This window comes from Impatiens glandulifera, chromosome 8 (genome assembly GCF_907164915.1).
Source record: "Impatiens glandulifera chromosome 8, dImpGla2.1, whole genome shotgun sequence".
NCBI classification, from domain to species: Eukaryota; Viridiplantae; Streptophyta; class Magnoliopsida; order Ericales; family Balsaminaceae; genus Impatiens; species Impatiens glandulifera.
This window is the reverse complement of record NC_061869.1, coordinates 13,219,065-13,291,153: the sequence shown is the minus strand read 5'-3', so window position 1 is coordinate 13,291,153 and position 72,089 is coordinate 13,219,065. Positions and strand designations below refer to the sequence as shown.

Sequence of the window (72,089 nt, the reverse complement as noted above, 5' to 3'; positions counted from 1 at the left end):
ATTTAGAGAAAAGTGATTCTCAACAAATCACTCAAATAAATTGAGTTTCAAGTCGGCCAATAAAGCTTTGGTTATTTTGGGCCTTTTCATTTCTTTGAGATTTAATGCATGTTTACTAATTTTTTATGCTTAATTTCCTTTTATTTATTTTTTCAAATTGATTTTCTGGTGTACAAATAAAATTAATCGAACTTTTTAAAAACAATTACAGGAGTTGTTTAATGATTGAAATAGGGATGAGTTGTTTAATGATTTAGGTAATATATATTTCATGTCGACATTGTTTTCACTATTAGAAGCTTTTAGATAAATACAAGTTTTATATATTTCAAATTTAAAATATGTAGAGTTGCCTCTATGATGTGAAATCTACCCTTAGTTGTTCTAACTTTATAGGATGGAAAGACACTAAAGAGTTCGAATATTATAACTTGGTTATATATATATATATAACCAAGGGCGAAGAAATGTTGGGGGTTCAGGTTAGCCGATGTACACCCCAAAATACTATATTTTTTTTTTGGTAAAAATGTGATATTATCTCTTAATATTTTTAATTTAATTCATTATTTGTTTATATATTATTAAAAAAATTATAAAACTTATTTTTATCTTCTCATTTTATTTAAAAAATTTTGTTATTATTTTAAGTTTATCCTAAATTATTTTTAAGCCCACCCCAACTAAAATTCGTCCATATAATCAACCGATAAATGAGAAGTTTCTCACGAGTTTGTTATATAAGTAATCAACTAGATTGTTTGCACCCATTTTAGTTTCGGTAAAGAAAAATGTAATTACTAAATAAATATTTATATATATATATATATATATATATATATATATATATATATATATATATATTTAAATATATATATATATTTAAATCCATTAATACCTGAAAAGCAGATAACAAAGAATTGTGTAAAATTTTATGTCCGTCATAAATATTTTGTTGAAATATTGACTTGTTTTTTTTGGAGTTTGTTATAATCATGGTATAAAATAAAAAATTGTATAACCATGGATATTAAAATAAATAAATAAAAAGTAAAAATTTTAAATTGTAATTGTAATTTTTCATAATTATTTTCTAAAATATAAATAAAATTAGATTTTTCACCACCAAAAATGTAATATTTTTTAAGTATCCATTTTTTTTCCTGACCTGTAAAAAAAGTGGTAATATGTTAAAATCACTTTTTTTATAATTATAATGTAAATAATAAAAGTGATTTTTATATAAAATAAAATTGTTTTGAATTGATAAATATTTTACATGGGAAATTAGTTGAATAAAGTAAAAAGTAAATAAGAAAGTAATAATTTTTGTCAAATTTTATGAAAATGCTAAAAAAATGATTTTCATATTATAATTCTTTGCCTATTAAATAAAAAGATAAATACTAAAAATATCTTTAGAATCTTTTTTCTTTAAAAAAATAAATTTGATTATAATAATAATTTTAATTTCCACCAGAAATTTTATTTATAAATAAGGTTTTCTTTAGAGAGATAGAAATTTCTCTACTTTAAACATATTAGACTGAAATTAGAATTTGATTTAATGGCATCAGGAAGCAAATCTCTTATGGATTCAACATCACTTTGTCACAATCCTCAAATTTCTGATTGGTCGAACGATGAACAAACTCGGTTGGAAAGATTGCTTACCATGTAAATAGTCCCTCTCTCTTTATTATCTATTTTTTTTTAATTTCAATCAAAATGAATTTGATTAGTTTTACAAAGAAAAATATACAAATCAAAATGGGACAAATCTAGATCACATAATTTTAGTTTCTTCGATTAACTAACAAGAGCAATTAGTGTTAAGTTGAAATTATATTGATTTAAAATACTAGATTTTGTTATTAACCTAATTATATTTCTGTTATTAATTTTAGATATTTCTAGAATCTTGAAAGCGATAATGGTTTTGATAATATTTTTCAATTTTCCTTTTTTTGTTATTAAGTGTAAATTATGAATGTGTTGTCGTATATTCTTTTGTAATCACTAGATTAGTGTCTAACCTAATTATGCATTATGTCTTGTCGCATTCGAAACAAATAAATGAACTTTTTTTATTTTTATTTTATGTTAAAGTCTAAGTTATGATGGTTAATGTATTGACTTATTATTCGTCTTCTTCTTTTGTTTTCTTATTATTATTTTAAGAGATCATATTTGTTCTTTTATTCTCCTTTTTTATTTATTTATAATAGCTTATATTTTTCTGCATTAATTTAATTTTTCTCATTGTGTAGAAAGATTATCATTTTAATTGTCTTTTTCTTTTCTTTTATGCATTGTCTATTTCTCATTTTAATTAACTTCTTATTACTAAAACATAATGATTGAATTTTTCTAAATAAACATTTATATATATATATATATATATATATATATATATATATATATATATATATATATATATATATATATATATATATATATATTTCAGATATGAATCAGAGCCCAACATAGCCAAGTATTCAAAGATTGCTGACCATTTTCCTGAAAAGACAATTCGCGACGTGGTTTCTCGTATCAAATTGACAACTGTTTGTGTTTCTTGAATCATAACCTATTAATCTCATATGTTGTTGTTTCTTTATGTTTCATTCATTAATGCATTTGAAGTTTTATGATTTACAGGAAAAAGAAATTATAAAAGAAGATGAAATGGTATTTTCTTAATTATTTGTGCAATCTATCTTTGAACAATATATACTTATTTTAATTATGGTTCTTTTTTTCTTTTCAAAAATAGGGTACAAAAAAACCGGATTATAACATGCCAAAGATCTTTGTGAGTTCTACAAATTCACATGTGGCAGCCACATTCAAAGGTTTGCCTATTCAAAACTTTAAAATTTCAGAGATTTTTTTTTTTTGTCATTTTAGTATTACATGGTTTGATGTTTTTAATGAGTTTGAAGAAAATAACAAAATTTATTATCAAAATACCTCAAATTTCAGCTCTATCGAGATGAAACCCATCTTTCGAATTAAAATAAATACTAGATCGAGTTTTCTATAATAATTAATCGTCATTTACTCTAATTTGAATTTCTGTGTTTTTTTATATAGATTCATAAAAATTTCAATCTTTTAAGCTAAATAAGAAATGACATATTTAAAATGTTTAGGTAGTATGATACTTTATCTTCGATCTTTCCTTCAGTTTTAATTTTAGAATTTTTGAGTTCAATAATAATTTTTTGAAAGTTTAACATTTAATACTTGAAACTTATTGTTTTATACTTTTTATTATGAAGCATGGAAGAAGATATAGAGCTAACGAAGCATTGATGTCGTCAACTTACTCATCGGTTAAGATTATCTTACCTTGTTATCGTTCTCTTGGATTCGTCTTAATTTACTTTTGGATAATAAAGTTAGCACTATTCTACTATATTCTTGTTTGATTTTTGGTTGTTTTAGATATTTGAATGAGTTAAATTGGTTGAGATTTCATGTATTTTTGTTCTCACCAATAAATAGTTAATCATGATGAATTTTAGTTTTTTTTCTAAATAATTATTTTTTAGATGAGAATTTATTTTTGTTGTTGGAAATTAGTTTATTTTGAGAAGATATTTAATCATCCTCTTTAATTATGAAGAAAAATATTTATATTGATTGGTTGTGATTATTAGATTATATTAAAATTAAAATTCAATCTTCTATGTTCAAATAGGTTGGTCAAATAAATTAAGAAACTCCATTGGATTTTGGGGATCTTTCGTTTCTTTTTGAGATTTTATACATTTTTCCTAATTTGTTTTGATATTTTTCCATAAACTCTTTCAATGAAATAATGTCTTATAATATTAGTTTTAATTAAGTTTCTATCTCAAAACTATTAAGTAATAATAAGTTTTTGATATAACAATATATATATATATATATATATATATATATAACAATATATATATATATATAATAACTTTGTTTCACTTTTTTTAAATGAAAATAATAAGAATTTTATATTCTAATGTTTCATAACTATTTTTCTAAAGTATATATTAAATTAAATTTTGACTATAAAAAATGTGATTATTTTTATTAGTTATCCATATTGTAATTTATACCTATCCTCTCACATCTTTTACATTAATTTATAATATTTTGGTGATCAATCTTTTAAAATGTAATATATAATTGTGTCAATTATTTAACACAATCCCATTAGATAATTATCAAAGAAATTATAAAAATAATTTTATTTGTATTTAATATAAAATATGTAATTGAAATTGATAAAATTATTTTAGGAAAAAATGAATTAAAAAGGTAAAAACTAAATAATTAACTAAATAACAGAAAAGTTATTATTCTACCAAATTTAAAAATTATTCTATATAGAAAAATGTTCATTATCATAACTCTTTTCCAAATAATTTCATTTTGTATTTTTTTACCAATTTGATACATAGATGAATACCACATATAATCTATTTCTTTTTAAAAATAATTTTTTTTCTAAAAATGTTCTTTGATTTTGATTAATGAGTATTTAATAATAATGTAGATACATTAACAATTAAGTATTTTCTCTTTAAAATTTCACCATAAATAAAGATTTTCTTTAGAGCAAGTTTGAAGAAATTTGCTTATATTTTAAACAAAGTAGAACATTGGAATTTGATTCGATGGCATCAAGAAGCAAAGTTCATATGGATTCAACATCTCTTTCGCACAATACTCAAATTTCCGAGTGGTCTAACGATGAACAAGCTCAGTTGAAAAAATTGCTTATCAGGTTATTTAGTCAATCTATTTATTTGTTTTGCATATTTAAAAGGACTTCATTATCTTGCTACATGATAAATATGCAGATCTTGACTGGACATATCGAGTTTACGTTAATATTGTTTTCATTGTTTCCCTAATCTAACATATGTATCGGATTTCTTGGCTTCTTTTATAATTATTAGATTTTGTTTCTCATCGAACTTATTTTTTGTCGTATTCGGTTATTTCAAAAATCTCGAAAACAGATAAATGAATTTGATATTTATTTTTATATATTGTTCTATTGAAAATGAAATCTAAGTTATGATACATAATGTGTAACTTGATTTGTAATCACTTAATTGTGTTATTTTATTATTAATTTGAGGTCATGTTTGTGTTTTTTATTCTCATTTTTTTATTAACTTATAATAGATATTTTTGTTTTGCATTCGTTTGATTTTTCTCATTGTTGTTAATAACAAGAATACTGTATTAATTGACGAGTTTTTCTTTTGAGATCTTGTGTTTATATTGCATATCTTAATCTAATAAGAATATATAACTTTTTCGTTATGTTGAGAATCTGGAAATAAATAAGTGAGTTATCATTTGTTTTTCTTATTCGGTTGAGCTAAAGTATATTTTCATTATTCTCTTATTTTATTAACTTAGAACAGCTACTATCATTACGTTTTTCTAAAGTTAGGATTAAATTCAATGTAGTTCAAAAAAACAAAAGCTCATTTCAGAATTAAGAAAGCAAAATTCCAACATTATTGAGAGAAATGAAGATGCATACTAGCTAGCAGAACAATAAGAATAAGTCTAAATAATTATTTTTTCAGGTATTCGGAGCCCAACTTAGTCAACTATGCAAAGATTGCTCGGCATTTCAATGACAAGACAGTTCTTGATGTGGCATCCCACGTCGACTTGATGACTGTTTGTGTTCCTCAATTTATAACTATAGTACTAATCTCATTTGTTCCTTTTTTATGATTGAATTATGAAAACGTTTTATGTTTTATGATAAGCAGGATTTGGTGAAGAATAATGGAAAAGGAATTGAGAACAATGATGAAATGGTATTTTCTTAATTATTTGTTGAATCCTTCATTTCAAATTATTTTATAATTATGAATGAGATCCTTCATTTATTAATTGTTCTTGTTTTCTTTTTAAACATAGGATACAAAAAGAACATTTGATGAAAAACCAAACATCTTGGTGGCTCATGTTAATCCAGATGAAGCCGACTCATTCCAAGGTTGCCTTATTCTATAGATTTTCTTCATCTTATTCGAACACTTAATCTTGCATATTGTTAAAGTCTCAAGATTTATTAGATGATTATAATGTTGTAGTTTTCTTCGAGCTTTCGTTTGAGAACTAAAACTAAATTAACGTTTTTGATTTGATCTATATTAGGTGTGATTGGTGAGATGGTTGAAAAAAAGGACAATGTTCTAGATGAAATTATCACAAATATCATCTTTTTCAAGGTGAATCACATTTTCTAACTTAAATGTTAGATTCAATAAATGGTTTAAGAATTTTCTTCAATAATTAATCATTCTTTTTCACTAATCTATTTTTTATTGTTTTTATTCTTGTAGATAATTGAAAACTTCAATGTTTTAAGCCAAGAAAGGTATGACATCTTTACTGGAAGATTTTGAATTTAGTTGTAATATTTTCATGGATCTTTTTAAAATGTGACAATTTGTTACAATTACACTCACTTTTAATAATTATTAAATAAATAATAAAAGTGATTTTGATATAAAAATGTAATTTGAATTGATAAATCATTTTTTTTAATTAGCATTGATAAATCTTTTTATGTGAAATGAGTTGAAATAAAAGGGAAAAGTAAATGAAAAAAAGTAATATTTTTTTCAAATATATAAATCATGCTAAAAAAATATTCCAATCCCTCTTAAAGTTTATCCACAAATAAATGTTGTATTTAAAGGGATATTGAAGAAATTTTCCTATACTTTAAACATTGTAGACCTTTGGAAACCAAATCTCATATGGATTCAACATCTCTTTGGTACAATCCTCAAATTTCGAAGTGGTCTAAGGATGAACAAGCACAATTGGAAAAATTGCTTACCATGTAATTACTCGATATCTCTTTATTTATTTATTTTCAATCTAAGTGAATTTTATTAGTTTCAACAGGGAAATATGCATATCTAAATGGGTCACACCTAATTCACATAATTTTAGTTAAATGGGTCAGCTTAGTGCTACATTGAAATTATATTTATTTGAAAATAATTTGATTTTGTATATTAATTTTATTTTAAGAATCTTGAAAAAGAAAATGACTTAATATTGTTTTCATTTTTTCTTCCTAATTTCCATTATGTGTAACTTATGATCAAGGTTGTCTTATCTTGTTTTATAATCACTAGATTGTGTGTAGTAAACTAATTATACATCAAATCTATGTCTTGTCGTATTCGAAGCAGAATTATGTCTTGTCGTATTTGAAACAAATAAATGAATTTACATTTTTTTTATCTTTCTTGTTATATTGTAGTCTAAGATGACACTAATCTTGAGACTTGTTTTGTAATCATTTATTGTCTATCCTAAAATCGTTATGCATATTATCTAAGTCGACTCCTTAATAAATATGTAATAAGAAAATGAATTTTATATTTTCTTATTATTATTTTGAGGATGTCTTGTTTGTTCTTTTATTCTCATTTATTTATGTATAATACTTTACTTTTTTGTAGTAATTTAATTTTTCTCATTTCTTATCAATATAAAGAGTATCATTTTAATTGTATTTTTGTACGATGCTCTATATTTTCTTTGTCTATTTTCTCTGTCTATTTTCTCATTTTAATTAATTTATAATGACTCATACAGTAATAATTTACTCTATTTTTTCAATAAGCATAAGTCTCGTTAATATATATACACACATTTCAGATATGCATGTGAGCCCAAAATTGCCAAGTACTCAAAGATCGCTGCTCTTATGCCTAAAAAGACAATTCGCGATGTTGCACTTCGCATCAAATGGATAATTGTTAGTGTTTCTTGGATCATAACCTATTAATATCATTTGTTTTTGATTCTTTATGTTTAAATCATGAAAAAATTTAATGTTTTATGGTTTGCAGGAAAAAGAAATTATAAAGAAAATTAAATTTATATTTTCTTAATTATTTGTGCAGTCTATCTTTAAACTATACCTATTTTAAGTTACTCCTACATTACAAATATTCAAATTTCATATTGAAATTAATAATGAAATTGTTATTTATTAATGATTCTTATTTTCTTTTCAAAAATAGGATACACAGAAACTGGATGATGAGAAACTAAATCTCTATGTGGATTCTATTAATTCGCATGAGTCTGCCGAATTCAAAGGTTTCCTATTCAAAACTTTTATTTTGTGATAAATAATCGTAAATTGAACCTGAAATTTTCTTGTGAAATTTTAGAGATTTTTGGTATCTTTTACAATTATACGGAGTTTTCATTTCAAATTAAAAATAACAATAATTCTTTTTCTATTGCAGCTACATTAGGCGTAACTGGAGAGTTGTTGGAAGAAAATAACAAAATTTGTAATCAAATTATCTCAAATTTCTGATCTCTCAAGGAGAACCAGATATCTTTTAAATTAATTTAAATGTTATAATAATTAATCATCATTTAACTGTAATCTGATTTTTTATGGTTTTTTTATTGCAGATACATACAAATGTCAATCACTTAAGACAAATAAGGAATAACATATTTAAAATATGTAGCTAGTATGATACTTTACTTTCAATCTTTCCTTCAATTTCTTGGATTTTTTTAGTTCAACTATTATCTTTTTGATAGATTTAATACTTGAAACTTATTATTTTATATTTGTGATTATGAAGCATTGACGAAGATACAGAGCTAATGAAGCCCTTGCCGCCAAATCCTTATAAAATTAACATTGATCTCGCCGAATTGTTCCTAGGACCTTCTTAAGTTAAGATGGTCTTACCTTACTATTTTCTCTTGAGATTTTTCTGGATTTACTTTGGACCTGGATAAACAAGTTTGCAATTATTCTACCCTTTTTTTTGTTTGATTTTTCGTTGTTTTGGATGTTTCAATGTGTTGAACTACTTAAGTTTTTTATGGATTCTTTTTCCTCCCAAATGAATGGTTAAATCATGATGAATTTTGATTATTATTTTTTAAACATTGTGGATGATGATTGGTTTAAGTTGTTAACAATTAGTTTATTTTGAAAAGATATTTGATTATTTTTTTTATTATGAAGAAAATTATTTATATATATTATTGGTTGTGGTTAAATTATATTATAAAAAATCAATCCAGTAGTGTCCTTTTATGTTCACAATAGGTTAGTCAAATAAATTAGCTTTGAATATTTTGGGGATTTTCATTCTTTGAGATTTTATACAAATTAACTTGCTAATTTGTTTTGATTTTTCCCATTAACTTTTTCAATGGTCTCTAATACATATTTTTTATAACATTTGTGCAATTAAACATTAATGTTTTGCTTTTGCTTTAAAAAAATGTTAATCATTATCTCATTTGTTAGGAAAGTATGTAAGGATGGTTAAACATTTGGTTGACAAGACAATTCCTGATGTGATATTTCTTATCAAAAAATTAACTATATGTGTCCTCGATTCATAACACTATTACTCTAATACTCTAATTTGTTATTAAATTCAAATTAAGAATGTCATCCTTTATTTATCTGTTGTCTTTTTTTTCTTTTTAAAAACATGATACAAAAAAAAACATTTGATGACAATCCAAACATATTTCAAGGTTGGCCTATTCTATACATTTTCTTATTATTATTCTCACACCTATGGTTTCTCAATATTTTTGGTGTCTTTTTTCAATTGAATCTAAACTAGACGTGATTGAGAAGATGATGGAAAAAAATAACAAAGCTTGTGATCAAAATACCTCAGATTTCAGCTCTCTCCTGGTGAAGCACGTACTCCAAATTAAATGTTGGATTCAATAATATGATTTAATTATTTTCTTCAATAATTAATCATCTTTTTTCTCTAATCTAATTTTTTTATGGGTTTCAATAAATGTAAGCTTCAATCTTGTAAATCAAGAAAGGTATAACATCTTTACAATATTTATTTAAGTATAATGTGTTATCTTTTGTCCTGCCTTCTGTCCTAGTTATAAATTTTTTGGGTTGAAATGCGATTTTGATATAGTATTGATTTAACATTTAATACATGAGACTTATTGTTTTTATTATGAAGTATTGATTAAGATATAACACATGTAAAACGGTTTAGGTTTAAGCGGGAAGTCATGGTTGTGGGGTCATGCTAGTTCTCCTTCGTTCCAAAAAAAAAAGATATAACACCTGCCGCAAATCATTCAAAAGATTAACATTGGACTCGCCATTTTGTCCTAGGACCATGGGTAAAAATGTTATCGGTTAATCTACTCTATTAATTTTAGTATGACTTTGATCTTTGTTTTGAAATATTTAAATAAGTTGAACTCTTTGACATGAATTGTAGTTTACAAAAAAAATTGTGTGGATGATGAATTTGTTTTGTTTGTTGTCAATTAGTTTATTTTAAAATGGATGTTTGATTATTTTTCAATTCTAAAGAGAAACATATTTAGATAAAAAAAAGTTTACCAATAAATCACTCAAATAAATTGAGTTTCAAGTCGGCCAATAAAGCTTTGGTTATTTTGGGCCTTTTCATTTCTTTGAGATTTTATTCCCGTTTACTAATTTTCTATGCTTAATTTCCTTTTATTTATTTTTTCAAATTGATTTTCTGGTGTACAAATAAAATTAATCGGACTTTTTAATAAAACTAACAGAAGTTGTTTAATGATTTAGGTAATATATATATTTCATGTCGACATTGTTTTCACTATTATAAGCTTTTAGATAAATACAAGTTTTATATATTTCAAATAAAAAATATATAGAGTTGCCTCTATGATGTCAAATCGAGCCGTTGTTCTAACTTGATAGGATGGAAAAACACTAAAGAGTTCAAATATTAACTTGGTTATATATATATATATATAAATAAACAGGGACAGAGAAATGTACGGGTTCGGGTTAGTCAAAATGCACCCCGAAATACTATATTTTTTCGGTAAAAATGTGATATTATATTTTAATTTTTTCAATTTAATTCACTATTTGTTTATATAATATTTAAAAAATTATAAAACTTATTTTAATCTACTAATTTTATTCAAAATTTTCTTTTAATTATGCTAAGTTATTTTTAAGTTCAAATAAACTAAGATTCTTAAGATTCGTCCATACAATCAATTGATAAATGAGAAGTTTCTCAAGAGTTTGTTATAAAGCAAGCAAATAGGACGATCGGCACAATCGGCACGATCGACACAATCGGCACGAACGGCATGGTATTCACTCTAATAAGTAGGTCGTTCATTCATCTGCAAAGCTTAGTTGGAATGTTAGGATTTCTAGTTTACCATGTTCTATAATAGTTGGGGTTTCTAGTGTATCATATTCTGTTATTGCTCTGTTTTGTTGTTGTGTTATTCTATTCATCAAAATGGGAAGAAATAAAAGGTAATAAGAATAAGGAAGTCAAAGAATTTGTGATGGAAGGAGTAAGGGAGGTAGCTGAAAAATAAATCGATAGGATTGCTGAAGAAAAATTATCCATGAAAAGCAGGAATGCAACAAAGGTAAAGAACCAATTATTGATATAAATTCTGAAGAAAGTGAGGTAGGAAAACAGGGGGAAAATGAAGGAACATGGAAGGTTGGGTATAATGAAAGAACAAACCTCTTTGGACTTAGAAATCAAATCACAAAGCTACTGATGCATGCAAAGAAATGAGAGATTGTTCTCAACGAAAAGAAAATACAGAAAACAACCGTTCAATTGAATATACATTATCTTCAAGATTGGAATCTACTAAAGAAGGAAGAATACAAAAAGATAGTAAACTGGTCAGTGGAAACAATGAGAGAGCTAATGAAGTCCCCCAAATCAAAGAGCTATACTACCAGGAGCAATTCCAACTAGAAGGTAAATGAAGTCGGGAAAAAGAATGCAGAAAAGAAAGCAAAATATCATGCATACAAAGGTCAATCTACTTGGGTGAGTTTAAAACAAAAGTTGAGATTCTCAACTCTCCTTTTGAATTTAAATTGCCCCGCTGAAATAGAGGAGAAATGCGTCAAAGAATGGGAAAATATAGTTGTTGGGAACTACATAGGAAAGAACCGTGTATCTTTCCCAAACATTAATGAATCACTAATTAAATAATGGGAGCAGAAATGACTGGAGAAGGTTTCTGCAAACATCCATGATCTCTATTTTCTACAATTCAAAAATAGAACGAACTTGGATGATATTCTAAAAATTGGGCATACTTATATTGGATCCAACAGTATGTAGTTTGAGAGATGGTCTGAAGAATTGAGTCTTCTAAGAAAGCCAAAGGAAACAGCCCAAATATGGTTCAAACTTAGGGACATCCCAACACACATGTATAATGTAGAAGCTCTAAGTCACTTTGCTAGTCTATTTAGCACAAAATAGTGAAAAAAAAGATAAAAATGAGAAAAATGCAGAGAAAGAGAGTAAGAAGGATTATGGGAAAAATGAAAGAAGTGAAGTAAAGAAAGTAAAAGGGAATCAAGGTGAAGAGGAAAATAATTTTTTTTGTAATGAAAAGGATCATAATGGAAATTAAAGAAGAACCTTGAGTTGTTATTGAGGAAGCTAAAGAGGAAGATACTCAGATTTCAAAGCTGAAACGGAGAATTCTAAATTCGATAAAGAAGATTCAAAAACCAATGTGGAGTTTAAAGCTGAAGCTGAAGCCGAAGATAATGAAGACAAGAGCACATAAATTCAAATAGAAGATAACAAAGATAAAAGCCCTAAAGTTCTTAAAAACAATTCTTTCTATCAAATCAAAACAGGCTCGTACAAAGAGAGATTTCAAAATAATAAATAACAATACTCATCATCATCTTCAATATAAACTCATTTTTTTGGGAAAAATGACTTAGCGTCATTTCATTAAAAATTCTCAAAACCTGGAAAAAAACCACGAGTTTAAGAGATCATTCTAGACAGACCTGGAATAATTTTGAAGTCGTAACATTCTGAATAAAAGTTAAAAAACTAAAAATGTAAATGAATTATCTGATTACAATGTTTTCAATTCTAGTGAGTTCAAAAAACGGTAAATTCTAGTTCTTGTAGATATTCCAGTTCTGCTCCGTGCTTAGAATTCTTCTCCACGTTCTCGCGAGAACGCTGCAATCTGATACAATATCTTTCAATAACTCTTCAATGCTCCTGCGGGTCCTGCCATATACCCTTGCATTCCGTTCTTGCAAAATGTTATACACCACTGCTCCAAAGCCGCACTTGAACACGCTTGTTGCAAATCTATTTCCATTGGCTTTGAGCGGTTCTCCTTCTTTGATTTCATTCCATTCGCTCAGGAAACTAATCAACTCCAGGCTTTTATAGAATCTTTCTCAAAGCTCCGAAGAAATACATCAACTCCCTAATAGGTGATCTATGGTTTCTTCATTTCATATGCATAGAAGACAGCTCGCGTCCGGAATGCTCATATACTTGCTAATACGATCATGAGTGCTAAGTCTTTCCCAGAAGGCGAGCCATAGGATGAACTGGTGTTTAAGGATAATATTTGTTGATCATACAAGAGTAGCCCATTCTACTTTCTGCGCTTTTTCCCGGGTTACCTTTAATATTTTCTTCGATACCAGTTTCCCATTGTGCTCAGCTTTTCATTAATGAATATTTGATCTATCGTGTAGTTGTATGTTACTTATATGATCAAGTATCCTCTTTCCTTATAGAATTATTCTCAAGAGTGAGTTCCAATTCACGTCTTTGATGTCTCTAATTTTCGCTTTTGCGTAGTCCCTTCTGATAATGATATTTTGAAACTCCTCCTTGTGGATGATAGGATGGTTTTCGAACCAGAGGTCGTGCCAGAATAGAGTGCATTTCCCGTCCCCTAGCCGGATATCGTAAAGATCTGCAATATCGCTTCTTAGTTTAAGAATTTTTTTTTAGAGACCTGCTCATACCTTCATGAATTTTGCAGGTCCAGATATTGGTTTCGTGTTTCATAAACCTCGTATGCACCCATTTGATCCATAGTAACTCCTAATTGTTCTTCAAATCCCACAGATACTTGAATGTTAGAGCCTTGTTCCACTCGATATAGTTCTTCAAGTCGATGCCTCCCACATCATTCGGTTTGCAGAGAGCGGTCCATTTGACTTTCTTTCCTCATCTTCCGCTATTACCCCAGATAAAGTTCATCATCAGCGTGTCAAGCTCCTTCATTACCTTCTTCGAAATGACCATCTGTTACGCCTAGTAGTCATTTATGCTCATGACCACAATTTTGATAAGTTTGATCCTCCTTACATAAGAAATTTTTTTTACTTCCCAACCATATATGGTGTTTTTTACCTTTTCAATTAGCGGTTTGCAGTGTGAGTTCTCGATCTGCTTCACGGTTAACGGAATTCCTAAGTACCTTACGGGAAAACTGTCTTACTTGATGCCCATGATGTTGAAGATGTCCTGTTTTGTTTCGTCCTTCACGTCTCCATAAAATGTCACACTTTTGCTTTCATTAATAGTTAAACTTGTAACCTCAGATAAGAGCATTAGTGCAGCCCTAATAGTTTTAATGGAATCAACATTTGTGTGCGCTATAATGAACAAATCGTCAGTAGAGCATAAATGGGATAACTCCTCTACCTCAAAGAATAGGTGAAAGATGTATGGACGATTCTTTCGGAACATCGTGAAGATTCTCTCAAAGATCGCCATGATATCTAAGAAAAGATAAGAAGAGAGGGGGTCCCCTTGCCTTACCCCGTTTTCACCCTTGAAATAGCCTATGTGGACTCCATTGACGCTAACAATAAAGTAGTATGATGAAACGCATTGCATAATCCAATCGATAAAAATCATAAGAAAAATAGAAAAACAACTAGAAAGTCCCGAATGGCTTCCCATCTAACAGAGTCGAAAGCTTTCTTGATATCTATTTTGAAAGCCACTCTCGGGGATATTTCTTTTTTTCCCATTGCCTTTTAATAGACTCTATATGAGAAGAATATTATGAGAGATTGTCTTATCGGGGATGAATGCAGATTTATTAAGATTTATTATTTTTCCTATGACATTTTTAAAGCGTTTATAAATGAGTTTTGAAATGATTTTATAAATCACATTGGAGTAGAAAATTGGACTGAAATCTTGTATTTTCTCGGGTACTGCAGTTTTGGGGATCAAGGTTAGGACCGTTGTATTCCATTGCTTTAACATCTTCATGTTCTTGAAAAACTCAGAACTCCATCAGTTACGTCTTTACCCACAACCGATCAATTGTCTTTGAAGAACTGTGCATTACACCCATCAGGACCCGGGCTTTTATTCCCATCAATACTAAACAGAGCTTCTTTAACCTCATTCTTCATGACCACCCTTATCAGCTCGCGACTATCTTCTGTAGAGATTTTCTTATCAATAATCTTATACAAGGTATTCAGGTAACTTTGATGTTGTTTTCTTGTACCCATAAGCTTCTTATAGAAATCGATAGCCAGATCTTGTACACCCTTTTGACCCTGAACATATTCACCATCATCATTCTTCAGCCTGTACACATTGTTTCTCATGTTTCCATCCTTACATTTTCTGTAGAAGAAAAATGTGTTTTTGTCACCCAATGAGAGCCAACTCTGTTTTGATTTCTGTCTAACAAAATTCTTTTTAAGAAGACTCAGCTTCCTGAAGTTTTCAAGCGCATACATTTTTGTTTCATTTAGTTGTTCATCACTATCATCCCTTAATAACCTTTTCTGAACCTCTTCCAGTTCTTCTCTAGCAGACAAAACTCTATTGGAGATATTACTGAACTTCTTCTTATCAAAGCTTTGGAGATGATTCTTTAGGAGCTTAAGATTCTCAGAAACGTTGTACATGTTGGAACCCCTGACATCTATTGACTATACTCTTTCGAGAATACCCTTGAAATTGTCATTATCCATCCAAAAATTGAAAATTTTAAAGGGCCTTTTGTACCTTTCTTCCTTTTCCCAGAACAATTTAATCGGGCAGTGATCAGATATACTCGGATTCAGAATGTGAAGTTGACTTCTTGGAAATTGGTTAATCGAGTTCTCATTTACCAGACATCTGTCAATTCTACTTCTTCTAATTTGCACATTCTCTCTCGTAGAAGACCAAGTGAAGAAGTTCCTAGAATTGGTAGGCTCGAAACAACCCATATCTCTGATGTAGTCATTATAGTCAATCATATCCCGAGTTATTTCAGATTTTGGGCTACAATCAGATTCGTTTCTGGTTACGTTGTAAGCACCGAGGACAGCCCAAGATTTATCACTACCGATCTAGTTTCTCAGACAATTCCAGAGGAGTCTTCTGTCAGTGCTTGAGTTGCTACTATAGACAATAACAAGATTAAACACGATTCATGTGATTCTGTTTTTGACCTCCACCAGGATTGCTTGATCATTCGAAAAAAGAGCCCTGACCTCAGCACAACCTCTTTTCATCGTTAGAGGAATGGGAAGAAGGCCTCTAAATGAAAACGGATGTCATGGAAAATGTTAGGCTGGAATAGTTAAGTTTGAATGTAGTCTTTTTTATTTGTAATATCTGTTTTTTTAGAATGTATGAATATTACCAATTAGTTTTTTTTAGGGTTTTTTTTATTATTATGATTAATCATAACTAGGGTTTGTCTAACTTTGATTTTACCCTCCCACTTTTTGGAATTTTAATGAAATGGTTCTAACCGATTTTAAAAAAAAAATAATCAAATAGTTGTTTGCACTAATTTTAGTTACGGTAAAGAAAGAGATAAATAGAATTTCTAAAAAAATTTAGAATTGTTTAAAAGTATTATATCTGTCATAAATATTTTGTTTGAAATATTGAATGGGGGCATAGATATTAATATAAATAAAAAAGTAAAAATCTTAAATTATAATTTTTCATAACTATTTTCTAGAATATAAATAAAATTAGATTTTTGACCACCAAAAATGTAATATTTTGTAAGTATTCATTTTGTTTACCTGACCTGTAAAAAATTGGTAATTAGTTAAAATCAAAATCACTTTTTTCTTTTATAAATATAATATAAATATTAAAAATGATTTTAATATAAAAAAAAAATATGTTTTGCATTGATAAATCTTTTTTGAGAAATGAGTAGAATAAAGTAAAAAGTAAATAAGAAAGTAATATTTTTTGTCAAAATTCATGAAAAATGCTAAAAAATGATTTTCATATTATAATTCTTTGCCTATTAAATAAAAAGATAAATACTAAAAAATCTTTAGAATTTTTTTTCTCTAAAATAATAAATTTGATTATAATAATAGTTTGAATTTTCACCACAGTTTATTTATAAATAAGAAGGTTTTCATTACAGAGATAGAAATTTCTCTACTTTAAACATATTAGACTGAAATTTGAATTTGATTTAATGGCATCGGGAAGCAAAACTCATATGGATTCAACATCACTTTGTCACAATCCACAAATTTCTGATTGGTCGGATGACGAACAAACTCGGTTGAAAAGATTGCTTACCATGTAAATAGTCCATCTCTCTTTATTTATTTATTTTATTTTATTTTCAATCTAAATGGATTTGATTACTTTTACACAGAAAAATATACAAATCTAGTTCACATAATTTTAGTTTCTTCTATTAGCTAACAAGAGCAATTAGTGTTAAGTTGAAACTATATTGATTTAAAATACTTCATTTTGTTATTAACCTAATTATATTTCTGATATTAATTTTAGATATTTGAAGAATCTTGAAAAAGATAATGGTTTGGATAATGTTTTTCAGGTTTCCCTTATTTTGGTTAAATGTAAATTATGAATGTGTTGTCGTATATTCTTTTGTAATCACTAGATTGAGTGTATAACCTAATTATGTCTTATGTCTTTTCGCATTCAAAACAGGTAAATGAACTTTTTTTAGGTTAAAGTCTAAGTTATGATAGGTAATGTAGTGACTTATAATTTTTAATTTGATTGTGTATATTAAAACCGTTATGCTTCTTCTTTAGTTTGACTTCTTTTTTGGTATTTTCTTATTATTCTTTTAAGAGATCGTATTTGTTCTTTTATTCTCATTTTTTATTTATTTTTAATAGTTTATATCGTTCTGTATTAATTTAATTTCTCTCATTGTGTAGAAAGATTATCATTGTAATTGTCTTTTTCTTTACTTTTATGATGTATATTTGCATTGTCTATTTCTCATTTTAATTAACTTCTGATTACTAAATCATAATGATTGAATTTTTTTAAATAAACATTTATATATATATATATATTTCAGATATGAATCAGAGCCGAACATAGCCAAGTATTCAAAGATTGCTGACCAATTTCCTGGAAAGACAATTCGAGACGTGGTTTCTCGTATCAAATGGACAATTGTTTGTGTTTCTTGAATCATAACCTATTAATTTCATATGCTTTTGTTTCTCTATGTTTCATTTATTAATGCATTTGAAGTTTTATGATTTGCAGGAAAAAGAAACTATAAAAGAAGATGAAATGGTATTTTCTTAATTATTTGTGCAATCTATCTTAACAAAATTTACTTATTTTAATTATGGTTCTTCTTTTCATTTTAAAAACAGGGTAAAAAAAAACCGGATTATAACATGCCAAAGATCTTTGTGAGTTCTACTAATTCACATGTGGCGGCCACAATCAAAGGTTTTCCTATTCAAAACTTTAAAATTTTAGAGAATTTTTGTCATTTTAGTATTACATGGTTTGATGTTTTAATGAGTTTGAAGAAAATAACAAAATTTATTATCAAAATACCTCAAATTTCAGCTCTGTCGAGATGAAACCCATCCTCCGAATTAAAATAAATACTAGATCGAGTTTTCTACAATAATTAATCGTCATTTTCTCTAATTTGAATTTTTTGTGTTTTATTTTATATAGATACATAAAAATTTCAATCTTTTAAGCTAAATAAAAAATAATATATTTAAAATGTTTAGGCAGTATAATACTTTATCTTCAATCTTTCCTTCAGTTTAAATTTTGGAATTTTTGAGTTCAATTATAATTTTTTGGAAGGTTTAACATTTAATACTTGAAACTTATTGTTTGATAATTTTTATTATGAAGCATGGAAGAAGATATAGAGCTAGAGCTAACAAAGCATTGATGTCGTCAACTTACTCATCGGTTAAGATTATCTTACCTTGTTGTCGTTCTCTTGGATTCGTCTTAATTTACTTTCGGATAATAAAGTTAGCACCATTCTACTATATTCTTGTTTGATTTTTGGTTGTTTTAGATATTTGAATGAGTTAAATTGTTTGAGATTTCATGTATTTTTGTCCTCACCAATAAATGGTTAATCATGATGAATTTTAGTTTTTTTCTAAATAATTATTTTGTAGTCTGGATGAATTTGTTTTTGTGGTTTGAAATTAGTTTATTTTGAGAAGATATTTGATCATCCTTTTTAATTATGAAGAAAAAAATTATATTGATCGGTTGTGGTTATTAGATTATATTAAAATTAAAATCCAATCTTCTTTGTTCAAATAGGTTGGTCAAATAAATTAAGAATCTCCATTGGATTTTGGGGATCTTCCTTTCTTTTTGAGATTTTATACATTTTTTCCTAATTTGTTTTGATTTTTTTCCATAAACTCTTTCAAAGAAATATTGTCTTATAATATTAAGGTGTTATGGTTTTAATTAAGTTTCTATCTCAAAACTATTAAGTAATAATAAGTTTTTTATAACAAATATATATAACAATATATATATATAATATAACTTTGTTTCATTTTTTTTAAATGAAAATAATGAGAATTTTAAATTCTAATGTTTCATAACTATTTTTCTAAAGTATATATTAAATTAAATTTTGACTGTAAAAAAATGTGATTATTTGTATCAGTTATCCATATTGTAATTTATACCTATCCTATCACATCTTTTACATTAATTTATAATATTTTGGTGATCACTTTTAAAATGTAATATATAATTGTGTCAATTATTTAACAAAATCCTATTAGATAATTAACAAAAGAAATTATAAAAATAATTGTATTTGTATTTAATATAAAATGTGTAATTGAAATTGATAAAATTATTCTAGGAAAAAATGAATTACAATGGTAAAAACTAAATAATTAACTAAATAACAGAAAAGTTATTATTCTACCAAATTTTAAAATTATTCTATATAGAAAAATGTTCATTATTTAATTCTTTTCCAAATAATTTCATTTTGTATTTTTTACCAATTTGATAAAACGATGAATACCACATATAATCTATTTCTTTTTAAAAATTAATTTTTTTCTAAAAATGTTCTTTAATTTTTACTAATGAGTAATTAATAATAATGTAGATACATTAACAATTAAATATTTTCTTTTTAAAATTTCTCCATAAATAAAGATTTTCTTTAGAGCAAGTTTGAAGAGATTTGCTTATATTTTAAACAAAGTAGAACATTGGAATTTGATTTGATGGCATCAAGAAGCAAAGTTCATATGGATTCAACATCTCTTTCGCACAATACTCAAATTTCCGAGTGGTCTAACGATGAACAAGCTCAGTTGAAAAAATTGCTTATCAGGTTAATTAGTCAATCTCTTTATTTGTTTTGCATATTTAAAAATACTTCGTTATCTTGCTACATGATAAATATGCAGATCTTGATCGGACATATCGAGTTGACGTTAATATTGTTTTCATTGTTTCGCTAATCTAACATATGTATCAGATTTCTTGGCTTGTTTTATAATTATTAGATTTTGTTTCTCATCGAACTTATTTTTTGTCGTATTTGGTTATTTCAAAGATCGCGAAAACAGATAAATGAATTTGATATTTATTTTTATATATTGTTCTATTGAAAATGAAATCTAAGTTATGATACATAATGTGTAACTTGATTTGTAATCACTTAATTGTGTTATTTTATTATTAATTTGAGGTCATGTTTGTGTTTTTTATTCTCATTTTTTTATTACCTTATAATAGATATTTTTGTTTTGCATTCGTTTGATTTTTCTCATTGTTGTTAATAACAAGAATACTGTATTAATTGACTAGTTTTTCTTTTTAGATCTTGTGTTTATATTGTATATCTTAATCTAATAAGAATATATAACTTTTTCGTTATGTTGAGAATCTGGAAATAAATAAGTGAGTTATCATTTGTTTTTCTTTTTCGGTTGAGCTAAAGTATATTTTCATTATTCTCTTATTTTATTAACTTAGAACAGCTACTATCATTATGTTTTTCTAAAGTTATGATTAAATTCAATGTAGTTCAACAAAAATAAAAGCTCATTTTAGAATTAAGAAAGCAAAATTCCAACATTATTGAGAGAAATGAAAGATGCATACTAGCTAGCAGCACAATAAGAATAAGTCTAAATAATTATTTTTTCAGGTATTCGGAGCCCAACTTAGTCAACTATGCAAAGATTGCTCGACATTTCAATGACAAGACAGTTCTTGATGTGGCATCCCGCGTCAAATTGATGACTGTTTGTGTTCCTCAATTCATAACTATAGTACTAATCTCATTTGTTCCTTTATTATGATTGAACCATGAAAACAATTGATGTTTTATGATAAGCAGGATTTGGTGAAGAATAATGGAAAAGGAATTGAGAACAATGATGAAATGGTATTTTCTTAATTATTTGTTGAATCCTTCATTTCAAATTATTTTATAATTATGAATGAGATCCTTCATTTATTAATTGTTCTTGTTTTCTTTTTAAACATAGGATACAAAAAGAACATTTGATGAAAAACCAAACATCTTGGTGGCTCATGTTAATCCAGATGAAGCCGACTCATTCCAAGGTTGCCTTATTCTATACATTTTCTTCATCTTATCCGAACACTTAATCTTGCATATTGTTAAAGTCTCAAGATTTATTAGATTATTATAATGTTGTAGTTTTCTTCAAGCTTTCGTTTGAGAACTAAAACTAAATTATCGTTTTTTATTTGATCTATATTAGGTGTGATTGGTGAGATGGTTGAAAAAAAGGACAATGTTCTAGATGAAATTATCACAAATATCATCTTTTTCAAGGTGAATCACATTTTCTAACTTAAATGTTAGATTCAATAAATGGTTTAAGAATTTTCTTCAATAATTAATCATTCTTTTTCACTAATCTATTTTTTATTGTTTTTATTCTTGTAGATAATTGAAAACTTCAATGTTTTAAGCCAAGAAAGGTATGACATCTTTACTGGAAGATTTTGAATTAAGCTGTAATATTTTCATGGATCTTTTTACAAAGTGATAATTTGTTACAATTACACTTACTTTTAATAATTATTAAATAAATAATAAAAGTGATTTTGATATAAAAATGTAATTTGAATTGATAAATCTTTTTTTTTTAGAATTAGCATTGATAAATATTTTTTTATGTGAAATGAGTTGGAAAAAAAGGGAAAAGTAAATTAAAAAATAATAATAATATTTTTGTCAAATATATAAATCATGCAAAAAAAATATTCCAATCCCTCTTAAAGTTTATCCACAAATAAATGTTGTATTTAAAGGGACATTGAAGAATTTTTCCTATACTTTAAACATTGCAGACCTTTGGAAATCAAATCTCATATGGATTCAACATCTCTTTGGTACGATCCTCAAATTTCGAAGTGGTCTAAGGATGAACAAGCTCAGTTGGAAAAATTGCTTACCATGTAATTTCTCAATATCTCCTTATTTATTTATTTATTTTCAATCTAAGTGAATTTGATTAGTTTGAACAAGAAAAATATGCATATCTAAATGGGACAAACCTAATTCACATAATTTTAATTAAATGGATTAGCTTCGTGCTACATTGAAAAAATAATTTGATTTTGTATATTAATCTAATTATATTTGTTATATTAACTTTAGGTGTTTTAAGAATCTTGAAAAAGAAAATGACTTAATATTGTTTTTATTTTTTTTCCTAATTTAATTATGTGTAACTTATGATCTAGGTTGTCTTAACTTGTTTTATAATCACTAGATTGTGTGTATTAACATAATTATGCATCAAGTATGTCTTGTCGTATTCGAAGCAGGTAAATGAATTTATATTTGTTTGTTTGTATCTTTCTTGTTATATTGTAGTCTAAGATGACACTAATCTTGAGACTTGTTTTGTAATCATTTATTGTCTATCCTAAAATAATTATGCATATTATCTGAGTCGACTCCTTAATAAATATATAATAAGTAAATGAATTTTATATTTTCTTATTATTATTTTGAGATGTCTTGTTGGTTCTTTTATTCTCATTTATTTATGTATAATACTTTACTTTTTTGTATTAATTTAATTTTTCTCATTTCTTATCAATATAAAGAGTATCATTTTAATTGTATTTTTTGTAGGATGCTCTATATTTTCTTTGTCTATTTTCTCATTTTAATTAATTTATGATGACTCGTACAGTAATAATTTATTCTATTTTTTAAATAAGCATAAGTCTCATTAATATATATATACACACATTTCAGATATGCATGTGAGCCCAAAATTGCCAAGTACTCAAAGATCGCTGCTCGTATGCCTAAAAAGACAATTCGCGATGTTGCACTTCGCATCAAATGGATAATTGTTAGTGTTTCTTGGATCATAACCTATTAATATCATTTGTTTTTGATTCTTTATGTTTAAATCATGAAAAAATTTAATGTTTTATGATTTGCAGGAAAAAGAAATTATAAAAAAAATTAAATTTATATTTTCTTAATTATTTGTACGGTCTATCTTTAAACTATACCTATTTTAAGTTACTCCTACATTACAAATATTCAAATTTCGTATTGAAATTAATAATGAAATTGTTATTTATTAATGATTCTTATTTTCTTTTCAAAAATAGGATAGACAGAAACTGGATGATGAGAAACTAAATCTCTATGTGGATTCTATTAATTCGCATGAGTCTGCCGAATTCAAAGGTTTCCTATTCAAAACTTTTATTTTGTGACAAATAATCGTAAATTGAACCTGAAATTTTGTTGTGAAATTTTAGAGATTTTTGGTGTCTTTTACAATTAGACGGAGTTTTCATTTCAAATTAAAAATAACAATAATTCTTTTTCTATTGCAGCTACATTAGGCGTAACTGGAGAGTTGTTGGAAGAAAATAACAAAATTTGTAATCAAATTATCTCAAATTTCTGCTCTCTCAAGGAGAATCAGATATCTTTTAAATTAATTTAAATGTTATAATAATTAATCATCATTTTACTGTAATCTGATTTTTTATGGTTTTTTTATTGCAGATACATACAAATGTCAATCACTTAAGACAAATAAGGAATAACATATTTAGAATATGTAAGTATGATACTTTACCTTCAATTTCTTGGATTTTTTGAGTTCAACTATTATCTTTTTGATAGATTTAATACTTGAAACTTATTATTTTATATTTGTGATTATGAAGCATTGATGAAGATACAGAGCTAATGAAGCCCTTGCCGCCAAATCCCTATAAAATTAACATTGATCTCGCCGAATTGTTCCTAGGACCTTCTTAGGTTAAGATCGTCCTACCTTACTATTTTCTCTTGAGATTTTTCTAGATTTACTTTGGACCTGGATAAACAAGTTTGCAATTATTCTACCCTTTTCTTTGTTTCATTTTTCGTTGTTTTGGATGTTTCAATGTGTTGTACTACTTAAGTTTTTATGGATTCTTTTTCCTCCCAAATGAATGGTTAAATCATGATGAATTTTGATTATTATATTTTTAAATATTGTGGATGATGAATTGGTTTAGGTTGTCACAAATAGTTTATTTTGAAAAGATATTTGATCATCTTTTTTATTATGAAGAACAAATATTTTTATTTATTATTGGTTGTGGTTAAATTATATTATAAAAAATCAATCTAGTAGTGTTCTTTTATGTTCACAATAGGTTAGTCAAATAAATTAGCTTTGAATATTTTTGGGGATTTTCATTCTTTGAGATTTTATACAAATTAACTTGCTAATTTGTTTTGATTTTTCCCATTAACTTTTTCAGTGGTCTCATGGATAGCTAATGCATATTTTTTATAACATTTGTGCAATTAAACATTAATGTTTTGCTTTAAAAAAATGTTAATCATTATCTCATTTGTTAGGAAAGTATGTAAGGATGGTTAAACATTTGGTTGACAAGACAATTCCTGATTTGATATTTCATATAAAAATTAACTATCAAACATTTGTTAGGAAAGTATGTAAGGGTTATATTACTGATGTTGAATGACTCATTATTTTCTTAAGTCGGGTTCTCTTTTGTTTTCTAAAAAAATCATTAAAATCAATTTTTTAATCAATTAATTTTCAACAATCATATCATTCATTTTATTAACCAAAATACTAAAATATTCTTTATTTTAAATTATTATTTTTATTTTATTAATATATATCAATACCCTTTAATTTATTTTACCAAAAATAATCATCATTTTTTCAAAATCATCATCAATCATTACATTTTTCCCTCTCTAAATTCTTTTAAAAACCTCAATCCGAACCAGGCATTAGAGAATATATAGTTACTTTTTACTTCAAAAAATCATTTTAAAATTACTCATTCTTACCCTAATAATAATGAAGGTCTTTCCAAAATTACATAAATAAAATAAAACAGAATTTTATATCCTAACATCTATTGAATTCTAAATCATTTGAAGTAAAAAAAAAAATTAAAAAACTTTTCATTTCAAGACCTAAAAAAAATATAAGCATTTCGTCGAACAAGTGGTATGCGTAAATCGACGGTCAATTTTTATTTAACTAATAAAATAAAATTATAGTTCTCTCCGAAGACCCTCGAGGTGAAACTGAAGTTAAGGACTAACTAATTTTAAATATGTATTTCTAGAATGATTTAGATACAATAAGTAGACATTGAAGCTAAAAAAATAGAAGTGAATATTTATATACTTTTTACTCTAAATAAATTAAGAATTAATTATAAATTTATGAAATATAAGAAATGTATAGTTTATATTATTTATATTTTTAATTTCACTTAGAAAATAAAAAATAACATGAATAAATTTAATTGTATTAATTAGTTTAAATATTTTTTTTATTTAATATTATTTCGTGATTTATTAAATATTTGACACATTTTAAAATTATTATAAATTTATTTTGTTTATATCTGATAAATATTTGATCCATTGGTAGATATGTATGAGTTTTACTAATTATTTTTTAATGGGCTGTTTATGGAGTTAGTCTATCTTTACTAGGCTTATGTAGGAACTAGAAACGCCCTGATGGGCTAATTAAACCAATCACAAAATTAAAATTTTAAATTATTTTTTATCAATTTAGTTATGTATTTCAATTTATAATCCAAGTAAATAAAACTTATCCCACCTTATCTCTTATATTATTCATCCCAAAAAAAAATTATCTAAAAATTAATCATCAAGTACTTCTTTGTTTTTTACTCTTTTTTCTTTTTTTCTTTTTAAGGCTTTGTTCGAATTGGGGTTAATTAAACCAATCACAAAATTAAAATTTTAAATTATTTTTATCAATTTAGTTATGTATTTCAATTTATAATCCAAGTAAATAAAACTTATCCCACCTTATCTCTTATATTATTCATCCCAAAAAAAAATTATCTAAAAATTAATCAAATACTTCTTTGTTTTTTACTCTTTTTTCTTTTTTTTCTTTTTAAGACTTTGTTTGAATTGGGGTTATTGTAATAACCTAAAGGGGAAAAATAATAATGATTGGTGATGATTTTGAGAAGACGAGAATATATTTAGTAAAATTACTTGGTATTAATATATAATAATAAAATAATAAAATAATAAATAATAATTTAAAATAAAGAGTATTTTAGTATTTTGAGTAATGAATTAAGTGATCTGATTGATTGATTAGAGATCGATGAGAGAGAGTAAAAAAATGTTTGAGTGGGTTGAATTATTTAAATAACCCCAATCGAACAAAGCCTAAGTTAAAATATCTGAAGGTAACAAGAATCAAACAAATTATTTTCCCGTCAAGATGAAGCCACTTAAAAAACAAAGAAAGAAACAATCCTAGTTTTTTAGATATAAAAAAAATTAAACATAATCATAGCTCCATCTCATTTATCAAATCTTTCAATTAATTTATCAAAATACTAAATATTTTATTTATATATATATATATATATATATATATATATATATATATATATATATATATATAACATCAAAATTATTAAGTATTACCATTTTTCTTTCAAATAACTTATACTGAACAAACCTAAATCTTGAAGTCTCGTATAGTATAAAACATAATTTTAGTCCTTAATTCAAAATCCAATAAAGATTAAGAAAGTTTAATAAAGTTGATAAAAAAAAGATATTTTCGGTTTGTCTAAGACGAAAATACCCTTTCGCGTCACGTGGCGCATGAAGTTCGTGACGTGAAAGAATATTTACAAAAATAAAATCTCGTAACGCAACGCGAAATTATTTTTACAAACATTATCGTATTAAGATTATTTTTGTAAACATTATCGGGTTATTACTTCACGCGAAAAAGTATTTTAGTCTAAAATGGTTATTTTTACAAATTTTATCAATTTCCCCACTATTCCTCCCTTTTGTTCTTCTCTCTACAATCTGCATTTTCAGACTACGACCCATTTCTCTGTGAATTCGCCATCGATTGATCATTCAATTCCTTCCATCTATAATCAATCTATCTCTGTGTTTCGTTCTTGATTGGCTCAATTGAACTTACCGCTGTTACAGAACCTGTTTCCTAGGGTTTTCAAATGGATTGGAGCAGCGTTACGGCTGGAGATCTGGTTGAAGCTCTCCGGGAAGTTGACTGGTCTTCACCTCCTCGTCCTGTTTCAGAATTCTTCTCCAGATTCACTTTTCCTCGTTCATACTCCAAATGGAACAGTCGTCTCAAGTGCAATCTCTACTAGTGCGTTCCCTTATTCTTTCCTCTCTCATGAAGATTCCAATCAATCATAGATAGATTTTACTTTTCTGTTTGTTAATCTGAACTATGATCGATTATGATCATAGATGATATGGAATCCCTGTGTTTCTTTTCGAGTTTATTGGGAATATTTCTCATTTTTAGTTTCCGTGTGGATTTTGCAGCTACAGGACCAATTACTTCATTATGATCGTGTGCATCTTGGGTAAAGCAGGGTCTATCTTTGTTCTCTCACTTGTGTGTCTTTCATCTATCTTTGCAAACTTATGGATGTATCTTGTTGTGATTTACAGGCCTAGGATTTCTGAGGAGGCCACTTGCTATCATTGCTGCTGCTCTCATGGCACTGAGCATAGCAATCTTGAATGATAGGTAAGTCCATGCATATAATTTTATTGATTATGATCAAATAGCTAATTTAGGCTGGAATTTGAATGTGAAAACTCTCTACAAGCACGAGTCTTTAGACTAGTTATAAAATAAGTTGTAAATATGCTACCAGCCTTATTTCCCTATGAACAGTTCTGTTGAGGACAACTTTCATTGTTTTTATCTGAAATTGAACTGGCTGCATCATGGGCTTTGTTATATCTTGTGATGTGATCAGGAAGCAATTAATGTCCTGATTAGAAACTGAACACATTTTAAGTGATCTGTTTATCATGAGATTCTTCTGCTTTGGCGGTTATTCACATTTGTGTTTATTGACTCACTGATTTTATCCATCTGCTATATAGCAATTTTGTTTGTTGTCACAAAGAGTTACCCTTGTCCACTGCCATTGTCAGAACCATTTGTAGTTTGGTAGTAGTAGTGATGGCAACGGGTTTGGAGGTATAAAGGGATTCTGTTCCCCTCTCCTGTTCTCGTCTAAGAAATTGACCTCCATCCCAGCTCTATCTGGTTTGTATTGTCATTTAAAGAATCTTGAGAATGTTGGGTCAATAACCTATCTACAGATCCCCTTATGTTGTAGTATATAACTAAGTGCACAAACTCAGCTGAATCAAATAGCTAAAGCAACGAATGAAACTATATGGTAATAAATATATCACCTTTCAACTAATCAAAATCATATGGTGGGAAAATTGAGTAGCTATCTGTTACGAGGGGATAGGGTTAGGCCTTATGCCCAAGATTGTAGTAGTGATTAGTAAGAGTTTTCAACTAATTCTTTTGATAACTACAACATAATCATTATTAATCTATTTTATTTGTAATTCTCACTAACTGTTACTCCAACTATAGGGCGTTAGCCCTAACCTTATCCCCTCATAACACTATCCATGTAACAATAATAGTTAATACTACATGAAAGAAATTTGAAATGGGGAGAAACACGAAGGCCTTGTCTGATGCGGGTTATTTGAGATTGTTTCCAATTAACCTACTAAGAAACAATTTATTCATCAATCACATCATTCAAATCATCAACTAAAGTACTTTCTCTCTTTTCTAAAACTAATAGTTATTCATTATATAGTTATATATACCCTATATCATTTTACCGAGGGGAGATCCTCTGCTCCCAATTTTCACCTCCATTTTACCTAAATAATATAATTTTCTATAACCTACATCAAACAAGGTTATTTTGAAATAACCACTTGGTTATTCAAATAATCTGATATCAAACGAGGCCCCAAGTTTCTTCAATCATTGTAATTTTCTGTTGGAGTCAGTGCTGCATTGCATACCTTTGTATATCAGTGTCATTTTGAGCTTGGACATCATCAGAAGTTTGGCAAGGTCATATTGACGGAGTTTATAGGGAAGAATGAATATTTGTGTGTTTACTAATGAAATATTAGTGACCAAAAATTTATGAATAATATTTTTGATTTGACGGTTAATAATGTTACTTGACTGGGAAAGTGATCATAACAACCTTGCCAATTTGTCATGTAAAATGGATAGAAGAAAATACTTCTGGTGTACTTATAATAGGATCAACTGAGTACATCTGAAGAATGAGAACCCATCATTGTTTCTTCTCCATGTGAGATAGTGGTTGGTAAATGTAAATGTGATAGTTTTTGAGTTGTACAGTAGTTAGGACTTAGGCATTCTTTTCTTTTTCTTTTATAAGTTTTAGCTTGAAATTAAATATCAAAAGGAAATAGTTTGACTGTCATACAAAAGTTTTGAGCTGTAACGAGGCTTCAAAATCCACCTACCCAGTGACAAGAAGAGGTTTGGGCTAAGGGTCTTACTATTATGAAGTTTCATGTTCGAGTTCGATTCTTATTGAAAGCACCAGATTTAAAATGAGAGGTCAATGTGGTGGATTGTTGTGCTAACTTCCTCCGTGAATTGGTCCAGATGAGCGAAAGCTGGCCTGGGCACCCTGATAACAAAATTGTAAAATAAAAATAAAAAATACTAAATGTTATTAAAGCAGTTGCCCAAGGCTTCTAGTTTCTTAGGGAAAGAAGCTTGTAACCAAGAACTCTGTTTGATCTAATCTAATTTATGCTATTTTTTGTTGTTATTCGTGCATAAGTGGCTATCAACTAGTTGATTTTATCTTTGCCTCAGTTTTGCAGGTACCTTTAATGAGAAAGTGACTAGAACTGTGAGACAGTTGTCTCCACATTTAGCTGCAAAGATGAGGCCTCCTCTTACGTATGTCATTTTACTCTCATTGTAGTCAAAAGCAAGTGATATGGTTCCATCATCAATCACTTCTTTGATCGTATCATCAACTATTTGGGTCTTTTATATTTTGGAAAAAAAAAGATTAAACAAGCTCCTGGTTGTCTAACTGTTGTAATTTCCAGACCTGTTATCCGTGGGCGTTCATCTGCTAAAAGAGCAATATACATTTGTGGACGGCCTCGTTTGTTTTTTGTGCTTGTTTTCTCTACTTGTAAGTGAATTCAGTATCTTAGTGAATTAAATCATGGTTGTTGATTTTGTGTTGAAAACTCCTACAGGATTGTGATTAATAATCTAATATGGTTGATTTAATCTTTTACAGTGAGCTTCATCCTTTGGTTTGTCTCCAGTGGACTGTTGACTGTTCTGTGGGCTCTTGTTATTGGTTTACTTGGTAATTACTATTTCAATGAAATCGTTAGGTCATGGGAATGGTTTGTGTGCTGTATTTATTTGTGCTGATTTGGACTATCTTTCTTTCTGATATGATAGCAAGCCTTGTTCATGCAAGCTTTAGGACACCTAATCTGAAGGCACGTCTGAACACATTTCGGGAGGAGTTTCGAGCAGTTTGGCGCAACTACAGCGAGCTGTAGATTCAATGGTGATTTTCTGGCATGGGTATGTTCTTGTTGCACTTCCTCTATAGAGTTTGTAGACACTTTTGGTTTCTGAATTTATGGATTTTGTAGTTCAACCAATTGTCAACACATTTTTTAAGTGTATGTGGATCTGGTATAGACAATATTTCATATTCACCCCCATTTGGAAACGCTTTGTGGAACTCGAGCTTGGTTGTTTTGTAAACACTTTTTTTATACATGAATTCAAACCCTCTGGCTCATGAAAGTGTTTCAAATGGGCTGTTTTGAAACACAATTTGACATCTGGATCTGAAATATCTTTCATTGTGATTTGTTACTGCAGATGTCGCCCGCCAAATCCTAACAATGCTTCTGCAACAGGAATGGAGGCAGTGTGGAGGAGTCGAAGAAACTTGTGGTTGATGAAATGTTCTGTTTACAAATTTATTTTTTACTTTTAATTGCAAAACTTGAAAGAAAATGTATCTGACTTTGTTGGTATAGGTTATTACTTATTACATGTGGTGTTTATTTTTGTAATCAACAAATGCTAAAAAGAGAAAAAGAAGAAGCTGAATTGAATTTAAATATCGATTGTTATAGGTAAAATTTTTATATCAGGTTGAATTAGATTATAAATGCTTTAATCTCTGGAATAATAGATATGGTTACTGAAAATTTTGAAAAATATATAGGGCCTTGTTCGGTTGGGGTTATTTAAATAACTCAACCCACTCAAACATCTTTTCACTCCCTTTCTTATCAATCACATCACTCAATTCATTATCTAAAATATTAAAATATTCTTTATTTTAAATTACTATTTATTATTTTATTATATATCCATACCTTTTAAGTAATTTTATTAAAAATATCTTCAAAATCATTACCAATCATTACTCATTTTCTCCTCTAGGTTATTTCAATAATCATTACTCATTTTCTCCTCTAGGTTATTTCAATAATCCCAATTTTTGAATGGGGATGTATAATTAAAAATGATGACATATGAATGACGGCTTGAAAATGAAAATACTTGTAGTCCTAACAGATTATCAGGTTCATAAATTTTTGATAATTATGATTAGTTTCTGACCTAATTTATGATTTTCCTCGATGAATTGTAAAACGTTTTAATAATAGTATTATAAATAATATACATCGGGCGACTACGATAATTAAAAGTTCAACGGTTTTCTTCTAGTTAGATAGTCAACTATAAAATGATCGGAATGGTTCCCTAAAAATATGGGTTTTCATATTAGTCGTCTAAATTCAAACTTCTCAACAACTACTAAAGATAATAAATCTTAGTCTGAATATAATCTAGATATCAGTTGTACTTCAACAATATAATAGGTGATTCGTCGATTCCACCTACAACATTTTTCAAACAAATATCATCCATACAAATTTTACAATTAATGACCTACAACAATTTTTCAAACAAATATCATCCATACAAATTTCACAATTAATAACGCTTCATACAAAAACGAAATTTTGGATGTAATATTTCATCTCAAAGTTTCTCCCAACAAAAATAAAAAAGAACTGGTTTAGCGAACAAACTGAAATTGTGTTTCACGTGAAAATATTAATGTCTTGTTAATGCATAGCATTCACTTCAGATAAGAATATTTGCCTACACCTTATCGGGATCAAATCTCTGTTGTGGGAATAACTCTCATTAATTTTCAATCTATTTCTATATCTAATTCTACTAGCAAAACCACCATATTGATGATCAAATGTGTTATTAATTGTAACATTCACATATAACATTAAAAGCAAGTTCATTATACGTCGTAATCATATTTTTGACATTGCACAAAGTATCGTCCCACAAAATGATCAAAGATCAATTCTTCACAATAAGTCTGTTCGCGAAAACTCTTCTGCATAAAATAGATTATCCTCCAAATGTGACAACCCGCTAGATGATTAGAAAATTTGATGAACCAACTAGGGATGACAATGGATACCTGTATACTCGATACTTGAATATCGGGTTCAGAAATTTTAAATCGGGGTCGGAGATGAGGAGTGAAAATGATTACCCAATCGGATTTGAGGATGAAGAGTGTGCAAAACTCAAGCTCGATACCCAAAATATTAATATTAATATTAAAATGTATATATATATATATATATTTATTAAAATAAATGACTTTTCAAATTCTACATTACGGATGACAATGGGGCGGTTAGGGGCGTAAAATGCATTTACCATCTCTGCCCGTTTTTATTTCGGAGATTTTTTTACTACCATCCCCGTCCCATTCGGTTTCAGGGATTTCACGCGGGACACCGTTTACACCATATACTTAAAATTAAATAATTTTTTATATAATTAAATTATATAAACAATTTTTTTAATATAATATATATGGTAATATATTAAAAATTATATTATTATAAAAAATCAACTTAAAACTCTTATAAAATATAATAAAAAAATAAATGTATTAGTGATTTTATATATTTAATTGTGTTTTTAGTATTCGGGTCATAAACGGGGTGAAATCGGAACGGTTTGAGACGGGGAACACAAATATTATCCACGTCTCATCCCCGGTCAACTACCGATCAAACTATGGAAAGACCACCCCAAACGGGGCAATTCGATTCAGTTACCGCGGGGCGGTTTCAAATTGTCATCATTATTCCACATCATTACACTATTACAAATTTACCATAAATATTGTTATCCATACTTACACTCCACCCCCAACATCATTTTAATTTATCTTTCACATAAGTATTAATTTTCACTTTTTTAATAACAAAATTATTCATTCTTCACTTTTTATTTTCAAGTTCAACAATCTTTCAATTTCTTCACATTCTGTCTAGTTTTTGTTAAACCTTTTCAACTTCTACGACATAACTATGCAATTCAAGTAAGTAATATTTTTATTTATGTTTTTAATATTTAGTATATTTAGAAAATAATAAATATAAATTCATATTTTAAATGGGTAATGGGGTACCCGATGAATTAAAGATAGGATACAAAAAGAGATACACGTCGGGTTCGAGGTCGGGTAGTAGAATGAAAATTGGGTTCAGAGATGGGTATTTCACTACCCGACGGGTAGGTACCTGTTCGACATCCCCCTATAACCAACTAAACATATATTTACATATGATCATTGATGTCCAAAGACTATCTAGTTTCGATGTAAATCTACAACTAAATTTTGATAAAATGACTTATTAAATGAAATAAGATCTCGGATACCCAGTTCTCATGGTTCTTAAAATATTTAACATTATTCTAACTAACCAAATAAAAACAATGAATTAGAGAGAATCCCAAAGAAATTTACACACATTATGATCTTCAATTTATCGCCACACTTTGGAAGGAGAATGAAAAAAGACATTAAATGACAACACACTCTTAATAAAATTAACTAACTCTCTTTTGAGATTTTTTTTATTTTTTCATCTAGATAGTGTGTATTCCATTTTAGTGATAATCGGGTTTTCAAAAGACCTTAGATTCCTTAACACCCAAGGTTACCAAGATACGATGATGGAAAAACACTAATCCTCTAAAACCATAGTTTTGAAACTCAGCCCGACCCGTCAATCGAACTGGAAAATAACCGGTCGTCAAATCGGGTTGGGCTGATAGAAAAATCAGAAATACAATCAACCTAGTTAAACCCGGCCAATTCGTCGGTTGGACCGAAAATCTGCAGGTCGGGTCAGCGAGTTTATCCTATTTTTTTTATAAAAAAATCACTTCTTTTCATTCTCACTTATCACTCTCTCAATTCTCCTCTCTCCATTTTTTTGTTCTCATTAGGTTACCTATTTTAGTTTAATGTGGGTAAATTACTGATTTCTAGTTTTAGACACTGAGAGTGTGTTTATTTTAATTGTGTTGTCCCACTAGTTGAGTCAATGAACATATTATAATTATAAAATAATATTTTGAATTTTGATCTCTACTTTGATTATTATTGTATAAACAATTTGATGAATTTTTTCTATTTTCTATTATTTTATTATTATATGAAACTCATTGGTTGAACTAATTGCCCATCGGTTAAACCAGTGACTCAGTCCCTTCACCGGGTTGATGACCGAACTAGGTTTCAAAACTATGTCTAGAACATTAATTAACATCGGCTTTCTCATATACGAAACATAATCTGTAAAAAAGATGTCAATACTTATTAAAATTAATCTAAAGACCGAAACAAACACAAAATAATTATAAATATTCCAAAGATGCTTAAAATGTTTGTAAGTGGCATTAGTCATGCAAAAACATGTCATTGACGAAAAACATGTGTGATATAAAAAAAAGACTTTCTCATTCCATAACGAACCCACGGATGAGCTCCTCTTTTTCTGTAAAACCATCATCCTTGACAAGGCTTCATAACAATGACGAACAAGAAAAAATAGAAATGTCTGATCCATCGAGATCTTTCGAAAAATCCCTAAAAATTCTCATTTGTAAGGACATAAAATTTAACCGAAAAGCAAAATCTAGTCCAATCAATCCACTTCACTCACATTCTTATTTTGTCAATCACATCAAACAAAAAACACACAAAGATGTGATCGTAAACTTTTTCGATGTCTAACTTAATAAAATAATTAGTTGAATCAATGAACTCATTGGCGTTTAATATTCCATCAAATATTTTACGATATTTGATGAACATCATTTGATTATCATAAATGACTATCGTCATCACTCTCGCAACATGCGTCTAAAGTTCTCCACATCAATAGCCTTTTAAGCCTTACGGATTGTTCAATGATTAGAAACGGTAGAAATGATCAATTTCTTCTATAATCTCAACCTTAAGGATAGACCACGTTTCTTAAAAAAAAGCATAACAAAATTTTCGGACACTTGTGCTTTATTACTTTTGCACCTCTTAATGACATCTTCAATCTTCTCCCTCGAAAAATGAGCCTCTAACAAATATTTTTGTGCTGCACTGTTAGAATCAAAAGTGATAGATTGAAGGTTCACTTGTATTAACTTTCCTTTCGGCCAAAATTAAATTAATCCTTATTTGTAATAATAATAATAATGCTTAATAAAATGTCATCTGAGTCTTTGCACCACAACAACCTTATACATGAGAAAAACTGGGTCAGATTAACAAATCAGTTACCCGTGAGTCAAATAGAGTCAACCCACCACTTTCAAAAACAATTTGTTTTTAATCAAACACTTTCAAGGTTTGATCCATCCAAGGATTTAAGGTTTCTAAAATTTTTAATAACTTTTAACGATACAATATCACCGTTAATGACAATCATATCAACTTAAGGCATTTTTAGTGGAAATTGAAAATATTATATATCTCAAATATTCTTTAAAAACATAAAAATTATATTTATAAAAAAACAAAATAAGTACCTCAATTGTCTAACCTAAATGAATTATAGAATGAATACCAATAGAGTTGCACATTCTATCTTGGCTAAGAAATTTCTCCCATGCCCTTCATTTAAATGCACATTGCTTTCTCGTGTTCTCTTCTTCCATCTACTCTTCTCTACTACAAAACTCAAACCTGAAAGTTAATAATCACAAGAGTGGTATAAGAGCCATTATATAAAGGAGTAAATAGGCTTAGGGTTATTAGTTAAAGGCTCTAAACAGTGAAGATATTGGCTAGGATGATTGGAGATGGTAGAGAGTCTCACTTACTCTCTAATTTAGAGAGAGAGGGAGTCGGTGTATGATTTATTTGATTGTTATTTGTAACATTTTAGGAGGGTTAGTTATTAGTTAGGGCCTTAGGGCTCTAACTAAACTGTGAGGAAGCACTTAAGTTTATATATTACATTAGTTATTATTACTATTATCTATTTCGAAACTTTAACTCTTAAAGATAAGAATGGTAAACTGAAATCAGAACATTTAGAAGAGGGGTAAATAGGGTTAAGGTTATTAGTCATGGTTTAAAAAAGTGAAGACATCCTAGAAAGCAAAGGGCTATCAGTTACACTCTAATTTAAAGAGAGAGGGTGGGTGTGATTTATTTGATTGTTATATGTAATGTTTTAGTAAGTTTAGGGTTATTAGTAGAACTCTAAATAGTGAAGATATCCTTAATTTTATTATATCAGTTTTAGCTCCTAAGTGAAGGGTTTTTAGTTGTTTCAATAGGTGCATGGAACACTATGTTTTGTAAATATGGTGACCTAGCTGAATGATCAACTAATAATAACAAATATCGATAGGGTTTAACACTCTAACTTCTTCTTAAGTGAAAATGGTGACGGTGACGGGAGATTCTCCATCCTCCTCAACTAAAGCCTCAAATCATTCAATTTTCATCTTCTTCGTCAATCTACTTTTATCTATTACAAAAATCTAATTCTAAATATCAAGAAACCTGACTAAGGTGAAATGGTGATGGGTGTCGTGGTGTGTAGACAACTTTCATAGATAAGAGGATGAATGGACTTGATAACACTTTTACACTTCTTAGTAATTTAATGTTAAAGAGTTTTATAATAAATAAGAATAGTAATGGTCTAAGAATGACATTCAACCTCTTTCATCTTTTTAACTACAACAATGACCTTAACTCCTCTTTTGGTAACATAAACCACTCAGACTAATTGGATACTATAAATCAAAATGTTAACCTCGTACCTTTTACACAAACTATCACTATCCTAGTACAAACAATCCTCACAAAAAAATCATTCATGTTCAACATACGCATACACAACCCCATCTTTAAGCCAACTATTTACCCTTTAATCCAATCCCAATGAAAAAGATCCGGTTATACCTTGAATAGAATTAGATATAAATTTTCAATATAAAAGGATTGTAGAACACTGACGCCATCATAAAAACCTCTCTGCTTGGGTAGGCACCAATCGTCAAGGTCCATTTTGTGGTGTTAAGTAAAACACTGACGCTACCTTTCGCTTCATCATTCCTCTAGATGACAACTCTTTTCACACTCACCTTATAGAAGACATCAAACTGCACTAAACTAGGCAACAAATGAGGTCACCGCCCCATATTCACTCGAGCATTCATCTAGGATTGAGTCTCATTGTCACCTGTGAAAGAAAATGAGGTTTTAACCCTTCAGCTGAAGATATTCAAGAGTGGGCGTCAGAGGCTCTTCTTTTGAACGACAAAGCTGAAGTGTGAGATCTTTACGGTGCAGCACATCTGCTCACTCTTTCATCAGAAGCATCAGAAGCAGACATCAATAAGGTTATGAAATACAAAATAACTTTTCAGAGATGGAATCGTTTAGCGGATGTAACCCAACGTCGGAGCTCTCCAAAGACTCTTGGATCAGGCTTGTAGGTCTTCCGATTCACTTGTGGAACCAAGAAGCTCTCCAAAAGATCGGAAATAGCTGTGGCAATCTAGTCGCAATCGACAAAGCGACCTATGAGAAGAAAAACGTCAAATGGGCAAGAATGTGTATCAAAGGAAACGGCTTAACCTTACTGCTAGAATCAACATCGACGATGGTGGTCACGTCTACAATGTTCCAATCTGGTCGGAATTTGGTCCATCTGTTTCGTTGAAAGACTTCGGTCCTACATCCGCAACAATCCCGATACTGCCAGATATTCAGAAGGCGTCTCATTCTAATTCCATGCCATCCGATACGACTCACTCAAATATTAAAAGGATTTCATCTCTGAAAAGATATTTTGTGTCCATAGCATGGTCATTTTTTTATTGATGTATGCTTCTGATGAAAGAGTGAGCGGATGTGTCGCGCCGTAAAGATCTCGCACTTCAGCTTTGTCGTCCAAGAGTAGGAGCCTCTAACGCTCACTCTTAATATCTTCATCTGAATGGCTAAAACCTCCTTTTTGTTCACACGTGGCAATGAGACTCATTCATAGATTGATGCTCGAGTGAATATTGGACGGTGGCCGCGGTGGCCTCATAGGCTATCTAGTTTGATGCAATTTGATGACTCTTCCATAAGGTGAGTGTGAAAAGAGTTGTCATCTAGAGGAATGATGAGACAAAAGGTAGAGTCAGTGTTATACTTAACACCATAGAATGAACCTCAGCGATTGGTGTCCATCCAAGCGGAGAGTTTTTTTTTTATCCTTGAGGTCGTCTGCATTTCTGTATTTCATATTTGGTTTTCAAGTCCAATAAGCTAAGAGAAGAGCATTAGAGATGCTGAAACGAATCGTTCTTGATTTCCATGATCCTTTCTCGGTGCAAGAAATGGCAACAGGACTTGTGTGGCCTTTGAGAACAATCATCTTGATTCCTTAGAAGCAATGATGCCTCCATAGTTCGTCCACGAATCTGTGAAAATGTTATTGGATGGACTTCGGTTGAAAGTTGACGAAGGGGTGAATGGATGTAGTTTCTCTCTCATCTCTCTAGAATATCAAGTCATTTACCTCTCATTTTATAATTTGAAATAATTTCTGGAATAACAATTTTCTCCATAATGAAAAGTTTACCCTTAAAAAAACTGGAAGGGAAAAAATTAGTATATATATGATTTATTCCTAATAAATAATCTCAAACTTGAGCATACATCCAATATAAAAGTGGTAAACATAAGAAAATATATTCCTACACAAAATATTTGTCTATGGGTTAGGTGGGTCTATTTGAGATTCGTTAAGGAGGATGTTAACATATGAAGAAGCATCTTTAAGGATGACATGTGATCACTTAAGAAGTGAATACAAGGGATTGTGCAATGAAAATGTTCAAAGTTGGTACTCGAGATGGGAAGGATACGCTAGTTTGGTACGACTTTGGTTTGAAAATCCGTCTATTTCTCTTTTGTCTTAAGACGAACTTTCAAAATGTTAGAATTAAGCGTGACAGAAAGAAGATTAATGTTAGGATATCTATGATGTGGAGTTGTTAGATAGATCAAGTGAAAGAATTTGAATCCTTGAGAAGGTGAAGGCTCTTATATCCAGGGATTGGATTGTTGAGGAAGGAAGTAAATTCAATTCCAGCAAGGTGTGGAATATTCTTAGAACTCGAGGAGAGGAGAGGTGGTTGTTTGATCGTCTGAATTAGGATCCCTATGTATCAATTCATCCTTTTCATTTACCTTGCTTTTAGCATGAGACTAGGGACAAAGATAGCAAATTTATGCCGATAAGAGTTTATTACATCTCGAACTAAGTTTGAGATGATCATACATCTCTAAGATTTGAAAAAAAATTGTAAAATGCATGATGATTTTGGATTTTCCCAATGAGTAAGATTCAAGAATTTGTCATTAGGAAAGCTAATGCTCAAAACTTCTCTTTCTAATGTTTATTTAGTGTTGTTATATATCAGATTTATATGAAAAGGAATGTCAGGTTCTTATTATATGAAAAGGAATGTCAGGTTCTTACAAAGAGGGAAGACCAACTTCAGTAGGACACTAATTTTGATAGAAATGCATTTATTCATTCTTGAATGATGGTCCCCATTAATCACAATAATTGAGAGTTATGTCATGAATGGGATATTGAGTTTGCGGAAATCGAGAAAATTACAGGAGTTGCAAAATACTTTTAATTTGGCTAATTGTTGGAACATAAAGGTTTCTCATTTTGGGTTTTTAATAAAATGTTTAATAAATCGTTTTCCTAAAAAACGAAAAGAAAAAAAAATATTATTCCCTAAAATCCAATAAGCTGATATGTTCATCTTCAACTAATTTTTCCAAATTTCTTGTGAATGTAAGATATAAAACTTAAACATCTACAGTTAGACCCATAAACTTTGAAAATGAACAAGTCCAAATTCACAAAATATAATCAAATTGGCTGACCATGCACACATGAAAGATCATATGTTAATTTCATCAGAAAATTTCCTAAACTTTTAAAAGAAGAAAAGGTGTGTTTCACTCCAACACCTTCTTTTCTTTGAAAGTTTGTCAGTAATATACCAAAATGCAGCTCACATCACCAATTAAAAAAGTATTATAAATTTGTATTTGAATAATTGTTTTGGGTCACAACAGTAAACAAAAAATGACGTTCTAAAAATGGTAACCTTTGGATCACAATATTTTGCTTCAAAAATGGAATTTTGTTTTCCTTCCAATAGAGGCTACTCACATTAACTTCAATGTAGATCTAAATTATCATATTTTACAATAAAATTTACATTGTTGTCATTTTCTCAATTCAAAAGTGTTTTCAAATAGATCTAATTAAAGACCAAAAACCATATAAATTTTGAAGAACCAAGATTATCCATTTGACAACATCTAGAGACAGGAAACTCTCATGATTTAGAACCATTAAAATCAATTGCCACGACATATTTGAACAGAATCATGGACAACTAGCTCACACATGATATAGAACATGGATTGAAACCTCGATATATGTTGTGGGTTTCAATAAAATAAAATGTTAAGACTTAATACAGTGAGATGAGATCTGTTAGCAGCACAATGACTACATGGTTCAGATATAAATCTCAAAATAATAAATAAACAAAGGAAAATGTTGTTCCTTTTGTTATGTTACTGTCATGTTTGTTATTAATAAATAAACCTATATAATTTCAGCAAAAACAATAAAAAAAAAATATAAACAAAGGTAAAGGGAGGATGAGAGTGAGAGGGAGAGGAGACAGAAGTCAAGTATTGTCAATTTGGGCTCTCCAAATAAGCCACAACCAAATTTGTTTAGATTATACCAGTAAGATCTGTCTAATGAAGATCCAGGAAAAAGAATTGAAAAAAAAACTCCAAAAGTCTGAAAATCCTGTTATATTCTCAACAATCAAAGTTTCTAAACATAATTGAACCAATGCTATAAATTTCAGAACAAAGTAGATTAAATGCCATGGAGAACCCTCATAGCCAAGAAAGAATATAAAACTATTGATATTTATTCTTTAGTATATCTTTGAGCTAGGTTAATCATTAGGAGGTGTTACCTATTAAAATAACTAACAATCCCTAACAATTTGGGGACTAATGCTACTAATATAATAAATTTAGTGATTTTTTACTATTTAGAGTCCTAAATAATAACACTACTAAAACGTTACTCAATCTTATTGTGATATTTTAGTTTCGCTTATTAATTTCGTAAACAGATTAAATTACTTATTATTATATAAAATTTATACTTATAATAAAAGTTAAAAGTACTCATTAGTATGTAGAATTTATATTTATAATAAAAGAAAAACTATAGAGAATTCTCTTTAGAAATGTTTAATTTTATTTTTAAAGGCAAAATGTATTTTTCTTATAGTTTTCAATTTTTTGTCGAAATGATTGAACGATTTCATTAGTCTCTCTTTTGCGAAAATCACAAAATTAGCGAACTCAATACAAAAAAAAAACGTTCTAAATACAAGCTATGAGCACAAAAAATCGTTCAAGTACAACTTACAAATCCTTAGTTATGAGTTGAACATTGTCTCTTCCTCTTCCTCTCCATCATTCCTCAATTCCTCTTCTTTAACTAAACTTGTGTTTGTAATTTTGTGTTAGCAATGTTAATTCGAATGGAAAACATAAACTAATTTTAAGGAGTGTTCAATATTGTTTTCAAAAACAATCATGTGATTGAAGCAAGGTAATAGATATGATGTCTGAAATTATACTTAGAAAAACAATTATGACTAGAGTTTATTTCCTAAAGAATGTTAATGCCTATTATTTAGGCTTAATCAGAACGCTCAGAACTATTTGATACGATGAAATAATTATTTAGGATTTTTACGGTTGAATTAAGGAAAGATATATGATACGATGATGTAATTATTTAGGATTTTCACAGTTGAATCAAGGAAGAAGATGAGAAGAAAGATGATGAGTTATTACTCTTTAATTCTAAAATACGTAAATACACAATTAGAATATTCAAAGCCTTTTATCTGGAGGTCGGCATATTCTAAAATAAAATGCTGACAAGGCCTAACAACTTGGCTGAAAAACATAACAAACATAGAGTACTTATTTAGTAATTTGCATCATCTTGAGAGCTCTTTATTTTCCAGGTGGCTTCATTCCCTCCACAGGATCAGTCTAGATTTTTTGTCCTATCACGAGTCACTTTCGATGACCTCGGCGAAATCAAACCGAAAGCATTCTCTTCTAGCCCCAATCGATCAACAGGTCGGGATTTCGTAAACTCTGAGCCTCTTCATCTTCCCAGGTATTCTTATCGTGCTTCGATCCTCCCATTTAACTAACATTTTTTAGTCTGAATTTTTCCTACTCGAGTTTGTCGTTCTTCCAAATCGTTTCAGAAATTAGGTCACGATATTTCACATTTGAAATTTCTTCACTTGAAGTCGGTGAACCCCTATACTTCTTGAGTTGTGATATATGGAAGACATTGTATTGTGGATTTGAGCATCGGATGATAACTCCATGCGGTAAGCGACTTTCCCGATTTTTGCTAGTACTCGGTATGGCCCAAAGAATATGGCTTGCATTGAAATATGCTTCTCCTTCAGATACTCCACAACAGTTTTGAATGCAAAATCATTTTTAAGAGAACGCTTTATACGGTTAACAAATGCACCAAGATTTGCCTCCACATACTTAGCTCTCAATGTATGGTGCAAGGTTTTTGCCATGGTAAGCATCTCTTTTGCAATATCAATAGATTTATTTGGCAATGTGTAACAATTACTCTGATCTTCTGCCCAGGCAATAAAATCTCTCCACTCACAAAGTCCTGCAACAACAGCAAGTTGCATGCACAGATCATAACTGCTTTTGTAGACCTGTTGAGGTGTAACAATTACTCTGATCTTCTGCCCAGGCAATAAAATCTCTCCACTCACGAAGTCCTCTGCACAGGCAATAAAATCTCTCCACTCACAAAGTCCTGCAACAACAGCAAGTTGCATGCACAGATCATAACTGCTTTTGTAGACCTGTTGAGGTGTTGATGACCACAACAAGATTCTTAACCGGTCATCTATGTACAAGAGATAACTTGTATATTCTCTGACATAATTTATCATTTCACAAGAAAATGGACGAAGTCTCCAATATGTCTTTTGATACATTTTGTTGGTTATGACTTAACAAAGGTGAGTAAGTGAAACATGTCCAATAAGGGTGCTTGTAGATGGAATAATACTCACTACTCTGCAGCCCAACATGCTCTAATGACTGCTTTAAGTTGTTAATAACCATCTTATACACATCCTGAGGTGGGGTGAGTTACAGATGGGATGTGAATGTGAAGTGACACTTCAGCTTTTGTTTCTATAGCCTCATATCCCTAGTAACAGCTCTCACAAAATGACTAGAATCTTCTTTTCTAGCTGCCGCATTACCAGACTCAAGTTGTTTTGCTTTAGGTCCATAAATTGGTTGATAGGTGTATCGCAAATTAAAGGACCGAAATATTGTAGGAGTGCTTTCTTCAGGTTCATCCATGTCAATGACATCGTCTGTTCCTTGTCTACAAAAATGAACCATACCATTCTGGCGCCTCCCGAGAAATGAATCGAGGCGATCTCCACCTTAGTAGCATCTATGGAGCGATCAATCTTGAAAAACTGTTCAGCCGCAATAATTCACCCTTCCACGTCTAATCTATCAAACTTTGGGAAATCCACTTTCGTCAGCCGCAATTGGGGAACATATTGTATGTGTCTCTAGGGGAGCTGCTCGTGAGGAACCTGCTGAATCATTCGGGTAATCCACAACCTCTTGACTTGATAAAATGTGTAAATGTTCTTCAATCGATCCAACTTTGTTTTCCATTCATTTCCGCATCTTGTTTACAGTCTCAACAGTAGAATCTATGGATACACATAGGGAGTCGTTTTCCGATTGATGTTTGTTATCAACCATCCTGGGAACGTCGGCTCTGATATCAATTGATATGATGAAGTAATTATTTAAGGTTTTCACAGTTGAATCAGAGAAGGAGACGAGGGAAGAGATTGATATCTAGAAGATGATGAGCATAGCAGAGTCACCTTCACAATTCTCTTTTTCATATCTAGGCGCCACGGCAGTATGCCCCTGTGTATTCAAAGTAGTTGGAACTGAGGATCATTTTTTTATCAATGGAAAGGTTCTCAGCTCCTGTATTGACAGATGGGTTACTGGTTTTGGGCTTCTGCTTGGTGGAAATTTCAACAGCTGACTGGGCCAACAAAATAATGGGAGCAGCTTGGGAATGGAATACTTCTCATAGGCAATAAACTCAATGAAAGAAAGCATCGGCATTCCTAACTCATAGGACTGACCTGATATGCTATTACACCATTCCCGGAAGAACGAGAATACAATAGAAGATGGCGGCTGTAAAACGAGCAAGACTAAGGAGATTCTTAGTAATTTTCGGAACATGAAACACATCTCGTAAGTGTAAGAGACGAGAAGGAGTGATAAAAGAAGTATCGCCAATATGGAGAATTGGCTCTTCAATTCCAAAATAGGTAAGTAAACCATTAGAATATTCAGATCTTTTTATCTGGAGGTCTACATATTCTAACAAAATTATGTTTGCAAAATAAAATGCTGACAAGACCCAACAACTTGGCTAAAAAACATAACAAACATTGAGGACTTATTTAGTAATTTACATAGCCGGTGTCCTAATATTTGAGAGCTCCAGGTGGCTTCATTCCCTCGACAGGATCCGTCTTCAAATTTTAGATTTTTTGTTCGTATATCACTCTCTTAATGGAAATTGGATATTAGATTTTTGATCTCGTAGTAAAAAATCTTTCATCTGATTAGGGTTCATGATTGAGTGAGTTGATTTTAACAATGATCATAATTTATCGGGGTTTATTCCTAATAAATAACCTCAAAAAGGGGCTATTAATTCGGGATTATTTAAAATTATAAATTAAGGGGGTAAAAATGATCGTCTATGGGTTAGGTGGGTCTATTCGAGATTCGTGAGATGGAACGTTAAGATATGGAGAAGCATCTTTAAGGAGGATATGTTGTGATCACTTAAGAAGACTATGAATACAAGGGATTGTGCAATGAAAATTTTCAAAGTTGGTATTGGAGATGAGAAGGATACTCTATTTTCACACGACCCTTGTTATGAAAATCCGTCCATTTGCCTTGAGCCAAAATTTTATAATGTTAAAATTAAGTGTGACTGCAAGACAAATAATGTTAGGACAATCTATGATGCGGAATGGAATGACTTGTTGCATAGATCAAGTGAAGGAATTTGAATCCTTGAGAAGATGAAAGCTATTATATCCATTGTGATCAGAAATATTCTTGGGATTGGACTGTTGAGGAAAGAAGTAAATTCAATTCCAGCAAGGTGTGGAATATTCTTAGAAATCAAGGAGAGGTGGTTGAATGATGGAAGCTTGATTGGTCAACTGAAATTATCCCTATGCATATTCATCCTAAAGGCCTTGCTTTTCGCGGGAGACCAGAGACAAGATAGCAAATTATGCCGATATGAGTAGTTTATTTTGCTCAAACTAAGCTTTGAAAGATTTGAAAGAAAAAAGTTGTAGAATGCATGATGATTTTGGATTTTCCAAATGAGTGATCTAAGATTCAAGATTTGTCATTAAGAAAGCTAATGTTGAAAAGTACTCTTCAAATGTTTTCATGTGTTTCTTTCGTGTTGTTATATATTGATTTAGATGAAAAGGAAGGTCAGATTTTTACGAGGGAAGACCAACTTTAGAAGGACATTAATTTTGATGGAAATGGACTTATTCATTCTTGAAGGATGGTCCCCGTCAATCACAATAATTGAGAGTTATGACATTGAGTTTACGGAAATCACGACAATTACACGAGTTGTCAGATACTTTTATTTTATGTACGTCATTTCTCTTTTTGTACGTTGTTTCTCTTTTTGGGTTTTTAATAAAACGCTTGATAAATCGTCTTCCCAACAACAAGAAAAGAAAAGCAGTTATTCCCTAAAATAAGCTGATTATGTTCATCCTCAACTAATTTTTCCAAATTTCTTCTTAATGTAAGATAAAACTTAAAGATCTAAAGTTAGACTCATAAACATTGAAAATGTACCAGCCCAAATTCACAAAATATAATCAAATTGGCCGACCATTCACACATGAAATATCATATTTGAATTTCATTAGAAAATTTCCTAAACTTTTAAAGGAAGAAAAAATGTGTTTCACTCCAACACCTTTTCTTTGAAAATTTGTCGATAATATACCAAAATGTAGCTCAAATCACCAATTAAAAAAGTATTGTAACTTTGGATTTGAATAATTTTTTTGGGTCACAACAGCAATTAAAAAATGGTGTTCTAAAAAATGTAATCTTGGATCACAATATTTTGCTTGCAAGGACAGCTAAAGTTGCTTCAAAAATGGAATGTTTTTTCCTTCAAATAGAGGCTACTCATTAACTTCAATGTAGATCTAAATTATATCATATTTTAAAATAAAATTTACATTGTTGTCAATTTTTCAATCCAAAAGTATTATCAAATAGGCCTAATTACAGACCAAAAACCATCTAGATTTTGAAGAACCAAGATTGGCCATTTACATTGTTGTCAATTTTTCAATCCAAAAGTATTATCAAATAGGCCTAATTACAGACCAAAAACCATCTAAATTTTGAAGAACCAAAATTGGCCATTTAATAAAATCTAGAGACAGGCAGTTCTCATGGTTTAGAACCATCAAAATCAATTACCACAAAATATTTGAATAGAATCACAGACAACTAGCTCAAACATGATAGAACATGGATTGAATCCTCGATATATGTTGTGGGTTTCAATAAAATAAAATATTGAGACAGTGAGATGAGATGTGTTAGCAGCACAATGACTATATGGTTCAGATATAAATCTCAAACTGAACAATAATAATAAATAAACAAAAGGAAAATGCTGTTCCTTTTGTTATGTTACTGTCATGTTTGTTATAAATATATAAACCTATATAATTTCAGCAAAAATAATAAACAAAGGTAAAGGGAGGATGAGAGAGGGAGAGAGAGAGAGAGAGAGAGAGAGAGAGAAGTCAAGTATTGTCAATTTGGACTCTCCAAATAAGCCACAACCAAATTTGTTTAGATTATACCAGTAAGATCTGTCTTATGAAGATCCAGGAAAAAGAATTGAAAAAAAAAACCTCCAAAAGTCTAAAAAAATCCCTGTTGTATTCTCAACATAATTGAACCAATGCTATCTTGACAAAGCCTTCCACAGGCAAAATAGAACACCCACTTCACAAGAATACAGATAATAACCAAACTATAAAAGCAAATTTGAATACATTTGAGAAGACATATATTCAAAATTGTGTATAAGCCCTGTTCTCTAACCTGGGTTGGAAAGAAGTTGCCTCTTATAAGAATCCCTAATCTTTAACAGCATATCAAGCCTTCGAAACCTGAACTAAAGAGAGATGAGAACAAAATTTTAATAATATTGCAAAAACTGTTTGGAAAATGGATTCAAAATAATATGATACTTAATTATTTAGATTAGGCTGAAAATAAGCTAAAAATTGACATCTTAGGTAATATAAAGAGAAAAATACATATAACAATTGGCTCTTATGAACGATAGGGGACACTCTCAGGCTAAGGAGGGTAGATCCTTGCCAGCCTTGTGGAAACTCTTTCTCAAGTCACGATACACCCCGATAAAGAAGACAAATTCAATCTGCTCTCCAGACTCGTGTCATTTACCATGCAACCCTCCAAGGGACGCCATCACGGCTCCCTTGGAAGGAAGTGTGAAAAGCTAAAATTCCTTTTAGGATTTCCATCTTTGAGTGGGAGGCAATTCACAAGGAGTTTTGATAAGAGTGGAACTCAAAATAAAGGGATTTCATTTAGCTAGTAGGTGTTGTTTCTACATGAAGAGACAGGAGACTATTGACCTTAGTCTCCTTCATTGCCATTATGTTACATTTTTTCGTAGTTTGGTTTCGGAACTCATAGGAGCAGTACCTTATTGGTTTGGTAGAGATAAGGTTATTGATAATAATAATAATAATATGGTTCTTGAAAAAGTTAGCGACGAGGGGAGGCATTCAACTCCTAACTCGACCTTGAATAATGTTTGGATTGCCTCATGTTGTAAGAACGATGGGAGGGAGGAAAGCGATGAATGACACTATCGATATCTGAATTGTTTTGGGCGATTGAGATACTACTCCCCACTCTGGGGGCTGGGTGGCTTGAAAAACTCTTTTCATTGATAGCTCTTTTCATTGGTTATAATAGTAGTGGAAAGTGTTGTTCGGTGAGAAAATGGATTGGAAGTGGCCAAAATAGAAAGTTTCAGCAAATTGTGATACCGATTGACGCCACGTTCAATTTTTCCCTTTGGCTCCTCCACTCATTGAGGAAGTGTCAAAACTTAATGAGAAGGGAATCACCCATCTATGGTCAACATAGGAGGTTGAGGTGGGTGCCTCAGCATGGTGTTGAATCGTCGGAACAACTGTCAACAAATGCAGTTGTGGATGTTGTTGTTGTTGCATCCACACCCAGTACTGTGGGTGTAAATGAGACTGCTCATGTGGACGTTGATCACGAGGATCACGTGGTTGATGAGAACGAGGACAATGATGCGGATATTATCCAGGAAAGGAAGTTCACACATGTTGGAAATGATGGTGAGATCGGCGTGGATGGTGTTGAGTCCTCTCAAGTGTCGATAACATGACCCCATGTTGGTTTCTTCTAATATTGAGGCGACTGTCACATCATTGACTCTGTTGAATGAGGTAAGTGAGCAGGCACCAAACGATGGGGAGCCTTCAAGCGTGATTGAAGACCCTCCTCCAGCATTAGAAAGTGATTAAAAGGCATCTTAAGCTTCTTAATAAGATTGAGGAAAAGACGGAGAAGGTAGTACTCAAAGGCTGAAAGAGAAGCATATAAACATTGTAGGTAAATTACTACTGAAGAAGACCCACAAATTACCAGGTCTCCAAAGATCTTGGCATTGATATTTGTGTGGATCTAAATCCCAACACTTATGCGTCATAATTTGTAGTTTTGTTTTGTATTTAATGTCCGTATTGAGTTTTGTTCCTTCATTGACAGCTGAATTGTTGGCTATTTTAGACTGTAATTTATGATCAGCCAGGTCTTAACTTGTTTTGTAATATTTGTTGGGTTTTCACTCTCCTTTTGTACACTCTATAGAAATTTGGATTGATGAAATGAGCTTTCATCCTTTAAAAAACAACTTACATATATCAAGTACTTAAAATTCAGATTTTTTTTTTTGGATTATTTAGCATTTATTTTTCAAAAACATAACTCATTCATCACTTAAAATTCAGTATGCACACTTCATTTTCAGTCAAAGATAAAGAAATAGAACTTACAGTGTTCTACGATCTTTGTGAGGAACCTTTTGCAGTAGGAGAGCAGCTACCTGTCATAATGGTGGCAATAGGTTTAACAGTACCATCATTGTTGCACTCTTTGTTGAATGCGCACTCAAGTTGCTTTTCTATTGACTTGATTACAGCAGTTCTTTTGGACTTCAACCGATAAGGAGGAGATGCATTAAATGCCATTCCATCAGAACTTTTACCAAGATGATGTGGAGTAGTAGTACCACAAGAGCTTCCATCTTCTAATCCAGAAATGAAAGAATTAATGTTCTCTATTGCTTCCTTATTAGAAAAGTTGGTAAGCGGAGTTATGAATTTTGACTTTCTCTTCCTTATTATAGATGGTGTGTTGGGGAAGCTTCTTGCTGCTACTCTCAAGATAGATTCAGGACTCTGTAAACGAAGATGATTGCCATTTTTAACATTTGAGGGAGTCAAGTAGTCCATAGGTGATGTAATTGGATTTAGAGAATTGGGTGGCTCATAGAAAAATGAATGGTAAGCCGGCATAATCCTTAGTTCAGATGACATCATCTCTACATCACGAGATTCATTTGTTGGGGAAACGTAACACGAATCAAATTGATTTTTACTATCAGCTTCCATCTTATTAGCCTCTGCAGTAGTAGTAGTAGTAGTAATAGTAGTAGTAGTTGCAGTTGACATTTGAGCAGTTGACTCCGATCCTTTATCCATGGATTTTCTGGTTGAGCTGGTGGTTCTATTTATTATTTCTTTTGCCCTCATCTGGTCACCATTTTTTGCAACTGGTGGAAGGTTCCCAGTTTCCAAATAGAAATCTAGTTTCTTCTTTAAGGAACTGTTCCAATGATTCTTTATTGCATTGTCAGTCCTGCGTTATCAGAAAAACAAAGAAAATACATCTTACTGTTGCAATGCATCTTTGATGACTAAAAGAGATAGGGATTTCAGATGATAAATAAATAAATAAGGTAGTTTCTAGAAGCTTTCTATTTTTTGGAACTGCAAGTAAAAATCTAAATAATGTCATATAGACTAATTTTACATAACATCATCAACATAAGCAAAGACATGAAAGCCCATGTCAGAATACAATAGCAAGCCTATCTGGAAACTGCTACTTATCACAATCACGGCCTTGGATTCAAAAATCGCCAAAAGTACAAATTGAAAGTGAAATTTGTTTTTGTTTGGTATAAGATTTTTTTTTCTGAATCATGATCCAGAATATAGTTTGATTTTTCATTTCATTTGGTATAAGAAAAATATATGGATCACTATCCATGTTATTTTCTAGAACATTGTGATTTGGCAAACATAATAAATGTAGATTTTTTCAGATCATAATTCATACAAACAGCCCAAGTGCCCAACAAGTTACATAATTTACTTCACACTAGTTACCTTCCATGTAGCACTTTGGCGATTTCAGCCCATTTGTTTCCATATATTCTGTGGGCATTCATGAGTTCTAGTTCTTCCTTCAGGGTCCAAGCCTCTTTTTTAATGTCAGGATTCAGATGATTGTGCCACCTGAATCAAGAAGGTAAGGAATGAAACTCAACTCGAAGTTTTGTTAAGAGAAAAATAAAAACAATTACTCGATTGAACCAAGAAATGAAATGACTAAATCAAATCTACTTCGACTTAAGAAATGAACCAGAAGGATGATATCTCACTGAAAGCATTACCTCTCACGGCACTGTTTTCCAATACGCCCTGGTAATTCTTTTGCTATGACAGACCATTTCATAGGCCCATACCTTGAGACCATTTCAACGATCTTATCATCTTCCTACATCAATGAATAATAACACACAAAAAAAAACAAAGAAAAAAAGTTAATATAGCAGAATTGAAGACTTGAAAACAATCTAGGGGTATGAGACTGTAACTAGAGGTCAACCTCTCTTCTCCAAGGTCCTTTAACAAGGTCAGGATTGAGAACTTTCTGCCATCTATGCAGACATTGTACTTCTGATCTATCAGGGAAGAATTCAGCTGCAGATGGAAGATATGCCAATATTATTTTCATCTACAATAAATCATTTAAAATATATATGCTTGCATACTGTTAGACCAAACAATGTAAGAAATCTGCCATGTCAGGTTATCGATACAGCATGGTAGTACAAGATCTCATAGAGTTTGAGAAGGTATAACTCTGCTAGTAAGTGCTTTCAATGGGAATTGAACTTGAGACCTTAGGTTGATAAGCCCCTTATCCAAGCATCTTGCCATCTAAGCTATCCTTAACTCTAAGTGGTTGGTTCGATCCCACTGAAAGCACTTTTGATTAAAGTGAGGGACCATGGCGGTGGGAGGGAAAACAGCATTGGTCTCCAAAAAATTAAAGTAAAGCTAGTAGAGAATGGAGATGATTTTAGACCTTCGATTCCAACTTCCAAGATATTAAACTCTTGTCATATGTTTGTTCCCTCACTGTAGCAGTCATGAAATATTTACTGCACTAATATTAGGTTACCAGATTTATGAAAAACTTATGCAATCAGACCCTTACTTCCTCTAAAGTATGAATTTTCTAATTTCCGTTTAAGATGCAAGGAAACAAGTCCCATATGAAAGAAAGATGTTCATATCCGAGGGTATTGTTTATCTTGATTTCCGTGATCAGCGAAGGAATTCCTCGGAAATAGCACAAGCGATGCAAACAGAAGAATAGAAAGGAAGGTGTGATCCCCCAATTTCAAAAATCATCACATCACGATAACAAAACCAGAGCAGAAACATAACCGAATGGCAATCTATTCTTTGTATAGTCATAAGTCATTCTTCAGGCATAAATGAAATGTTATTGTTAGTGTTTCCATGTGAGATAGCTTCAAAAGCATTCTGCTTGACAAACATAAGCAGCTAATAGGACACAAGATATGCCAATAACTATATCCAACATTTGAAAGGACATTCAACACAGGAATATGCTTAATCGAAAGGGAAGCAATTAATATTTAGTTTGTGACTAGTCAACTCAAAGGTAAAAGAATATGGGTTGGGGATGAAAAATTATTTCCTTTTGAAAGGGAAGAACTGTTTCATTTCATTGATCCACATTACGCAAAGATCACAAAAGCCGTGGTGAACCATTCAAACAATAAAGTAAAGTTTAAATACAAGGCATGACATAAGTTAATCAACACAAATGAAAACAGGACATCAAAAAAGAAATTAAAACTCCAAATCGAGATTCTCGAGGAGCTGAAGTCGACCTGTATCTCTAAGTTCTTTGGTTGGATAGAAATTCTTACTATCAAAGGTATAATTGTAAACACTTATTTTATATGTCCAGATTTTCAGGTTCAAACTAGCAATACAAAACTCATCCTATGCAAGGAATATGATATAAAATGAAAAATAAAATAAAAGTGATCTTACAATAAAAGGTATTATTATGAACACTTATTTTATATGTCCAGATCTTCAGGTTCAAACTAGCAATACAAAACTCATCCTATGCAAGGTTTCAAGGAAAATGATATAAAATGAAACTATATATATATATATATATAAATAAAAGTGTCATGATAAAATCTTCAAAAGACATATTCAAACCTATTTTCTTCCAGCATTTTCCCTTGAAAACTGCAACAGCACTTCTCAATGTATCATCCTGGACATAAGAGGTTAAAAATTCAGTGTGACATTCACAAACAAGGAATCAAATGGCTCTGATTTTAAGGTAAAGGTATTATTTGGCAGCAAAACAATGCAAGTAAGGTAAAGTCATGAGCAAAATGGCTCCGATTGAATGTATCATTCCCCCTATTCTACAAATAACATATCCTCCAAACCCCACTTTCTCATGGATCTGATTCAATGTAAAACAATCTCTATTCTACAAAATAACAGATATTCCAAATCCTATGCAGCCAAATCTATCTGACACGTAGGTTGTTTTGGTATGACAAAAAATGATTTGTGAACTCATCCAGATCAAATTTTGTTTGTCATTCAGCTTGTAATCCATCTTAAAATCCAACTACACTTTTATACCAAACGAAATCCAGCCAAAAGTTCATGTTCCAAGAACTTGTTATCCAATCAAAACACACTTCTTTTACCAAACAAAAAGTAATTAGTTTCTGGAAAAAATGGCAAAATCAATTTTGGGTTCCGAGATATAACCAAAAAAAATGAATAAAGCTTAGCTTCCAAATGGGCTCTATGTTCTTCATAATCCAACAAAAGAACACAAGTTATTTTGTTTTGGTACCAAATAAAGCAAAAACTCCATAAGTTCTTCTTGGCTTGTAACAAAGATAAATGATAATGCCTTACCTCCTCAGGAGTCCATCCCCCCTTAGCTCTTCTAATTGGGCCAGTAGTCCTCCTATAGAAAGTCAAATCATATTTCATTGAGATGCATTCAAAAGCTCTTCATGCAAGTAGAAATAATACCAAGTATAGTTCACCCACATAAGTAATGTTTACAATCAAGAGTCATTTAGAAGGAAAGTGTAAAGACTTTAAGCTATACATAACTGAAGAAATAAAAAAATAACCAAATCAGCAAAGATACCCATCATTAATTATATGCATAACAGACACATAGTTCAAGATTAATCTAGATAAGCTTCTTGAAAATAACATTTTACTCGGTTGTGAAAAAGCATTGATAACCAACCACATACAAAATCAGATTAGTCAAGGGATTGATTACCTATGTAATGGAGAGGTAGGCATAGTGCTGATGCATATTCCAGGAGATTTAGTAGTAAAACTTCCATTACCCTCAGAAACAGAAGAGTTTGAAGCTGTTGATTGTTTGTTCTCCAAACAAGGATCTTTCATTTTCAGCTCATCCAAATTCTTCTCAACTCCATAAACAACCATCCTTAATTAATTTTAGCCCATGCAAAAACATCCAACATTAGAAAACCCTTCTAAAGAACTCAAAAATGATACAGCAAGAAGAAAGAAACAGCTGAACATAGATCTCGGAAATAACAATCCGATCAAAGTCTAACAAGAAGAAAGCTTTCACATAAGAATGAATACCCAATTCAGGTATCTAATGAATTGGTGATAGTTCAAGTCAGAACAAGAAGTGAGATTTGGAAAGACGGCAAAAGAGTAAACTACTACTACAACTAGTACCTCTGATTAGGAAGGAACAATGAGAAACCTCCGCCAAAAGAGGAGGGTTTCGGAATCTTCAAAACCTCAAGAGGAGAGACGTTTCGCTTGTAATGAAGAGAGAGCGAGCTTCGGTTCGAAAAAAAATCCTTTCCCGTTGGTTGAAAGAGAGAGGGAGGAGAGAGAAAATATATATATTTATACCTATTTGGCTTTTTTTTCTATTTCTACATTATTAAACTAATTGACGTCTAACGCCGTTGTTCAAGATTCGTAACGGTAACGGTCAGGATGAGTTCAGACATTTTTGTGTAAGTAGGCTATTTTTTATATTTTTTTGTTTGTACTTTGTAAAAAAAAAAATCAGTTTAATAAGAGTACAAATATTTTTAACTAGGTCAATTCTCGTACCATTATTTATATTATACACTTAAAATATATATTAAATAATTTTAAGTAAATTTTATATATTATTAAAAAATAAATAAATTTAAATTTTGTATAAAAATTTTATTTGTATTTTAAACTAAAATAAAATAATAAATTTGTTTACTTAAAATTATTGTACTTAAAATCAAGGTTTAATTTTAAAAATATTAGTTATATATTTATTAGAGGAGTGATAGAGAGAGAATTAGGTGAGGAAAGAGAAATGATTAGGTGAGGGAATGACTTGGCATAATTTTATTCGCTGAAAAAATTAAATAATTCTCTCTTTTCTCTTTTTCCTCTCACTTTTACATTTTTCAACGTGTCAAGTCATTCACTCACCAAATTCCCTCACCAAATTCTCTCTCTATCACTACTCGTGAGTAAATTTGGTAAGGGAATGAAAGTGATGTCAAGTCATTCCCTCACCAAATTCCCTCACCAAATTCTCTCTCTATCACTACTTGTGAGGAAATTTGGTAAGGGAATGAAAGTGATGTCAAGTCATTCTCTCACCAAATTCCCTCCCCTAATCATTTCTCTATTTATTATTATTTATATATATATAATTAAGTCTTTTTTATATTTATAATTTAAAAAATATATATTTAAATATGAAATTAATTAAAAATAATAAGTAAATGACATTATAAAAATTATATTTATAAAATTAATTATATTAATTTATTTATTTGAATAAATAAAAAATATATAAATTTAAATTTATTCTTTTTAACGTAATATCGTGTAAAATTATAAAATCAAGATTATTTATAAAATTGTAAAATTTTATTATCATATAAAATCGTAAGAATTTAACTAAAATCAAATTTGTTAACATTTTTCTAAAATTTAAGAGTGATTTTAACGGTTAAGAATTGTATATAAATATTATCATTTTCACATTTTGAATCAATTATGAGTCAAATAAAACAAATTTTAAATAAATAAATAATTCATATAAAATAGTAGAAAACTAAATTTATTTTAGGAAGTTTGAAGTATAAGATAAATAAAAAATAATAAAATACACCAAAGTTAAAAACAAATATTTATGTAGTATACGATTTTAAAAGTTGTCAAAATATATTATTTTACTAATTTTGGCAAATCAAAATTATATCTAATTTTTAATTTATACTTTTGTCAATTAAAAAAAGTAATAGTTATAAAATATGAAAAGGAGACTATTAATTAAAAATAATCTAAACATAATTCAATTTCTTGACTATTGAGAATCTTATAGATATGAGGTGACTTTAACTTCAATTACAATTATTGAAACCTAACAACTTTATGTCTTTTAAATAAGATAAAAATGAGTTGTAGGTTTCTGAGATCTGGATTGGATATATTTATATATTTAATCTAGTGATATCAAATTATATTTATTTATAAAAATAACATTTGAACAAACTTATTAATCAATTGTCTTAACTGAACATAAAAAATTTGAAGTAGAGGATTGATTCTTTACACGATTCAGCAATTTAATGATTTAGCGGGTTACACTTTTTTATATATTTAAGTTCAAATTATAATTTTATTTATATAATAATTATTTGAATTTATCTCACCCAGGGTAATTTTTTTATGTTTTATATAAACATAACTGCAAAGTTATACATGAATTTCTTATACATAAGAACTTGGGTATATCAATAATATTAATATAAATTGATAAGATAAGAAGTTTGTATTTTTATTAGCAAGCATTAATATCTAATATTTTCTCACAATGCAATAGCAATAACTATTGAGAGTTTGTCAGTCGGAAAAAGAAAAAACGCGAAGTCGAGTACTCTTTTGTAAATATATATGCAATCTGCAAAGAAGAGATAATGAATGACAAAGTGATGGTATGAGTATGTAGATAATGACGAGTGACATCACAATCAATCTCAATATGTTTAGTTTGTTTATGAAATACCGAATTTTGTACAATCTGAATAGTAGTATAATTATCCCAATGTAGCGGAGTTACGTGAGAAAGAGAAATACACATATCAGCAAGTAAGTAAGTAATCGACGTAACCAAAAAATTTCATAGGTAATCGAGGCCATGGAACGATACTCAGCTTCTGTAGAAGACTGAGATATGAAATCTTATTTCTTGATTTTTCATGGAATAAGCGAATCACCAAAGATTATACAATATACAATGGTCAACTTGTGGTCCGTAGGATCATCAGCCCAATTGTATCAGAGTAGGTGTGCAACTCTAATGAAGACGTAGAAGAAGGAAAAATAAGACTATGAAATTGAGTACCCAAAAAATATCTGAGAATACGAAAAACAACAGCTCAATGAATTGCAGTAGGGGCAGTGACAAACTGACTAAACGCATAAAATGCATGTGTAATGTCTGAGCAAGTTTTTATTGGGGGGAATTATGTCTGAGCAAGTTATAGTAAGATAAATTAAGTTATCAACAATTGTACGATAAAGACCAGAATCCTCCAAAAGAGTTCCATTGGACGAAGAGTATCAAGCATTGGTCTCAAGGGTGTATCAACAATTCGATTGTTGGTTAGTCGAGCACGCTCAAACAAATCGGCAATGTATTTTGATTGAGATAAGAGATAACATTTTGGAGAATAGGCTATCTCAATTCTCAAAAATAACGTAGCATTCACAAATCATTCATAGTGAAGGAATGTGTCAACTCGGATTTTAATGATTCAATACCATCATGATCATCACCTGTAATAATCAGATCATTAACATACAAACAGGGTCGGCCCTAGGGAAAGGTCCGACAAGCCCTTGGGCCAGGGCAGCCCATTTATTAAAAATAGTAAGATATTTAATTAAATTTAATGTAATTTTAAACATAAAATGTTATAATTTAATGGTTCAAGATAAAAATTTACAATTTTAATTTGGCTATGGGTTCAAATTGTAGAGAAGATGTATGATTGAAAAGGAATAATTGTATATATGAATGAGAAATGTACAGGTTATTTATATTACAATTTGTTATATGTAAAGTCTAAATATGGGTAAGAATTAGTTGTGCAATCACTAAGATTATGGAGGAATATATTGTGACTTGATTGCATCTTGACTTGCAGATTTTGTGGAGTCTAAATATGGGTAACAATTAGCTGTGCAATCACTAAGATTATGGAGGAATATATTGTGACTTGATTGCATCTTTGACTTGCAGATTTTGTGGAGTAAGATTGTCTGGTTCCTTAACACAAATCTCACCCAAAACCATTTTTAACAATTTTTTAAACTAGACCTAAGACAATAAAAAAAATTGATTTTTTTTCTATCGGGGGTTGGGGTAGCCCAAAACTCGATGTCGACTCTACATACAAGGATAGAAGAATACGTCTTGACATTGTACACTTGACAAATAAAATTGAATGAATGGTGACTAGAAAGAAAGCCAAGCGAAATGATCACCATAGAAAAAATTTCAAATTTGAGACCATAAAGAGCTTTGTGAAACTTGCAAACTTCACCAAGCTAATGAGAAATACACGGGGAGGCATCATATAAACCTCTTTATGAAGGTCATCATTCAAGAAAATATTATTCACATCCATTTGAGAGATTTTCCATTGGCAAACCGAAACAACAATAAAAAATTGCGAACAGTCATCATTTTCGCAACAAGAGTAAATGTTTCCTCATAATCCATGTCATACTCTTGAGAATAGCTTTTAGCAACAAGGCGAGCCTTGTATCACTCAATGAAATCATCTAATTTTGTTTTAATCTTGTAGACCCAACGGGAGTCAATGACATGTTTTCTAGATGGTAGTGAAACCAAATCTCATGTATGAGTCTAATGTAAAGTAGTAAATTCCTCATAACATAACAGTTAGTCAAAGAGGATCACGAACTATCTCTTTATAGGATGAAGGCTTACAAAAACGATGAACATGAGTGACAAATAAAGTAAATAAGTATAAATAAGATGAGTACTCAAAACTGGGAAGTTTAGTGAACTTACGAATGCGAGTGTAGTGACGAATATGAGGATTTGTAATCTCATCCGACAATTGGGTGGTCGTAGGTGTTAGATATGTATATTATTTGTATTAGCATTTAAGGGTATTTTAGTTTATTAATACTTAAGGGTATTTTAGTCTATTGTAATCAATAACAATATAAATTATTTCATTACATTCAATTTATTTTATGCTTGCTAATAAAAACCTTAGTATTAGTGTTAGAATATAAGATAATAACATTATTGTGATAATATCTTACATTTATCTATTATCTTATATTCTAACACTAATACCTAGTTTCTCTTTTTATCTTATCATGGTATCAGAGTTTATTTATGGATTCTCTCTGTTTAACCTAAAACTTCCAATCTACATCTTCTAATTTAAATTTGGCGTTTGAGTCTGCAATCGCCAATGATATTTTTCATTTTTGTTTCATTTTGCTCTAGCTGATTTTGTTTGGAAATGTGTATTTGTTTTGTATCGTGCCATATTTGTACTATTGTATTTGTGTTGTCGTTGGATATTTGTAAATTGTATTTGTGTCGCATTGTGTTGCATCGTGTCGTGTCGTGCCATATTTATACTACTGTATTTGTGTTGTCATTGGAGAATTTGTATTCGTATCGCATTGTGTTGAGTCGTGTTGTTATTTTTGTGTTGTCGTTGTTATATTTTGGGATTCGTATTTGTTGTTCTTGTTTTCACCATGTCTGATAGCCAAGCAAAGGGAGGTAGGGAAGGAACAAATTCGATTGGGTGTTAATACATGGGTCAAAGTAGGCAAAATCAGTATGTGGATTGAAATTTCTTCGTTCGTACCGAATCGCTTGCAGAATCAAACCATCGTAAAGATTAAAAACGAATCTAGAAGAAGAAAAAAGTATGGCCTATAAAGATTATAGGTATTACACTATTACATGTAACAAGAGTGAGCATATTAAGCATATTAATCAAACCGATCCACGAATACCTCTACTAAAATAAAATAGATATACAAAATCTACAAAATAATGGAAATACCCGATTTAAATAGCAAATTTATATATTTAAAATTTTATCTCGTATTATTAAAAATATAAAAAATAAGACAAAAGAAAATTTAAGGTGTAACTTCTATTCTTCCTAGAATAAAATTAATATATTATAAAATCAAAATCAATAACTTTAACGAGCTATTGTTCAATATAAATCATTATAGTATATGATAAAAACTTTTCTTTCATCTTATTCTGTTTTGAACATTTTTCACATTTTCATAGTTGAAAATGATCTTTTTGTAGTGACGGTAAAAACTGGTAAAGTCAAAACAAGTCGAATCAATTTATAAATCAAATTATAATTTTGTGACTTATTTATTTCAACTAATCTATGAAATAATTCATCGATGAAAAACATATTTTAAAAATTCTCATTACAAGAAATATCAATTTTATAATATTGGAGTTATAATCTCAAATAATGCATTTCTTGTTAACTAAATTCTTCTAGATAATATTTTTCAATTAATTTATAAATATTTTCAACTTTAAATAATTTATAGTTTAGAATCTAAAACTGAAGTAAATATAAGGAGTTTTACTTTTTTATCACTAAATTTGAAATTTAACTCTTCTTTTTAAAAAATTATTACTAAAATATTTATCAATCACTAAAAAACATATATTTATTTTAATATATATAACTTTTAAAAATCTATTATATATATATATATATATAATTTATATATATATATATATAATTTATATGTATAAACATTAATAAATATATATATATAATATTATAATGTATATATATATAATATATATATATATTAAAAAGTCCCTAGCTACAGCCCACTTGGGGTCTCCGCCATTGGTAAAGATGATTTGTCACTAAGTACATAATGGATTTTTCTTTTTACTATACATATTGGTAATACAATTATTGTTCTAATCTTTAATTCATATATGTTTGAGCAATTTTAAAAGTTTCTTGTCTCACAGTCTCACGCAATGTCTGCCCTCTCTCACGAAGGTTTGTCATCGTCTAATAATTCATGTACATCGTCTCCCTTATGGATATTAGATTCAGGCGTATCTCATCATATTTCTCCTAATATTAACTCATTTATGTCAGTCAATTATGTTCCACCATCTTCCGTCATGATTGTCGATGGTACTCTAATGCTATTGGCGGGAATTGGTTATGTACATATATCTTGTTTTTCTCTCTCACATGTCTACCATATTCTTCATCTTTTTTTAAACATTGTATTTGTTAGTCAATTGTGTGATTTTGGTCTCACAGTTTTGTTTACTTCTTCCAATTGTTGTGTTAAGGACTCACGGTTGTAGAAGGTGAGTGTGACAGACTGTAAATAATGAGAACTTTATGTTTTGGATGAACTCAAAATATCATATGTTGTTGCCTCCAACATTGACTTGTCATCATTTCGTTTGAATCGTTTATCTTCAGGATTTTACCGTTGTCATTCTCGTTTGGTTCATGTTTCTAGATCTAGTTTAAAAATTTTAGTGTCTATTGGAGTTTTGGGTTGTTTAAAAGTCATGACATTTCTAATTGTAGTGGATGCAAATTGACTAAATTTTCAGCATTACATTTTTATAAAAGTATTTTTTTTCACTACTCTATTTGATTTGGTGCATTCTAATGTGTGGGGACCTTCTCATGTTTCTTCTAAAAGAGATTCTCGATATTATGTTTTGTTTGTTAATGATTGACTTCACTTGTTATACTTGGATTATCTTGAAACGTGGGTGTGTATTTCTTACTATAGTCATTAATTTTTTAGCTCTTGTGAGAACTCAACATTCTTCAGTCATTAAATGTTTTAGATGTGATTTGGGAGGTGATACATTTTTAATGATTTCTCTCAGTTATTTGCCTCTTATGGTACCATTCACCAAACCTCGTGTACTTACACTTCTCAACAAAATGGTATGACTAAAAGAAAACATCGTCATTTTGTTGAAACAATTCGTTCTTTCATGCTATCAGTCGAGCTTCCTAGTGTGTTTTGAGAAAAAATTAATTCTTACCGTTGCTCATGTGATCAATATAATCCCAATATCTCACAATTCAGGTTTGTTCTCTTTTGAAAATTTATATCGCCATTCACCTGATTATTCCTCGTTGCGTATTTTTGGTTATATTTGTTATGTCCTTCGACCACATATTGAGCGTAATAAGTTGTCTCTCCAGTCTGCCTTATATATTTTTATGTATTATTATCTTGGTCAAAAGGGATACCGTTGTTTTGATATAGTTAGTCAAAAATTGTATTTCTCACGTCATGTTGTGTTTTTAGAGCACGTTCTAATTTATTCTATATCTGCTAGTTCACATCATATGACCCAAACACACCTCTCATGTTGAATGGATCAATAAGAACAAGATATGTTTGGGTCATATGATGTGAACTAGCAGAAATAGAGAAAAATGAAATGTGCTTTAAAAACATAACATGACTTGAGAATTACAATTTTTGACTAACTATATCAAAACAACGATATCCTTTTGACCAAGACCATAACCCAGAAAAACACATAAGGCAAATTGGGGAGACAGCTTATTACGCTCTACATGTAATCAAATGATAAAACAAATACGATAAAAAAACACGCAACGATGAATAATCAAGTGAATGACCATATATTTTTTTTAAATGGGATAAACCTGAATTATGAGATATTGAGATTTTATTGATCGTGTGAGCAACGGTCAGAAGTACTTCCCCCAAAACACACTAGTACATCGCTGATAGCATGAAAGAACGAGTTATTTCAACAATATGATAGTGTTTTCTTTCAACCACACCATTTTGTTTAGAAGTGTTAGTACATGAGGTTTGGTGAATGGTAACCATCAGAAACAAGTAATTGAGAGAAATCATTATAAGTGTATTCACCCCCCAAATCACACCTTAAACATTTAATGAGTGAAGAATGTTGGGTTCTCACAAGACCTCAAAAATTGGTGAGTATAGTAAGAAATTCATACTTTCGTTTTATAAGATAAATCCAAGTATATAATGAGTGAAGTCATCAATAAACAAAATATAATATCAAAAAAACTTCTTTAAAGAAAAAACAGGAGAAGGTCTCCACACATCAGCATGCACGAGATCAAATGGAGTAATGAAATATATATATATATAGGTAATACTGAAAATTTAGTCAATTTGTAACCACTAAAATCAGAAATGTCGTGACTTTCTAAACAATCCAAAACTCCAGTAGACACTAAAATTTTAAACGAGATTCATAAACATGACTCAAACGGAATACCAACGGTAAAATTCTAAAGATGAACGATTTAAATGATATGATGACAAGTCAATGTTGTAGCCAAAAACATCTAATATTTTAAGTTCATCCAAAAACATAAAATCCTCCTTTCAACGGCATGTTCCAATCAAATTCTACGATCGCAGGTCCTAAACACAATAATTGGAAGAAGTAAACAAAACTGTGATACCAGAATTACACAATTGACTAACAAATATAAGGTTTAAAGAAAGACTAAAAATATAGTAGACATGTGGGAGAGATAAAGAAGATGTATGTACAGAACCAATTTCTATCAATGTCATTGGAGTACTATCGACAGTCATGGCGGAAAATGATTGAACATAATTAATTGACACAATTTAGTTAATATTATGAAACATATGATGAGATGCGACTGAATCTAATATCCATATGGGAGATGATGTACCTGAATTATCAAACGATGACAAACATTTATAAAATGAGACAAACATTGCATGAGGTTGTGAGGCGAGGAACTACTAAAATTGCATAAACATATATGGATTCAAGGTCGGAGCAGCAATTGTATTACCGATATACGGTATGATATAATTTCATAGTACACTCGGTGGCAAACGGTGTTGTTGAAGTGGTCGTAGTTGATGTTTAATATTCACCAATTTTGGACATTGAGCCTTCCAATGACCCTTCTGTTTACAGAATGCACATTAATCTAGAGAATCCTTAGAAGTAGGTCGGTTTTGATTGCTAACAACAAAAATAGATGGATGTGTAGGCGTAACAGATCCTTTGTTTATTTTAGACCTAAGTCAGATTTTTTCCGCTAGTAATTCATTGACAACAGAGTCAACAGTAGGAAGAGGGGAACGGTGTAGAATTGTTCCACATAAGGGTGAGAAAATTACCGATATTATAGGTATCTTGAAAATATCGTACCGTAATATATCGAAAATATCGATTTTTTAGGTATACCGAAAAAAATGTAAGGTATAATACCGATATCAAAATTATTGGTAAGGTAAGGGTATGAGATTTTAAAGTTTTAGGTATATCGAGATATAACGAAGTACCGATATATTTATAAATTAATATATATATATATAATATTTATAAGAAAATAAATATATATGATATTAATTTAATTATAGAAACATTTTTTTTTTAAATCAAATCAAAATATAATTATATTGTAATATTATTCCATATATACAATCTCGCCTTCTATTTTACGAAATAAAAAAATATTTTTATTTCATTATAAAATGCATTTTGTTTTTTTTAAAATAAATTTATTGGAGTCAAATATGTTACTAAGTTAATCTCAAATACAAAACTTTTTCAGTTTCAATTTAGTGTAACTTGAAAATTATACTTATGTTAATTTTTGTTAACTTCAATATTTTAACTAAATTTAATTTTTAACATTTATTAGTTTCTAAGAATGTTAAATTTAAAAAAAAAAAAAATATTTTATGATAAATAAATTTAGTTTTAGTTTTGTGTAACGTTTATCAGTAAGGTTGTGCAAAAATAAATAAAAAACCAAAAAACGATAATCAAACCGATAGTTTCTTGGTTTTATTTTACCAGTTTATTGGTTAACTGGTTTTAACGGTTCTGGTTAACCGATTTTTTATCGGTTAAACGGTTCGATTTTCTGTTGAACTATTTTTTTTGGCAATTTAACTGGTAACCAATAATAATTCAAATATATATTTTTATATTTTATAATTTATATTATTTATTTTGTAATATTATATATATATATATATTATATAAATAATATTTAATAATTTATATATATTAGTTATTTTAAATTTTAAATTATAATTTGTATAAAATTATTTTTAAAAACAAATCTAATTTATATAGTTATTGGTTTAAATATTGAGACTTCTAAAATATATAATATTATTATAATAATATAATATTTTATAATATATTTCTAAATATATCTATGAAATATTATTATAATATATTATATTATAACAATAATATAATATATTATAATATAGAATAACATAATAAAATGTCCTAAACAAGATTTTAAAAAGAAAAAATCATTTAATAAATTTAATACTTAATTTAAAAAATTGAATTATTGGTTCACAATTACACGGGTTAAACGACCAAAAACAATACTAAAGTAAACTAATTCATTTAATTTTTTTTGTGATATTATAGTTCGTAAGTAAATTTTTATACTTTAAGTCCTATAAAAAAACGCTTACCAATTATAATATAGTTATATCATTATTATATAATATAAAAAGAAAAAAAAATAGTATATTATATATAATATGGAGAGATAAATACTTAATATATTATTATATTATATATAATATGGAGAGATAGAAAATAACCATAAATAAAAATTTATAATATATAATATATATAAGGAATAATATTATATACTACAAAATTGGGATATAAAAAGTGGAGTCTGTGTAATTGTTCTTTTACTCTTAAAGCTCGGGCGTCGAAATTGGAAAGAAAACGAGGTTGGCAAAAGTTAAAGAGTGGAATGGAAATATTGTGATCTAAGCAAGATAGTGAGAATGAAAAAAACGCATTTCTAAACACTCCACAACCAAACCATCAAGAATGAAGAATCTGATGATCCATCTAGTAGTTAGAAAATTTAGTAAACTGAATCAAATTACTCCTAATTGGTAGAGATCATATATGTTGATACATATCCTAGTTCCTTTGAATAAGCAGTTGAAAACTCAAAGTGGATAAAAATTATGAAGCAGGAAATAACTTCAATTGAGAAAGTGATTTTTGGACACTAATGGACCTGTCTCGTAGAGATAAAAATATTAGAATCAAGTGAATTTTTAAAACAAAGATAAATGAACGTAGTGTTATTGGCCTGACTTGTGGTGAAAAATATACTCAACAATACTAAAGATATGATATTCAAAGCCTTGTTCATAAAATGAAGAAATTAGATAAATCAAACTCAACCCAGTCAAGATAAGCTAAAAGTCTTGCACTTGAAATGTAAGGTCTCAAGACAACAGATAATATGTTATGATGTCTACTCCAAAGAATAAACCATTGTCTAGAAAGAAAAACAAACACATTTCAGATGAGGGTTATGAATGAAACAAATATTAGCCAACATGAAAAAGTAATTGGGTCAATTCATGGGTAATATTTCAAATAGAGTACTCAAGTTTGTGAACATTGGGTAATAATTATTTGTTGACAAGCAAACTATATAAAAAAAAAAAAGCCTTAATCCCAATCCACCAAATAGCAAACTCATTTCTGTTTCGGAAAATCACCTGTAAAAACACAAATACAAGACAGTAGACATGTAATCAATATATTATGGTGCAGAACAGCGAAAAGCTGGAAAAAAATGTATTCTTCTTCAAAGTGAATCAGTGATAGATCAATGTGGTTAAACATCATGTATGGAAGGTGGACAAAAGTGTCTACTGGATGAATCCTACTAAGTTAAGGCAAACCTTATATCACATGGTTCTATATAGATAACCTGATAATAAGATCTATATGCATGATTTCGACTAAACTGATGATTGTAGGGAGCATGATTGGATCATAACTCATAATTCATTACATTCTAGATCTATTAGAACATGAATGCATAAAAAATTACATGTATATTAATCAAAAACTCTTTCAATTAAATGATGTGAAATCTTATGAAATATGAAATAATTTACTAGTTGATTGTAGGGAGCATGATTGGATCATAACCCATTACATTCTAGATCTATTAGAACACGAATGCATAAAGAAATCCATGTATATACAAGTGACATGATCAATCAAAAACTCTTTCAACTAAATGATGTGAAATCTTATGAGATATGAAACAGTTTATTAGAGTTGAATTGGATTCAATTTTGTAACACTTTTTCAACTAAACTAATGATTGTAGGGAGCATGATTGGATCATAACCCAAAATCCATTACATTCTTCTGTTTGAAACATGAATGCATACAAAATTCCATGTATATACAAGTGACATGATCAATCAAAAACTCTTTAAACTAAATAATGTGAAATCTTATGAGATATGAAGTAATTTATTAGAGTTGATTTGGATTCAATTTTGAAACACTTTTATCAACTAATATGATGATTGTAGGGAGCATGATTGGATCATAACCCATAATCCATTAAATTCTAGATCTATTAGAACATGAATGCATACAAAAATTCATGTATATAAAAGTGACATGATCAATCAAAACCTCTTTCAGCTAAATGATGTGAAATCTTACAAAATATGAAATAATTTACTAGAGTTGATTTGGATTCAACTTTGAAACACTTTTTCAACTAAATTGATGATTGTAGGGAGCATGATTGGATCATAACCCAAAATCCATTACATTCTTCTATTTGAAACATGAATGCATACAAAATTCCATGTATATACAAGTGACATGATCAATCAAAAACTCTTTAAACTAAATAATGTGAAATCTTATGAGATATGAAGTAATTTACTAGAGTTGATTTGGATTCAATTTTGAAACACTTTTTCAACTAAACTGATGATTGTAGATCATGATTGGATCATAACCCAAAATCCATTACATTCTTCTATGTGAAACATGAATGCATACAAAATTCCATGAATATACAAGTGACATGATCAATCAAAAACTCTTTCAACTAAATGATGTGAAATCTTATGAGATATGAAATAAGATTCAATTTTGAATCCAACTGCAAACTATAGCAATTGATACACACATCATAGTTGAAAACAAAATCCTAAAAATGGAGATCTAAATCCAAAGCTCAAACAAACATAATAGATCTTACCCGGTATTATTATATCAAAAGACGATTCACCTTTTGTGCCTCTGCACAAATTTGGAGTTCTTCGCGTCCTCCTCTGCATCGAAGAGAATCCAGATGTCAATACAATCGATTGATTAGTAATACCAGGATCGATCGATCGAATAAACAATCACGACAGAGAATCGAGAAGGGGAGAATCATTTACCGGTGAGATTGAGAGACATCTTGGTGATGATAGCACCGGTAACGGCGAAACCGACAAGGAACGGCCAGTTACGGCTCCATTCACGGCGGAAGAAGACGGGCCATGGATCAAACTTCCTCATATCTTCTTCGATTTCTTGGGTTCGCTCACTCTTTCTCACAGATCGAAAAGTCACAATCTGAAAGTTTCGTCGTCTCTGGTTTTAGGTTAATTGGGCGTGTACTGTTCACTAACCCTAAAGCGCGTGAGTATCCAAGTTCATTTCTTCTATTTATAAGGCGATAAATATTACAGGTTATTTTAAGGGTAAATTGGACATTAAAAATTATATAATGTATTTATGGACAGAAAGTATATGTGGATAAATTTTAAATTGTCAATATTCTGTAAATACATTTTTTAAATATATGTGAAAATGTTAATAATCTTTTAAATAAATTGAAAGTATATATTTTTCTTTGTTTTTTAAAATAAATTAGTGATCCAAAATATAGGATTTCAAACAATACAAATTAATCTAAAATATATCTATTATAATTAATTATATAATTTATTCAAATGACTAACTAGCTAAAAATATATTAATTATGTACAAATAGTATTACTAATACACAAAGACTTTAAATGTTAAAATTTGAAATTTTATTTTTAATAATATTTATTTAGTTAAATATTACCTTCTTATTATTATAATTTTATTTTAAATATGAATATATATATATATATATGAAAAAAGAAGTTAAGTTTTTTATTGCTAGTAATATTTTTTTAATTAATTTTAGTAATTAAAAAATTATTTTATTTAGTTTTACATAAGAAAATTTCATTTTAAGTAATAGTTATTCATTATTGTTACTTATAAACATACTTTGGGGTGGGGTGTTCTCATATATTTTTTTAAATAATTATTATATTAGCATTTTTTTGAACTTAATGTTGTTTAATTAATTTATTTATTAATATATTAAATATAAATTATTTAATATAAATAGTCCAATATCTCAAAACTTATCAAACCTACCAATATATATCTAATATATGGAATTAGTCTAACCCAAACCAATCATCAAACTTTTTAAATTAGCATGAGAAATGTCTCAAAATTTTGTTTGTTGAAACCTTGTAAAAACATGTTAATTCCGCCTAACTAATTGAAATTACAATTATCTTTTATATATATATATAGTTTTACATTAAAACAAAATTAAGACTATATTTGTTACCTGAGAAAAATATGATTATAATTAAATGTAAGACTTTATTTGAATTATAAATGTATATTAATATGTTTGTGATGTTTTCTTATTTTTAATTCATATTTGTTTAACAATTTAATTTATAACACGTTTATTATTTTTTATTTATTTAATACGTTTTTGTTTTTGTTAACCAATTTTGATAAGTTTAACAACTATTTGATTAATTTTACCTCATCTAATACGTTTTTGATTTATTCAACACGATTTTAACCCGTTTAACAAATATGTGATTCATTTTAAACAGTTTGACCCGTTTTTAACTCGTTTAATACGTTTTAAATTTTAATAAGTATGTAACTCGTTTTAATCCGTTTGTCACGTTTTTAACACGTTTAATACACTTTTGATGCATTAACATGTTTTGACTTATTTAACACACTTTTTGACTTGGCTGGTAAGCGATTCGGTTCGGTCGGTTTATAGATCAAAATGCACAACTAAACCGTTGAGATTGGTTCGCCTAAATCACAAATCGCCAGTTTCAATTTATTGATCAGTTAAGTTTGATCGGTTCAGTCGACTTATTCGGTTTGATCGGTTTAAAAATTTTGAGTTAAAAAACAACTATAATATGTTTTATCGTATTATCCAAGTATCAACTAACTATCAAACTATACAAAATCTATATTACTGATTATCAAATTATCACATTACTAAATCAAGACACTCTATTTCAAAATTACTAAATCAAATTAATCAATACACTTTTCTTTACAAAAGTCAATAATGTATAAGATGTACAATGATTATCAAAATATCAAGTAAATCAAACTATTTAAACTATAAACAATATAAATTTATCAAAACATATCAGCCTTCCAAATCGAGTTTCTGTTGCGTCTATGTTTACCGAATCGCAAATGGAAAATATTAGGTCAAACATTCAATGTCTCTGTCAAAATCAATCGGTTGAATGTCACCATTTAGACATTAACTTTTGCCTTCATTAACGGTGTGATCCACGTCCAAAGGAGCTGAAGACGAAGAGCCTTATCGCCGATTGCCTGAATAAAGACGAAGAGACTTAGTAACATGTTAGTCATCTCTCTCTTGTTGAGATCCACAAACAAAAAATGAATCCTCAACCCAAAAATATAACTGTTCGGTTCGGTCGGTAGTTCTATTTAATAACTTATGAAACGACGCACCAAACCAAAAGACTTTGATTCAAACTATTTCGGACCGCCAGTTTATCGGTTAATCGCGTTCACGGTTCGTTTTCGAACAGTTTGGTCTGGTTCTTAGCGGTTGACTACTTTTTTTTTTTTTTTTTTTTTTTTACACAATTAACATTTTCAACAATTTGTTTCTTACAACCTCTAATAATCTTTACATTCTCTAATAATCTTTGACATTATTATATATATTTTTTATTTTTAATTATTAAAATAATATTAAATAAATAGGTCTTAAATATGGTAAATTATATTTTTTTTATTAAACAAATTAAGTCACATTTTTAGAACAATAGTGATATGTGTATGTCCGTGGACTATAATTAATAATGTATAATTAATAAAAACAAATTTGTTGGACTGTAATGGAGATCATGTTGGAGATAGAAGATGGTTAATTTAAATTGTTAAAGAGAGAATTTAATTAAATTAATTTAAGTAACCTAATCTAAACTAACTCAACCCAACTTACTAAAATTAATTTTGGGTTTGGCTACACAAACTAGCTCACACCCCTACTTACTA

The 72,089-nt window shown here is 29.4% G+C and overlaps 3 protein-coding genes across 10 annotated transcripts; 1 reads left to right on the top strand and 2 right to left on the bottom strand.

The window, feature by feature from the left end:
• Positions 1-27,502: 27,502 nt before the first annotated feature.
• LOC124912642 (PRA1 family protein A1-like) lies at positions 27,503-31,683 on the top strand. 2 transcript variants are annotated; one of them, XM_047453286.1, is made up of 8 exons: positions 27,503-27,835; positions 28,018-28,058; positions 28,147-28,225; positions 30,392-30,478; positions 30,634-30,722; positions 30,834-30,905; positions 31,004-31,132; positions 31,477-31,683. In XM_047453286.1, the coding sequence occupies exons 1-7, from the start codon at positions 27,678-27,680 to the stop codon at positions 31,105-31,107; spliced, it is 630 nt and encodes a 209-aa protein (XP_047309242.1). In that variant the 5' UTR covers positions 27,503-27,677; the 3' UTR covers positions 31,108-31,132; positions 31,477-31,683. The 2 variants fall into 2 exon arrangements, with proteins under 2 accessions (XP_047309242.1, XP_047309241.1); XM_047453285.1 differs by having other exon boundaries at positions 31,439-31,683.
• Positions 31,684-36,409: 4,726 nt separating this feature from the next.
• LOC124912384 (transcription factor MYB3R-3-like) lies at positions 36,410-55,613 on the bottom strand. Of its 7 annotated transcripts, none has more exons than XR_007096658.1 (11): positions 55,484-55,613; positions 55,047-55,220; positions 54,665-54,716; positions 53,939-53,996; positions 52,275-52,369; positions 52,060-52,163; positions 51,773-51,901; positions 50,375-51,239; positions 48,351-48,423; positions 42,469-42,540; positions 36,410-36,650 (listed from the first exon to the last, which is right to left on the bottom strand). XR_007096658.1 is itself a non-coding variant. In XM_047452996.1 (9 exons), the coding sequence occupies exons 2-8, from the start codon at positions 55,217-55,219 to the stop codon at positions 50,381-50,383; spliced, it is 1,470 nt and encodes a 489-aa protein (XP_047308952.1). In that variant the 5' UTR covers position 55,220; positions 55,484-55,613; the 3' UTR covers positions 48,117-48,423; positions 50,375-50,380. The 7 variants fall into 7 exon arrangements, 2 of the variants coding, with proteins under 2 accessions (XP_047308952.1, XP_047308953.1); XR_007096661.1 differs by having other exon boundaries at positions 48,351-48,418; XR_007096657.1 differs by lacking the exon at positions 42,469-42,540.
• Positions 55,614-67,206: 11,593 nt separating this feature from the next.
• Positions 67,207-69,349, bottom strand: LOC124912099 (ATP synthase small subunit 6, mitochondrial). Its single transcript, XM_047452657.1, has 3 exons — positions 69,131-69,349; positions 68,947-69,019; positions 67,207-67,426 (listed from the first exon to the last, which is right to left on the bottom strand). The coding sequence occupies exons 1-2, from the start codon at positions 69,249-69,251 to the stop codon at positions 68,973-68,975; spliced, it is 168 nt and encodes a 55-aa protein (XP_047308613.1). The 5' UTR covers positions 69,252-69,349; the 3' UTR covers positions 67,207-67,426; positions 68,947-68,972.
• Positions 69,350-72,089: the final 2,740 nt, after the last annotated feature.

Bases quoted from the DNA above. Each gene is read 5' to 3' on its own strand.
- LOC124912642 (XM_047453286.1), top strand. From the start codon at position 27,678: ATGGATTGGAGCAGCGTTACGGCTGGAGATCTGGTTGAAGCTCTCCGG. The intron at 28,059-28,146 runs GTAAAGCAGGGT...TGTGATTTACAG, and splicing joins TATGATCGTGTGCATCTTGG to GCCTAGGATTTCTGAGGAGG. The intron at 28,226-30,391 runs GTAAGTCCATGC...TCTTTGCCTCAG, and splicing joins ATAGCAATCTTGAATGATAG to TTTTGCAGGTACCTTTAATG.
- LOC124912384 (XM_047452996.1), bottom strand. From the start codon at position 55,219: ATGGTTGTTTATGGAGTTGAGAAGAATTTGGATGAGCTGAAAATGAAA. The intron at 53,997-54,664 runs GTAAGGCATTAT...TCTTATGTCCAG, and splicing joins GGGGATGGACTCCTGAGGAG to GATGATACATTGAGAAGTGC. The intron at 52,370-53,938 runs GTTTGAATATGT...TTCCATCTGCAG, and splicing joins AAAATGCTGGAAGAAAATAG to CTGAATTCTTCCCTGATAGA.
- LOC124912099 (XM_047452657.1), bottom strand. From the start codon at position 69,251: ATGAGGAAGTTTGATCCATGGCCCGTCTTCTTCCGCCGTGAATGGAGC. The intron at 69,020-69,130 runs GTAAATGATTCT...TCTTCGATGCAG, and splicing joins GATGTCTCTCAATCTCACCG to AGGAGGACGCGAAGAACTCC.